General features: G+C 39.1%; 3 protein-coding genes across 3 annotated transcripts; all 3 read right to left on the bottom strand.

The window, feature by feature from the left end:
- Positions 1–10220: 10220 nt before the first annotated feature.
- Positions 10221–21005, bottom strand: LOC114302181 (beta-1,4-xylosyltransferase IRX9). The gene is made up of 3 exons (XM_028247178.2): positions 20096–21005; positions 16904–17132; positions 10221–10620 (listed from the first exon to the last, which is right to left on the bottom strand). The coding sequence occupies exons 1-3, from the start codon at positions 20791–20793 to the stop codon at positions 10492–10494; spliced, it is 1056 nt and encodes a 351-aa protein (XP_028102979.2). The 5' UTR covers positions 20794–21005; the 3' UTR covers positions 10221–10491.
- A 4788-nt stretch (positions 21006–25793) lies between these two features.
- LOC145800436 (uncharacterized) lies at positions 25794–26768 on the bottom strand. The gene has a single exon (XM_082890110.1). The coding sequence runs from the start codon at positions 26766–26768 to the stop codon at positions 25794–25796; it is 975 nt and encodes a 324-aa protein (XP_082746236.1).
- Positions 26769–29775: 3007 nt separating this feature from the next.
- LOC114302182 (elongation factor 1-alpha) lies at positions 29776–33016 on the bottom strand. The gene is made up of 3 exons (XM_028247179.2): positions 32777–33016; positions 31114–31576; positions 29776–30994 (listed from the first exon to the last, which is right to left on the bottom strand). The coding sequence occupies exons 2-3, from the start codon at positions 31573–31575 to the stop codon at positions 30113–30115; spliced, it is 1344 nt and encodes a 447-aa protein (XP_028102980.1). The 5' UTR covers position 31576; positions 32777–33016; the 3' UTR covers positions 29776–30112.
- Between the last annotated feature and the right edge of the window lie 39073 nt (positions 33017–72089).

Consider the following 72089-nt stretch of genomic DNA (forward strand, 5'->3'; position numbering starts at 1 on the left):
TGTGGATACAGCTTGTGTGCTTATATGTTGAGATGTTGATACAACTAGTATGTTTATCTATTGTAAAAATGGGAAATGTTTAATATGAGTCGCTGTCTCATATAAGTGGTTGGCCAGGTTTTGAGCCATTGATGTAAATTGTGAAATTGATAAGAAATGGAAATTGAAATGAAACATGAACATGGTGGTCACGAAAATGGAAATGTGTTATGAATTGGTTTATGGAAATTGAACATTTATCAATTGCTAATGTCTTAGTCATTGCTCATACTGTGTTTAGCATATCTCTACTGGGCGTTGGCTCACCCTTTATGGGATATTATTTTCAGGTACAGGTAGTATGCCACCTCCAAGGATATAATTTGGACGATGATGAGAGTTGAAGACTCCTTTTGTTTATTTTGTTTGTATTACATGTATATCAAGCCAAGGGCTTATTTTGTATAGAGTTAGTACTCTTCTTTTGTGTAACTAAGTGTTGACTTGGAAAGTTGTAAGCCCATAGGGCATTCGCTTTTGTTGTTAACATGTAATATAGTGTAAGAATTACTCTGATGAATAGAAATGGTTGATTTCTTTTATATCAATGCATGTTTAAAGTAATGGGTTTTATGTATTATTTTTGAGGGCATTACAATCATTGAGCCGAAATAACCTGGTTGACCATATTGTCAGCCGAGGTAAAGGAGGTAACATCAATGGCGAGGGCTGAGCTGTGTATAGCTCGACAGGGTGGCATTCGATAGATTGGCTTTCGATCACACGGTCCGAATGGCAGGGGACCGAGATAAGGTAGTTCGGTCAGAAATGTATAACCGAGGTAAAGGATTCAGCCATCTCACTTGGCTCGCAGTGATGAGACTCCTAGTAGGACTCTGCTAAGGAGAGTTAGAGTCCTACTGGGATGGTGCAAACCATCTCATTTGGTTGGTAGTGGGTAGGAGTATAACTTCTAGGAGGACTCTGCTAAGCAGAGTAGAGTCCTACTAGGATTATGCAAAACCATCTCACTTGGTTGGTAGTGAGTAGGGTGTGTGATTCCTATGGGACTCTCATAGGGAGAGTTGGAATCCTACTAGGATTGTGCCAAAGTAAAGTCTATAAAAGCTCATGACCAGACCTTTGTACAGGTATCCCAATTCTTATTCTATAATACACAGAGCTTATTGTCTATTGTCTAGTTGCTGACTTAGGCATTGAAGGGGTTTCCGGCACACACCCGCCGGTTAGTTCATGTTTGTGTTTTCAGGTGGCAAAACAACGTTGTTCGGAGGAGTGCAAACTTGATCAACAGAATGATACGAGAAGATTATTTCGTGCTCGTACATTACACACTCTTTATGATAGACTTTTCACCACTTTTCTCAAAAAAGAAAATTTGATCATACTAAAAAACACAAATAAAATAATTAATGTGTAAATTACACTTATCTTTTCCTAATATTCCTTTTATAAAATTTAGCATTATTCTATTTTTTTCAACACACAAAAATGTGTTTCCATAAATGTGAGTTGTCTTGACAATTAATTTTTAAGCGTTAATAATTTTAAACAGAAAATTTGAACCACAATTTTGCTTTTTAATGAGAGAAGGTGGACATGATGTTAGATTTTTATTATACATCAGATATGTATGTTTAGAATTAAATGGTATTTTACATGCACACAAACCACAACCCCCCCCCCTAAAAAAAAAAAGTAGTATTAAGAATACAAAAGAAAAAAAATCAAAAATCATAATGATTACCTATAGTAAATAATCATTGATAATCAAAATAACCTACTAACGCATATTTTGGAGAGTCATTTCGTTTTGAAAAAAGATTGGGAGTTCTAATAACTTTAATTGGTTTATGAGTCTTATGTGATGTCATATTTTAGCTTGAATTTTTTTTTTTGATTTTTCACATTATTAGTGCTCTTTTAAAATTCCCAAATTAGAGAGATGTATTATTTCTGTTTATTTTTTTGTTTACTTATTAATTTTTTTTTAAATGTGTAAAAAGATAGAGAGATGGCGTGACCGAAATAAGCCAATAAAGATTCGTTTGGAAAGAACTTTTTTAGTATGATTTTTTTGTGTTTTTGGCTAATTTGCCGGGCTAAATTAGTTAGGAAGAAGTTTTTGATTTTTTTTCTTTTTTTAAGAAAAAAAAGTGAAATAATTATGATTTAAATATGATATTTTATTTTATTAATTTATTTAATTTATTTTATCTTTTTGTATTTTTTTTAAAAATTTTAATTCAAATCCAACTCACTTGTCGAACGACCAATAAGTTAATTTATTTTATTTTTTTTAAATTGTCAAAATAAACCTAAATCAATGCCATGCTTGGGTGGCACACAACACAACCTTCATGAGTGAGGAAGGTTAAAAAAATTTTTGCAAACGAAAGAAAAGAGCTTTTTTTTTTTCTTTCTTGGAAACTTTGGTGAAAACCCGAAATTTTCTTTTTTTTGATTCAAATAAAAAAGTTTAGGAGGAGGGGAGGCTATTCCATTCCAGAGCCAGGGAAAGCGTTACGCAATATCGCCCATCAACAAAGGACTGCTGGCAGCGGGACTCGAACCTAAGCCAAATGGGCGAAGGGAACAAGCCTTACCAACTAAACCAACCCTTGTTGGTGAAAGCCCAAAATTTTCATATATGAAGGACATAGACATAAATTTTGTCATACTAATGCCTAGCACATTACTGAAATATTTTCAGGGTCTAATGTCATGCCCCATTTTTATTACTCGGATTCCATTACCAAAACCATTATTATAAATTCAGTTTCAGAGATAGCATACAGAAACTCGTTATATTTACAAGGAATACATAAATAATAATTCTCTTATTTGAATATAAATTCAATACAACAGGAGTATATTCAAATAAATTGTCCAAAGGCTTACATCAAAAATAAATAAATAAACAAAATAAAAAAAGATAAAGGGCTCAACCCTTTTACACAAATGGCATTCTGCCCGTAGATAAAAGGCCCCGTGGCCAACAGATAAAGAAGATCCACGACCTTGAAACACTTCTCCATGTTCACCTGAAAAAGATTAGTAACGTGTGATGAACATATAGTTCAATAGGGATCTCAACATGATCCTTAACAATAACAACCTATAGATAGCTATGATTATGAATGCTTAGTCTCATACTGTATAAGTAATGTGATGATTTATACGGAAATATACACATATAAGTACTTTTCTCAAAATCATTCATTTCACCATTCTTTCTTCTTATTACCTCTTACCAAGACTTATCTGACAGTAACAAAATTTCTAAAAGTAAGAATTTCGCCAAAAACGTTTTACACTTTCTCATCATTTTTAGACTTGCACCTGATTTGACTTTTCAAAACACGTTCACGAATATTCGATATCTTTCACATTACTTACAATCTCAACACAATACTCATGTCTACTTCCCACACATTCATGCCCATGCAAGTATACCTTTAGTACGAAAGGAAACACAACAAGCATCCAACAACTATCTACTTCTACAATTTAGGCAATTCGGCCTTCCAAAAACCACAACCATCATAACACATAACATACTCAAATATACTGAAACAATAATAACAAATAAATTCCGCTCTACCTGTCTCTGGCACGGTAAGCCAATGATACATCTTTTCACAATGAAATGCCAATTTACCAGACACCGGCTGGAAGGTAATGGTACCTCTGCCAATTCTCCAGGCGCTAGCTGGAAGGTAATGGTACTTCTCATTCTCAGTGCAACCAATTCTCCAAGCGCTAGCTGGAAGGTAATGGTACCTCTCATTCTTAGCGCATTACACATTTTCCAACCATCATATTATACAACAATCATAGAATACTCGAGTATACTACAGACACATAACCATTTCAACATTTACAATGTCATCCTCCACCGATGACCAAGGACAAAACCTCTAAGCAATATGTATTGAATGCACGAAATACAATCATCAAATTCTTATGAGGCATTAGGTCCAACAACAACAATGATGTTCCAAGGTTTTCAACTTTTACCAAGGTTCTTTCTTAATTTGCAAAAGGGTTACAATCACCTCTATATTTCCAAAGTCAATTTCTAAAATTTTCAATTCGCAATACACCGATTTCATATACATGTATATATACAATAAAAGAGACTTGTTTCATTCATTTATTTAACCAAAAACTCAACCCACGGATGACAAAGTCATAATCCGCTCAATTCCAACTCAACAAAGGCGTTGCCCAAAATTTCTAATCTCATGATTAACTCCTCACTAACACTTAATAAATTATCCTTCCTTTTTTAATATCCTCACTAACACTTCATAAATTATCCATCCGTTATATTCAAATATAATCAACCCAACATAAGGTAAATGTTAAAATCATAGGACCCGATTTAATCACAAATAAATTACCAAGTCATTAGTCAAATTCTTTGATTCACCACATGATTATCTCACCATTTCAACCATTTTCACCTATTAAGCATTACTACAAAAACAATTAGGGCTTTAATTCTCTCTACCCATAACATGTTGAACCATTTCCCCCAAATTAACCCAATCAACAATCATTTTTCTCAAATCTCAACCTTACACATCAACACTTAGATCTCTCTTTTTGATTTTCCAAAAAGATCCATAACAACATGGTTTTTATGCAATAGAATATATCACATGTCTATCTATAAAAGAGGTACTGAAAAAGATAAAAGAAATCCTTACCTCAAGAGAGAAGAGGAGAAAAACCCATAAATCAACTTTGCCGGAATTCGATCTCCACGGGTCAAGAGAGGCCCTCGCTATGCTCATCATTTTGATATAAGGGACTAGCACCAAAATCTCAATGAATTCTTGAGATCAAAAGAAAATGCAAGGTTTTGAAGGTTTGGGTAGAGAGAGATGAGAGAAAAAGAGAGAAAAGATTGTAGAGAGAGAGGTATAATTAGAAAATGATAGGAGAATGGGCCAAAGACCAATACATAGCTGAAAAGCACAAAAAAAGAGGTAGAACATGTGTCTAGTCACACGTGCTGCACCCTCTCCCACATGTGCGGAGTGACCTCTCGTACGTGCGGCTCTCACCCCTGTACATGCGATCTCCCTTGCACCTCCTCTCTCGCACCTGCATATAATGCAGTGTTGCACACAGCCCTCCCTTTCTTCCCGCATGTGAGGCCTCACCTTCCGCACGTACGGCCCAAGGCCTTGCACGTGCGGCTCTGGCCTTCCTATCCGAAAAAACCTCAGCTTCTCTCCTGATACTCTGGAGTTAACCTCGCACTCTCCGGGACAAGTGAAAACTCGGAATTTGAAACAAACAAGGACGAAAATTTTAAAGAAAAGTTTTCAAAAACAACGAACTCAACTGTTGACTGGGCCACACTTTGGAATCCGACGTTTCAACGAAGGTAAATCAAACATAAGTCAAGGGAACAAGGCAAAATATGCATCGGTCATCACATCTAATTTCATATTTTAAATTTTAAAATATTTCTTTAATAAAATTATTAATTTTTAAACCATTTCGTTGAAATTTATCAAATAAGATATGTGTTGATAATAAAGTTCTACAGAAAAAAAATAGAGTAAAATTTTATTATCCATGTTAACATTAACAAACTTGACAAGTTGCTAACAAAATTATAAAATTAATTCTGAACATTCCTAAATATGTCTATCATGTATATAAAATAGTTTTCAAAATATTAATTTCATTGGTTAGATAAAAATTTATTAAGAAAAAAACTACATATAATGAAACGTATGCTATTGATGGCAAAATTTCACTCTATTCAAAATAAAATTTTACTCTACTCACATGTCATGTAGCATGACTAGTAAAAATGGATAATGAACTTGGAGAGAGATGACAACCAAAGAATTACAAAGTCAAGATAGCCAAATGCAAATGAGTTGTATGGGAATTTTTTTGAACTTTTTATTTTTAGTGATTTTTTTTAAATTATATCAAAAATTTTTATTTTTTTTTGTATATTTTTTTGTAGACGAATCTAAAGAGTAAAAAAAATAAGTTAAAAAGCTAAAAAAAGTCAAAAAATAGTTCTTTTTTTTTTTTTTTTTTTAAATTTTTTAGATTTGTCTCGTCATATTTAGTCTAAATTTTTTTGAAATTTTTAAAAAACAATTCACTAAAAGCAAAAATTAGCCAACAAAAAAAAATTAAACCCTAAACACTCGCTTAACCACATATTCTCCATCTTTAGGAGCTTCCCCATAAATCCTACCCTCTTCATGAATTCTTATAAACCCATACTTATTCATCATGTGATGAAGTACCAGTTCCATTGCTTTAGTATGGATAGCAACAAGTGAGCTAGATGTTGTTGCATAGACACATTTTAATGTGTAATCTAAGCCAAGAACCATCATTAATTTGAGGATATGGAGTGGTGTTAATGATAACAAGGCCACTATATGTAGCAATGATGAGTCATTGAAAGGAGATTGAGAACTTGAACTGTTGAAAACATATGGATTAATTGGTGATGTAAGGGCAAATCAGTCATAAAAAAATATGAAAGTGTGGAGCGCGGACTTAAAGTGTACGAAATAGGGCTCGTTTGGTTTGATTTTCTGAAAAAAATTTGGGAAATTTTCTCTACAAATAAGTTTTCAAAAATAATCAAACCAAACAAATTTTCCCAAAAAAATTTCTCAAAACTTGTAAACCAAACAAGTTTTCCAAACAAATCTCTCTCTCTCACATATCAAATCAATCACTTTTTCCAAAACTCTATCTCAAAATAATTTTCCAAAACATCTTTTAAAAAAAACTAAACCAAACATGTTTTCGTACTTTTTATCTCTAAAACACATCTCTAAAACACAAACCAAACATATAAAAATTGAGGGACTAATGTATTAAAATCTATTGCAATCTTCTACTCTAATAATAAAACGGTTTGAAGGGACTTTTCACCAAATTTGCCTTTGTTTTCTTTTTGATTGTGTCTGAAAAAATAATAGGACTTGCTATAAAATTGGTGTAAAACGCTTCCAATGTTTTTCTTGGAAAAATTATTGTATGCTCATGAAACAACACCCCAACTGCTCAGGAGCCACAGGTTTTAACCCAACCAAATACCTTCTCTTGTTATTTGTTTATATATTATTTTATTTTTAGTGATGATGACAATAATATAAGATTATGTTTAATTGGGGGTTTGGGAGGGAGTATTGGATTATTAATTTGTGAGATTCGTCAAATCTATGTTTGTGCATGACAAAATGTCATGGGAGTAGCAATCTCGTAGGAGTATGAATCTCCTCCCATGGTGGGATTAGCATTCTAATGGGAGGGTTGGGATAAGGGGTAATTCTATTTCCACACATTAATTTCTCTCAGTACACACTTAATGAATACTTTCTCAATACACACATTATAAAAATATAACTTCTCAGTACACATCTGTATATTCTACTGTTACCCTCATTTTCAATTTTAAAACCCTAAGACTATGTTTGGTTTTTATTTTTGAATTAATTTTTTGAAATTTTTATGAGAAAAAAATAAATTAATTTGACAAAAATAAATACCAATTTTTTTTTTTAATTTTTAAATTTTTTTTGTCCCCTAAAAAGATGAAACCATATTGAAATAAGAAGTTTTTTTAATTTATTTTTGAAAACATATTCTCAAACTATACTAAACAGAGTCTATTTTTTATTTTTTATTTTTCCATTCATCCACTCATCTTTTATTGTTGTTGCCGCCACTTTCAATCTTCCATCGCCACCACCATCGCCACTTGTAGCTCATCTCCCTCCACCTTAGACCTTCACAGTCAACTTTGAGTGATTCATGGTGAGAGACTTATGGGAGTATATGGTTCATGGCGGAAAATGATCGTATGCGGATAAGAAAAGAGGCAATGAGAGGGGATGGCGGATGAGAGAGGTGACGTTGGCGATAAAGGATGGTTGTGGCGTTTTAAAAATAGGGTTTGAGTATAAGAAGATGAGGGTATTATGGTATTTTTATTCTAAGAAAAAATTATATTAATGAAAATTTTCATTAAGCGTTTGAACCAAGTGGAATTAGTGTGTGGAAATAGAATTACCTTTGGGATAGCTAATTCCCTCACATAAATTCATGGTTCAATTACTATTTTGCCCTCTACTTTACAAAATCAACAAAATTATATTATATGTGATGAGGGTTTTTAGGTAATTTTATAAATTTAGTCCTAACAAACTAATACCACTGCACTAGTATACAAACAAAAACACTTTATCTTATATCTCCAACTAAGTACCACCACACTAATAATCTCCTCGCATAATCTTACCGTACTTATAATCTCATCCAATCTAACTCGCCAAACAAACGAAACCTAAATCTTCCCCCCACAAGGCCATATTAGACCCATCTCTACAAATTAAACCCTGAATGCTTGTAATCACCAACAAATCATAAGTATCGATTAAGTTCGAAAGACACTAACAAGAATTGAACTCAAGATATTTGGATTTACAGTTCATCCAAGAGACCAATTGCTTTGTTACTAACCATCAAATACAGTAACTATACTGCCTAAAAAAAGTCATCAAGTATGATTAAATCCAATTTGTTATTATTGGTAGGCACAATTGATAATTGAAGAGACAATTATGATAGAGGAAGGTGATTTATTAACTGAATTATTGGTGTACATGATCCAACACCAACCAAACAGGGCTCATTCATCTTCCTGGAATTGGATCCATTATTGAAGCAGGTTTTGTCATTGAGCCCACATTTGGTACTTTCCCCTATCTCCATGGCTTTGTGTGTAATAAAGGAATTTTGGCTCAAGTAGGGCCCTGTTTGTTGTGATCCTAAAACCAAGCCTTATGATTGGGAAATTTGCTTTGAAAAGAGCATCTTTATAACAAATGAACTTTTTTCTTTTCCTTTTCAATGTCAACTTTCCAACCATCATAATTAGCTCAAGTTATTCAACATTATCCATCCCGTGTAATTCCGTTTTGAAGATAAAAATATAAAAAAAATATTTATAGAAAGAAGTAAGAATGTAAGCTAGAATCAAATCCAAACAGAGAAATTTGAACTCATCAATACCTCCCTCAAGCTAAATTCTAATATCATGTTTAATAAAAAAAAAATTATTCTAAAAGTATAAGTTATTTAAAAATCTTCGGCAAGAAACAAATGAGATTTTAGGCTGAAAAAGTTAATAATTAATTATGAGCATCTACTAATTGTTGGAAGAAAAAAAGAAAGAAAGAAAGAAAGTAGAGTAAGATAGTACCTGTGGATGGTACCTCCACGGGAGATTAGTGAGACGATGCGTCTTATTATGCACTTGCAAGAGAAATCTAAAGTCAAATATCACCCTGACCTGGTTTAGTTGGGAGAATCCTTCAATGATCAAGTCAGCACTTTGGTCAGACATGGTTATATAGGAAAAATAGTAATGAAAAAGGTGTTTTGTGTGCCCTTTTTTTTCTTTTTTCCCCTGTATTTTTATCCCCCCTTGCCTGTTTACTCGATTCCCTTTTATAATCGATTGGCACATTGTTGTTGATTGTATGATTTTTTTTGATCGGACAATCAGTCTTTTGTCAAGGACTAATTTGATAGTGGTCAACTTGCAATTGTTATTGATCGTTGGATTTCTATCGATTAAACAATCGACCTTTTGTCAAAGGCAGTGGCCAACTTGCTTTTATTATTGGTCATTAGATTTCTGCAAATCGGACAAATATCCTTCTATAAGAGGTCATTTCGGTAATAGCCAACTTGCAATTGATGTTGATCGTTAGATCTGCCCTGATCGACTGGTTATCCTTCTGTCAGGGGTCAGTTGTGATTCGAGTCCAATTGTGTTCGATATGCCCCGATCAGATTGGTCGATTCCTTTAATTTTGGGCTTGATTCATTTGGGCCTATGTTTCTCTTGGGCTGGAATTTCACTCTCCATAGTTTCACTAGGCCTCCACCACTACAAAGCGCAGACATATTCATGACTCTAACCTTTGGGGGGCAAATGTACATGTAACTAAAGGGTTGTTTGGGATAATCTAAATAAGTATACTTTTTAATTTTTTAGAAAAAGATGTACAGAAAAGTAGAGAGGTGATTTGACTTAAAAAAAAAAGAAAAAGATAAAAAGTATACTTATTATCCCAAACCAATCCTAATTTTTTTGTAACGAATGCATAAAACACAATGCCAATTTCTATCAACACAAAATGAGAAAAATATTATAAAAATATATATCACTAGATGTTTCTATTCACTATATATAATTACAAAAATATAATCAAAATACAATACGATATATTCTCGAGCATACATATCAATTTTTACAAATATATATATATATATATATATATATATATATATTGATCTATCTATCTACTAAACTTGCGTTCAATACTCTTTTTATAATACAAAACGCATCTATGATATATCAAAATCTCGAGCGTTTGTCTTTCTCAATATATGCAACCCAGTAATTTGATGTCTGCAATATTATCTTTGAGCGTTTGGAGTGGGAATATGGAGATTCCAGAGCATGATTTTGGAGCAACCCTTTGCTGGGATTCCTATCAACTTTGTCTCCTCTTCAAGAACTTCTTTCTTCACAAATTTAATTGTATTCTTTATGATAATTAAGTATAAGATGAGAAAATAAAACTGACATCAATTAGTGTACAATTTTGAGTGATAATATACAAACTGAAATTATATACCCAATGATGTGATAAAATTATAGATGCATTTTTCTTTAAAATGAAAAAAAAAAAGAAGTTATTTTGGGAAGATGATTAAAAACTGACTTTTTTTTTTTTTTTTACTTTTTGAACTTTTTTTACTGTTTTATGTGATATGACTCAAAATGAATTAAAAGATGACTTTTAACTTTTAATTTATGTTTTCAAATAACCCCTAAGATGTCAAAATTGTCACTTCCGTAAAGACTGAGTGTTACATGTTATGCTTGTGTATTATTTGTGATATTAAATATAATTTATTAAAATGATTAAAATTAATAAAATATAAAGTATATATATAGTAAAATGAGAGAGTGTGAAAGTTTGTCCTTAGATGATAACTACTAGAAAGTATATTTTAAAATTTTTTCATTAATCCACTGGTTTGATATTTGTTGTGATTACTTCAACTATTTTCTATCATCCACTTTACTAATTTATAAAGAGTTTTAAATTGTAAAATGTCAGAGTTTGACCAAAACAAAATACAAAATTCAAATAATCAGTTGAAAACACATCTTAAAGTTAATGCAATGGAAATCCAGCGCATTATTGAAAGCACATTTAGGCATATATGTAATGGGACAGATTATGATACACCTTCTTTAAACAGGTATACTTTATGCACTTTATAATTAAAAAAAAAATGATATAATTTTATATTTTTTGAGTCATAATTAAAACAAAAAAAATTATAACAAAAAATTTCATGAGTTATAACTAAAATAAAATAAAATAATTATAACTAAAAAAGAAAATGATATAATTTAAAAATACATATAATAAATAGTGTATTTAATAAAATTTCCCATACATAATATAATATCTATCCATATTAATAAAGAGGGATGCCCCTCTTTTCGTTCGTCCCTTTAAAATGATCATTTTACTCTCTTTTTTTGTTTTTTTGCCCTCATTTGCCTTCCTCTGTTTTGTTTTTTTTTTTTTTTTTTTTGGGGTTTAGCCCTTATGTTATATGTTACCATTATGTAATGTTATTTTGATAGAAAATTCTATGTTATACATCATTTTAAGGGTGTGTATTATATATATATATATATATATATATTTATATGTTTTTGTAATATATGTTATATATTTTTATGGTAAGGGTTGAGCTTCTTTTCAGTCCGTGATCGGACTGGAGAGTACTTCTGGGCCCGTGTAGGTCTATTACAAATCCCGTTTTGATAATCTAAACTGTTTAATGTGTAGAACTCGTCAAGTACTATATGATTGTAAAAAATCACGTTGATCAGAATCGATAGCTATCTCATCGGATCAGATTTCTGTCAACCGTTTATTTTTTCACTGTCTATATATATATATATATTTTTTTTTAATACAAAACTGATTTGATCACATAGCTATCGATATCCGATCAACGTGATGTTTTACAACTATATAGTACTCAATGAGTTCTACACATTGCACGATTTAGATTATCAAAACGGGACCTGTGGTGGGCCTCTATGGACCCAACAGTACCCTTCAGTTCGTATCGGACTGGAAGGAAGCCAGTCTCTTATGATAAATGCTACATTTTTCCTTCTAAGAGTTATGACAATTTATGATTCATATATGAAGTTACGCATCTTTATGTAATATTATGCATTTTTGTGGTATTGTTACACATTTTATGATTAGAAAATGTTTAGATTAAAAAAATGTGTAACATTACAAAAAAAATACGTAACACTATCATAGAATGAGTTCCTTCATTTTTTAATTACAAATTGTTGTAACTTTTACCAAAAAATAGATAATATTTACTATAAAAATACATAATATTTACCACAAAAATATATAACAAAGTGCATATGATACCCATAGCATTACCTTATTTTAATTGATAGATATGTTGAGAAAATTTGTTAAAATTCATTCAATATTATTTATACTATAAATTTCCAAATTAAAATATCACAACTATCTATCAATATATATAAATCCGTTTGATTGTAGTATTATCAGTGTGTTTGGTTTGAGTTTTCTGAATTAAGTTTTTTGAAAACTGACTTTTTTGGTTTTCTTGTTTTTTTTGTTTTTAGTGAATATTTTTTAAATTTTAAACATTTTTTTTACTTTTTTAGATGCACCTTACTTAGATGTATCTAAAAAGTAAAAAAAATGTGAAAAAATATTTTAAAAAATTAATAAATACATAAAAATATAAAAAATATACTGAATTCTTGTATTTTTTTTGTATTTTTGGTATTTAGTGAATTTTTAAAAGATTTTTTTCACAATTTTTTTACTTTTTAGGTGTATTTATGTTAAGTGTGTCTAAAAAGTAAAAAAATTGCTTAAAATATTAAAAAAATTCAGTAAAAACAAAAAAACACGAAAAATAAGAAAGTAGAATTTTCTGAAAAGTATTTTTTAAAAAGTGAAAACAAACAAGGTGATTATTTTTATTTATAAGATAAAATACGATGAGATTATTGATAGGATTGTAAAGGATAAAATTATACTATGAGATTAGATATGATGAGATAATTGATAAGATTGTAAGAATAAAGTTATACTATGAAATTGGATAGAATGATAAATTATACGATAAAATACGATGAGATTATTGATAGGATTCCAAGGATAAATATATACTGTGAGATTAAACATTGGATGAGATCATATATAGGGTTATGGAGGATAATAAATAATTGAATAGAATGAGTGAGCTATTATATTTGATTAGGATGAAATAAAAAGATAATTATTTTCTAGTGTTGAATAAAAAAAATTATATGGAAACTACCTATGGTATTATTTCCTCCCCTTATTTTTTTCCTATTGAATTCTCCATATCAGTATTAAAATTATCCAAAATTTAGTACCATGCAAAAACAAATACTGAATTGGATTATCTTGTGAAAATTATTTATCCCTCTCTTCAATCTCATCTCCCTTATCTCACAATCAAACACCATATTAATAAGAAAAAATTATGAGTCAGTGGTATTTTTTAAAAATCATTACACATAAATACAAAAATTACAAATTTTATTATGAATATTTATAATGTTTATAACTTTTTCTAATTAATTTTTCTAACTTCCATTATTTGCCCTATTAATATTTCGATAAATCCTCCGTATTCTCTTTTCAATCAATTCCATCTTGGCTTGGTTTGTGCAGTGGTTGATTTTTTGACATTTTAATTTTTTAAACTTTTTAAACTATTTTAACATGGGACTAAAAAACCTAATTTTAGAAGGACTTTTAGCTTTTTTAACTTTTTAATTTTTTTTTGTGAGAGAAATAATATAATGATTATGAATTAAATGTGATATTTTGTCTTATTAAACTAAAAAATTTATTTTATTTTTTATGACTATTTTAACCCAAAACTCACCCAAACCCACTTCCCAAACAATGTGCATAAAGCATCTCTCATTGTTTCCTTTGTCCATTATGAAAAATCATTTTCCCCCTCCTTGCATCTATACGTTGTGGCCTGTGTTTGTCATTGAGACGACACATTTTTTTGTCACAAAGAAAATTATTTTTTTTATACATATATATATATTTAGAATTAAATATATAAATTATCTTCAAAATATGTGTTTTGTGTTATTTTAATCATAATATTTTAAATATATCAATTTAGTCATAATATTTTAAATGAATATAAAGACCATTTAATAACAAAATTAACAGTCTAATATTGAAAACTAATTAAACTAAAAGAAATCATATATTTCAAGGACTATTTTTATTCATATAATTATTATTATTTTGTATGATAAGTAATTTTATTTTTTTTATGAAAAAGTAAGCTTTTGTATTAATTATTTAAAAATGTGTTTTTCTTTTTGTTTTTTGTTTTTTGTTTTTTTTTTTGGGCGAAGTCTTACCTTCTACACAATTTTTAATGTTTTAAAATAGGGTTAAGGATTTTTTTTTTTTTAGTACTGTTAAAACGAATTATATTAATAAAATAAAAAATACATAAGTTCACGACAACAAAAAGTCAATATCAAAAGGAAAGTCAGTATCATCAAATTTAGAGTAAAAAACAAAGGCAACAACATCAATCGAAATGGTAGTTAGAGCGAACACTTTCAAAGACATACTCAAATAAAAAAGAAGAGAAGAGTCTCAAGCACTGCCAACACCCTACAAAGCAATCAAATAACACAAGTGGAACAACCTCTAAATGTGATGTTAAAGGAACTTTAAATTTAAATTAAAATACATGACAAAATTAGATCATTTTAACATTGTTTAGACATATAGTTCTCTAAAAATATAAAGGTAAAATTCAAAGACAACCCAATGGGCTATGGTTAAGATTGAAAATTGTATAAAAGATGTATGAAAATGTATTTAAAATAAGAAATATATAATGAAAATATGTTAAATGTGCATTGAAATTGTAACTTTTGTAATTATTATTTGAAAATTAACAAACACTCATTGAGCAGTGAATACCGTCACTCAAATATAAATTATATATATATGTATATTAAATAAATCATCAATATAAATATTATGACCTATTATAGAAACTAATTATATTTAAACATGAAATTCCATTTGAAATATTTTATTTGTATATATTATTTTTATTTATGAAATAAAATAAGGAGTGTTTTGATAAGATGGTAAAAAGTTAACTTTTGATTTTTTACCAAGTTTTTTGATTTTTTTTAGAAAGTGATTTGAGATTTGGTAAAAAGCTACTTTTGACTTTTTTTGATTAATATTTGTTTATGATGTCACATCATAATTAAATGATCAAAATACCCCTACCCAATTTAGTAAATTTACATTTTCATCTATGGCTTATTTTGGGAAGATGGTAAAAAGTGACTTTTTGGCTTTTAACCAAGCTTTTGGCTTTTTTAGACAAATGATTTGGGAAGTTGGTAAAAAGTGACTTTTGACTTTTTTTATTAATGTTTGTTTATGATGTCAAATCATAATAAAATGACCAAACTACCCCCATTTATTTAAAATATTTACGACTTCACCTATGTAACACATTTTGACCCATGAGGGTAAAATTATAATTTCACCGTTGGCTAAAAACCAACTTCCCAAATGAAAAAAAAGACAAAAAAGTCAACTTTTGGCTTTTGCTACAAACCAAAAAAAGTGACTTTTAGCCAACTTCCCAAAATAGCCCTATGTAAAACACTAAACAACATGAAGGGTATAATGATAATTTCACATGTAGCTTTCGACTTCCCAAATGAATTCTTGCTAAAAAAGCCAATCTAATTTTTTACCCGCAAGCTGCAAAACGTGGCTTTTAATCTTGGTTCCCAAATTGGGCACTAAATATAAAAATTAAAATTAATTATAGTAGGCATAAGTAGCGTGTGTGGCACTCCGCTTTCTCACTTGGAATATATGAAATGTTTGGTCAAAGGGAAAATGAAAAACATCTTGAACATGTTTCCATGGATTCAATTCAACATTGCAATGTGAACAGGATTTCTCACTGAAAGATTAAAGACAATTGGAAAAGCAAACAGGCAAATGATAATTCTAGGGTCTACAGTGGTAAAAGACCTAAATAGCTTACTTTGATTCATGTTTAATTAGTTAAAAATTCGATCAAACTCAATTCGTTAAGTAAATGAATTAATTTGGGATAAATTTTAGATTACTAAAATTTTCAAACCAAACTTAAACAATTAATTGCTTATTGGGTTCAGTTCAATTAGCCTAAAACTATATAAATAAACTAAACTATTCGAGTTGGGCTCGACAAAAACTCGTGTAAAATCAACTTGAATGTTTAACGAATCACGTTTGGACAAATTTTGAAATTCTTTAAAGTTTTCGAACAAAACTTGAACAATTCGGCTCGTTTATCACCCATAGTCTCAGGACATGCCGCAAGACAATTGTGAACAATTTTATCACATTATTGCATTTGTCATTAAAAATAGATAATATATTTTCAAACACACACTTATCATCTACTTTTTTTGAGACAAACGCGGTAAATTGAACAGACTATGATTGTCAAATTGATCTATGTTTTTTATGGATGATATTCACAAAAAATTCTACAAAATAAATAGTTCGGACTATCAAAATAGAACCTGTATCTATGATCGGAGAAAGTCCAACTCTATTAGAATGGCTAACAAGAAGCAATTAATTTGCATATTTTGGAGTTAGCTCTTAGGCATCAATTGTTATGTTTGATATACCTGTGAAGTGTCTTGGACAGAAGATGAGCGACCCCATCTTTCAGGGTCCCACAGGATTGAACTGTTGAATGCAAAGCTAGAAATATGAACTGGTGAACTTGTATCTGTTAAATTGTTCATATTACTCAGATGCCATCCTACAACTTCTGAAGAATCACATACAGGTCCTTCAATCATCACCATCTTCTTATTTGCAGATAGCATTGCCATTGGCCATGTCCCAAACACCCTACAAATTTGTTTTCCAATTCGTAATTAAATGCTTTAAGAAATAAAGGGTATTGCAATTCTAGTTTAGAAATTAGATCTATTTTTTAAATAACAATCAATTAGAATATTTAAGATAACTTTCTTTTTCTCTCATATCTTCTTTATTATTAACTAATAAACTAGGTCTAAAAAATTAACTTGTACTGTATATCATTTTCTAAAAAATTGACTTGTATATCATTTTCTTCTCTTAAAAATTTAAAATTATAGATTACTTATTGTGTATTGATGGGGATAAAATATCAGTTGAAGATACATTAAATAACAATATTACATAATTTATCATTCCTAAATGACCCCTAATAATGTGACACTGAGGTTAGATCTTACATAATATTTGATAAATCAAAATTTGATATTTGTCAAACACATGATTAAAAATAATTTTCATAAGTAACAAATTAGATATCTCAAATATTTTTCTACTTCAAATCCTACTCAATTAAGCTTCAACTAAAGAGCCAAATGTTTGGTCTTATGCCAGATTTGTATAGTAAAATGAGTGTCAATTTATATATTTATATATATATATATATATATTCTATGAGACTCACAATAAAGAAAAATATTTGATCTATACAAAAACATTCTTCTTGAATTGTTTAAATGGATTTCTGACGTGTAAGATAATTCAGACAATTAAAATACATTCATTTTGACATTTTGACGATTCAAACATAAATAAATTCAGTAGATATAGTAATACTCCGCAATAAATTAGATTTTTATAAAAATTTGACATGTGACTAACAAAAACTTAACATCTTGACATACCAAGTGAACTAATTTCTTTTAGAGGGTCAAATTTACATATCATTTAAAAAAATAATTTAACTAAATTAATTTTTAAAGGTATACTAAAATATACTCGGAAAGAGACAACCGTAAAAAAAAAAAAAAAAAACACACACTCACTTTTGTCTTGAAGCATCTGAAAAGGTAAAATATTTTAAATAAAACCTGCTCCACTTTTAGAGTGGACATGACCTAGGAAACAGAACTAAAACCTAAGCCATCAGACCAATTGTCATTTTCAACGGTTAACTGAGTGAGACATCTAGAAGATGTTTAAGACATCAAGAAGATGTTTAGGCCTAGTTTGGAAAGATTAAATAAGTATATTTTTTGACTTTTTATGAAATATGTATTGGGTTTAGGTTGGGTTTGAAGTGATATGTTAGAGAGATAATGTGACTTAAATAAGATGATATGACTTAAATAAGATAGTGATTTTTTGACTTTTTGTCTTTTTTCAATCACGCCAAACTTGGCCTTAATGTGAAAAAGTCGGAAAATTAGAACAATGACAGAGAAGGTTAGGTAGCGTTTGCTACGTTTTTTATTTATATTTATAAAATTTTTATAAATTAATTTTTGTTTATTTTTTAAAAAATATAAATTATAAATGCATTTGATTTGGACAAAATATTTAAAAAAATTTAAAAATATAAATTTAAAAATATATTTATTCAGGCTTAAAACATTTATATTTATTTTTTATTACTTATGACAATGAGATTATACACATTATAATTGAAAAAAATTTATTAGTAAAATTTTTAAATTTCTGTTTAAAAACCAATGTAAATTCATTTTTTGAGTTTACGTTTTTTCCTCAAATTTATAAACTGAGACAACCATTTATAAATTAAAAAAATTATCAAATAAATTTTTATGACAACTTTTTAAATTTTTGTAAATATAAATTAAAAATTAAAAACGAAATAATTACCGAGCAAGTCCTTAATATTTGAGTTTTAAAGAGAGTTTTACATATTTGATAAGGAAAAAAAATAAAAAAACAAACACTTAGGTACATACATTACATAATAGGTGGATCCCACCCATTTAGTGCTCTTCTAAAGCTCTCTTTCTAAAACTCTCAATCATTTTTGGTGTTCTTCGGCTAAATTTGTATTGTGACTTAGGGAATGTTTATTATTTTAGTTAAGAGATCGGTTTCGTTCTAGTCCTTTGTCGGATTGGAGAAGTACTATTGAGTTTATTGAGTTTACTTTTTGGTTTCGTTTTTGATAATTTGAATTGTTCATATTTTAAAATTCGTCGAGTATATTAGTTTTGTAAAAATTGAGTCGATCGGATAACGAAAATTACGTATTCAGATCAGTTCGTATAAAAAAAAAATAGACAGCGAGAAAATAAATAGTTTATATAAAATTGATCTCAACACGTGACTGTCGTTATCTAATCGACTCGATCTTTTACAGGGATGATATACTTGACAATTTCTAAAATGTGAATGATTCGGATCACCAAAGTATGGCGCAAATCATATTTTTTATTTTTTTATATATTTTATAAAAAGTTAAAAATCATCACCAAAAAAAAAAAATGTTAATTCCCAAAGGAATCCTTAACTTAATATTTGTTGGTTAAAGTAGTAAATTCATTAATTTTTGTTAAAATTTTAAGAAACAACTTAACAAATGTCAAATAATAAATAGTATAAAACATTAGTCTAAAATTAACAAATAATCTCTCTAAAAAACAGGTTGTGTGCATTAGAGAAATACAAAAATAGGCGAATTTATTTGGTCACTAGAAATTCCAAATTTTGGAAGACTTGTTTGTTAGGGCTCAAAATTATTAGCTGTAAATTAAAAAGGAAAATAATATATAAATATATTTTTTAGAGAAATTCTAAGTAAGTGATATAATTGGATGATAATTGAAAAGAAATGCGAGAGAGTAGATATCCTAATTTAAAATTATCCAAACACTAAATTGACTTCAAAATTCCCTCCCAAATGGCCTGCAATCTATCTTCTCTATAACAACCTCTTCATTTTCAATTTTTTCTCTATGTTTTTCCCTAGTAAACTATGAAGAATTATAAACTATATTACTTTGCTACTTCTATCATAAAGATTATCATAGCAAAAAAAGATAAAGAACACGTACTCAACAGCTCTGATCTCATCGAAGAAGCTCAAATCATAAACATTGGAGAGTCCGGCAAAGTGAACAATCCCACTTAGCCTATGGTGCTCAATGTGATTCAACGCGAGGTTCCTCTGATGATCCATTTCGGCTTCAAAATCAGTAAAATTCTCTTTGAACACCAAATGGCGGTACATAATACCCGTTTTTCTAAGTATTTCAGAAACTTGAGCTGAAACAGACTTTTGCTCCACAACCATCCACAATAATGGTGGAGGAACTAATCTCAATGTGTTTGCTAGCCTCCTTAGATGGACCGCTCTAAGGCGATCCTTCACACTAGTCGGTGTGACAACAATTATGAGCCTATTGGGGATGAACTCGACTTCTTCCAAATTTGTTAATCTCTCATGCTCGGATTCGGACTCAGACTCAGACTCAAACTCAGACTTTGTTGGTATTGTCACAATAGGAGTTTCATCTAACAAACTTGTGTTGAAACTGTCACTCTGTGTCCTTGCTTGGCTCGGACTCAAACTCAGACTCAGACTTTGTGGTGAAAATGCTGATCTATTCGATGCGACAACAGGTCTAGAAAAAACTGACTTACCCGTTGGGGCGAAGCCGGTGAAGAATCCCATAACAAAACACAAGAAGAAGTGGAATATAGCTTTATTGTGTAACTGGACCTTTTTCTTGGATCTTTCCACTGTACCCATATCGATGACTGGAAAAGTTGCCGGAATCTGACTTTTCCGGCAGCTATGGATGAACTTGAATGAAGATAAATAAGTTAGAAAGGAACTAGAAAAGTAGAAGACTAAGGTGACATTTGATTGGCATTGGTGAACTTTATAGCTTGGTTGTTTTTTTGGGTTTTGAGATATTTGAGAGGTTGAGGCATTGCTTCACAAAGTCATCACTTGAAGCTAAAGAAAAGATGGCAAGTGAAGTAATATATAAAGAATGAAAATGAGGACCTGAGTTGCTATCTGCACCAAATAGTTGTTGAGATACAAACTCATCAACTGCAATGCAATATTAAATAAAATAAAAATAAAAATAAAAAAGATTCACTTTACTCACTTTGGTTTATTTCATGTGCAAATCACCCCATTATTATTTGGAACTAATCATATAATCTCTTATGATTTATGAATTGAAATGCACTGACAGGCATGTTGTTCAAGTGCACATTAAGTGTGAAACATGTGTTGAGCCATAGAGGGTTATATGTTCATTTCTAAATGTTAATGAATAAATTGCACATGGAATAAAACACGTGGAGTTAAAGTTACCCTCCAAAAAAATGACAAAAATATTAGTAATTTACATAATGAAATTACTTATATACCAAGATAGTTTAGTCTTTTTATTTTATTTTTTTTAAGTCGTTAACATGCCTAGTAGTGCTCTTTAATCTACAAATCACAGGAGAGTTATATGATTATTTTTAAATAATAAGAGTTATGTGCACATAGACTGATCAGATCACAAGAAAATGAAGTAAAATTAGCCCAAAAATAAATTTACATTATTTTTATTTTTTAATCTCACCTTACTAGTATCTAAATATCTTCTTATGACTACTTGATCTACAACTAGAGTCCCAGTAATCTACCATTGAGATTAGGAATTTTTAAAAAATCGGATGAACCAATTTAATCAACTAAACCAAATTGAACCGGCTGATTTTGGTTTTTTAAATTTTATTGAATACAATTTGTTTAGTTTTTGGTTTGATAAACTTTATATATATATATATATATAAAATCCGATTTATAATGATGTTCAACTTTTGTTAACTGAACCTCATTAATTCATATGTCTAATAATTCAGCAAAGATTTTTTTTTATACGTGTGCAAATGATGATCTGTATCTAATACTTCACTAAAGACTACTCGATTTTTTATTTTATTTTGATAAAGAGTTTTAGTGGGCTTGTATTTTGATGAAGACTTGTGATTTCTATTTTTTTTTTTAAAAACAAATTTATATTTGTTATGAAATATATGCATGAAACATGAATAATCACATTTAATATTTTACAATAGTTTTTACAAATTTAGGTTTATAGGATAGGATAGTAAATGTATTACTATACTATTTCATAGCATGTGTAATTCTCTATAAAAGAAGATGCAATCTATTCATTTGAAATATAAAAAGAAGTAAAGTAGAAAGAAAGAGTAGAGATCATAAGAGAGAGTGAGAGCAATACTGAAATGGGTACTATTTGCACACCATATGCAACCAACACAAAAGGTGTAAATGGAAGGTATAAACATAAAACAGGACAGCAAACAGAAAGGCGTAAGTGTAAGGTGTAAGTTGCACACTTAAGAAAAGTCCTACTGAAATATATAGTTAAATTATTGAATAAAATATAACATACTTAGATCTTGAAGATCTATATTTAAAAGTTCTGAATAATCATATAAAAGTTTTGTAAGACTTTAATTCTAATTATATCATGTGTTCAGTTTATTATTTTATCTACTTTATATTTTCTTAATTTTTATAACAAGTTAAAACATATTGTGGGCTGGTGAAATTGTTAAAAACTTGGGTCCAATTTCATTTATTTTTCCAATAAAAACAATTTCAAGTTCAAGTTCGGTTTGGTAACCAATTTTCTACTAATACCAAATCAACCGAATTGAACTGTTGGGATGGTTTTGAGTTGAACATTACTTTGAAAAAAAATAATAATAAAATAATTGCACCAAGACTACTTTAATTATTAGTGAATATTCTTCACCTATATATTGTATATTTTGGCCCCTTCTACCATAAAATTGTATCACTTTCGCTTATTCCAAACCATAATTCAAAAGAGTGGTGATATTAGTACCCCATGAATTATTTTGAACTTTTCATTTCTTTGGGCTCCCACTTATAAATTTTAAAACCTTCAAAATTTCTTTTCCCCCCTCAAATAATACCAAAATTATCCTTGTGAAAACATTCCACCTATTAAATGCACACTCCCCACACACCTACACCCCAAAACAACCAATCTTCCAAAAAAACCCTAACAAAACCCACCAAGTATGAAAACTTCTGCAAGTGTTAACAATTTTGATCGTTTGATGAGTTAAGAAATTTCCATGTTCAGACCTGCATTCCCGAACATTACTTATTTGTTCGGGAATGCCTTCCGCAAACAAATAAGTAATTTTCGGGCTTGTATTCCTGAACTTGAAAAAATGAAAACTTCTATAAGCGTTAATAATTTTGACTGTTTAATGTGTTAAAAAATTTTCATGTTTGGACTTGCATTCCTTAACATTACTTATTTGTTCGGGAGTGCCTTTCCGAACAAATAAACAATGTTTGGGCTGGTGTTCTCAAATTTCGATCATATGTTCGGGAGTTTAGTCTCGAACAAATGACGAACAAATTTTATTATTTTTGTCATTTTTTTCAAAAAACTTATCTTTACAAAGCCAATTTTCTCTGAGTTAAGAACAACATCAAAGGTATGAACCTCCTCTAAGCTTTTATTGTTGCACTCCTCTTGTTTTATGGAGTTGTAGTTACCAAAAAAATTTCTACTCATTGTCATTGCCAGAGGAGTATAGGTAGTCAAATGGTCGCCACTGTTATCATCGGAATATTGCCGTCAAAGAGTTTTCAAAGTTTCGAGAGTAGGTAGATTTTGAAGGTGAGATTTGGGGAAGGTGGATGGGTGGTGATAGAAGTTGGTGCTCTCATAAATCCTATTTCATGATGTAGTTGGTGTATAAGTTTAATTGTGAGATGGGGTGTCCCAAAATTAATGATATCCTTTTTAGTAATTTTATTTGAGGTTATTATAGTAATAAAAAAAAGGTTAAAAATTCAGGGGTCCAAAATAATTTATGAGGTGCTAATAACAGCACTCAATTCAAAATTAGTGTATTTACACAATTTTATAATTGAGGGAGTCAACATGTACAAATTATAAATGAGAGGTGTTATAATAATATTAGCTAATAGTTAAGAGTATCTCCATGAATTAACTAAAACATAAGTTCCACAGAGAGGGCAAAACTTCTCTCTCTAGGCGATTTTCGACGATATTCCGGCAACACTTCGGTGGCCTTTTTTACACTTCTAAAGCGTAGATGTAGACTTTTTATGTCTAAAATAGGGATTTTGAGAGTTTTCTTCTCCGATTTTAAACTAAATTTTTAGATTTTCGTCATCTACAATGGTTCCCTCATCTCTCAAGCCTTCATCTATATCATTGTGGGTATACTTTCTTCTCAACTCTAGCTTCTGGCGTTGTCCCAAGTCCGGCAATGGCGACGGAGTTGGGCAACGACGACAGGGATGACATTAACGGAGACGCCAGGCTTTCAAACAAATCTACTTTTAAGACCATATATTTGAGAAGATCAATGGTTTTTTCTTAACTCGTAACTGATTTTTTGTATTTTTTTATTTATTTTGTTATTTTGTTATTTGGTTTGGCATGGCCCTTTGGGGTCGTATTGATGTATGTTGTTATTTATTAATATAAATATTTTCCATGTTCTCAAAACTAAAATAATAATAATTTAGCTAAATTACTAGAAATCTCTTGATTATGTGAAATTAACGTAAAACTCAAGGGATCTTAATTCACTATTTTCAAATTAAAAAATGAAGGAAATTCTAATATGTTTCGTTGTGTTTTTGTTTTCTTTATTTATTTTTGTTTTTCACAAAAACAAAAACAATGAAAATTGTAAAAAAAAAATCCACTATAATCATATTATTAATAAGGTTAGTTACTAAGACCCTTCAATTATTATAAAATATTACTTTACTTCTTGTATGAACTGTACATATTAAGTAGTTTAACTTTAAAAATCATATAAATATAATTTTTTCGCAAGTGATATATATTTATGATTAAAAATGTCAATATATACATGTAAGTTCATAATAGTTTAAATTGATTGATGTAATTAACCCTTATTAAAAGAAGTCGTCAGTTTTCTTTGATGCTAGTGTGAGTCACGTGTTTCCTACTAAATAGGTGGGATCCAACATTACACCAACTCATAAGAGAAAGAACACAAGATTTTAAGTTAGAAATCAAGATTTGAATGACATTGCTAACTACTTATTAGTGATACTTGATGTCAATTGTGATGGGAATTTTTTTTTTTTCCCCATTCAAGTGCCTTCATGTAGGAATAGCAACGGGTCAGGGCGGGACTGGGGATTACACTCCCCGTTCTCCATTCCTGATGGTAAAAATTTCCCCGGCCCCGACCTCGATTCCCGATGGAAAACCTATCACCATTCCCGCCCTGCCCCCGCCTCCCAACGGGGATCGGATTTCTCGACCCCAAAAATTCCCCGCCCCTCCCCCCCCAAAAAAGAGAGCAAAATAGCATCTGTTTCATCTCATCAACGTCAACAACAACTATAGTCCACAAAATCATCATCAATGAATCAACGATCATCATCATCATCAACATCAACAACAACATGTATATCTTTTTGAGGACTAAAGCAGCTTAGAGGTTGTATTAATTATCAGAAGCAATTCTTATAGAAGTTGCAAGAGAATGAACAGAGTGTACCTCGGCTCTGTCTACTTTTTCTAGGACAACATGCACAAATTTTTTAGAGCATAACAAAATATCACTCAATAGAGAGTGAAGCTGCCAATCACTATGTTGATTAGAGGTATGCAAAAGTTGCACCAAAACCAGGCAATCGGTTTGCAAGAGGAGACACTAGATACCTTGCTGGGATGCCCAACGCATTGCATGGAGAACTGAAGTAGCCTCTGCTTGTTGAGGAGAGAGCATAGGAGGCCCCAAAATGGCTTCATGCTTGACAATGTGGTTATCGGCATCCAGCCAAACCCAAGCCAACCCAGTTCTGTCCGTAACTGAGATCCAAGACCCATCGACAACAATCCGTTGTTGCGGAAAATCTACAAGGGAAAAGGCAGCATTCTGCAAAACAATTTGTGTATCAGTGGGCCGAAGAGCAGCAGAAGCAGCAGATGACATGTTATGAGGAACATAAGGGTATGGTGACAGAAAAGTGAATAACAAGTCCCGAGCTGTGGCTAATGTATGCGCAATGGACACAACTTCAGACCGAAATTCAACTGAATTACGCTGCAACCAGATGGCCCATAATAAGGCAATGGAATGAACTAAAATCTCAACATTTGTAATTTGCTCCACACAATTCTTGAACCAGGAGGAGAAGGATAAAGGGATTCCCACTCCAAAATCTAATTCCAATACAGACCCACGCCACACCCGGTGAGAAAAGGGACAGTCGAAAAATAGATGTTCAATAGTTTCCTCAGATTCGGTGCAGCGGGAGCAGAGAGGTTCAACATTGAGCCCTCGTTTCTTGAGTTCGTGCTTAACCGGGAGAATATTGTGTAGACATTTCCACAAAAACAAGGCCCATTTGGGAGGGATCTTTAAGTGCCATAATTTTTTCCAGAGTGACCAATCCGGATCAGGCCTACAATAGTCCGGGAACTGTCGCATTAAGGCCTGCTTGTAACTTGATTTAACTGAATATTGGCCGTGTTTCAATGGGCTCCAAACAAGTTTATCCTCAAGTGCCTCATGTGGAATGTGAATTGATAAAATGTGAGGTTTAACATAGGCAGGAAAAAACACATTTAATAAATCCAGTCGCCAAGAATAAGATGAGGGATCAATGAAATGTTCTACCCGCATTGCAGGACAAAGATCAGTCAACCCTCTTCCTCTACAAGGATTAGAGACAATCGGAATCCACTGATCTTCAAACGGGTTGATACTCCGACCATTACCCACGACCCACTGAAGCCCCGACAGTAACAACGAACGTCCCCATAATATATTCCGCCATCCCCAAGATGATGACGAAAAAGGCTGAGCCGCAAGGAAAGAACTTCGTTGATAATATTTGCCGAGTAGAGCTTTCGAAAACAATAAATTGGGTGAGGACAAGAGCTACCATGCTTGCTTTGCTAGTAAAGCTTGATTGAAGCAAGTAAGGTTTCGAAATCCGAGACCACCCCAAATTTTTGGAAGGCATAAAGATGTCCATTTTTTCCATGGTAAATGCGGACCCTTGGGTGAAGCCCAGAGAAATTGGCGGATTATAGCTGTAAGCTTATGTTGGAAACAGTCGGGCATGCGAAAAACAGACATGAGATACACAGGAATGGAGTGAAGCACATGTTTCACCAAAATTCCCCTACCTGCAAAATTCAAAAATTCACATTTCCAGCCTTGAAGCTTGGATTGGACTCTGCTCAAAAGAGAATTAAAGATCTCGGACTTAGAACGCCCCGAGAACCCCAAGTAAGCGCCCAAATAGATCCTGGGTTTTGGTACAACTTTAACACCAAAAAGAGAGACGAGCCAGTCCTGGGCTGAAAGTAAAAAATTTGAACTTACGAAAAGTTCCGATTTATGAAAATCTATGCGAAGCCCAGAAAAGAAGCAGAAGGCATTTAATAACCAGTGCAGGCACCAGATATCCGCTGGGTTATAGTGTTGAAAAATAAAACAATCATCAGTGAAGAGCAAGTGAGAAATTTTGGGGGGGGGGTTTCCGGCTAATGGCAATTCCTCGACAGACATTAAGAGACGCCAAATGAGCAAAGCCTTCCGACAATACTTGCATGACTATCAAGAATAAATACGGCGAAAGGGGATCTCCTTGACGTAACCCCGCCTATGGTTGAAAAAACAATGAAGGAACTCCATTAACGAGAACGGAAAATTGGACAGTAGAGACGCATTGGGAAATTAATTGTATCCATTTAGGTGAGAATCCCAATTTAGCCATGACGGCCTGAAGAAAATCCCAACTAACGCGGTCATAGGCTTTATTCATATCCAACTTTAACCCAAAACTAGATAAACGCCCCCGCTTATATTTTTTGATATAGTCAAGAACTTCATGGGCCAGCAAGACATTATCCGAAATAAGGCGACCCTTCAAGAAAGCACAATGATTGTCTGAAATTAAGTCCGGAAGCACCGAGCTAAGGCGATTAGCAAGAACTTTAGCGCCGATTTTATACATCACATAGCACAAACTAATGGGCCGATAATCATTCACCGTAAGAGGACTCTTTGTTTTAGGAATAAGACAAATGAAGGTTTGGTTGAGTGGAGTAAATAAGTTGCCTGAATTAAGAAACCCCAACACCGCTTCAGAAAACGATTGTCCCATAGTCGCCCAATATGTTTGATAGAATCCCGCTATATATCCATCCGGCCCCGGGGCCTTAAATTTCCCCATTTAAAATACAGCAGATCTGAGTCCAGAGAGTCTGTTCAAGGATCGTTACAATCTTCGAGCTCTCATTCCTTTGAGATGGATTTGCGACTTCAACATCAACACCATGTATAACTATATCTATATATATACTAGTGAGAGAAGAAATGCTCAAATAAAAAATGCAGCAGCCTAAACATATATAGATTTCCCCAGAAATGCTCTCCGTCGCTGATCTCTCTCTAGACTCCTCCATCGCGGTTTAGATCTGGAAGGTGCATCTCTCTCACAGAGAGTAAGAGGAGAAGAATGAGTGCGCGAGTGAGAGAGAGAGTTGAGATAGATAAGTTAAGATAGATGTTATATAATAAAGCAATAAAGATATTATATTGATATAATAAAGTAATAAAGCTATACAGCAGCCTAACTATATATATATATATACATAAGAGGGGGGAAGGGGGCGGGCCAACAAACTTATCACCGTCTCCGGCCCGAAAATTAACGAAAATTTAATTTTTAATATTATCCCCAGTCCTATGGAGATTATTTTTGAAAAAAATCCATTCTAATTGGGGTCGGAAAGTCGTATCCCCTATCGGGCCGAATTTAAATTGACATCCCTACCTTTATGATATGTTTGGTGCGTTGGAATAGTCTAAAGAAGTTTGATTATAGCAGTCTTGGGGACACATAATTTAGCCCATATTTAATTATCAAATTAAGTTAATTGATATTACAATAAATTATGTTTATTTGTATGATAATAGAGAGATTAATTTCTTGAAATTAAATTTATAAAAACTTTCATTATATAAATAATAATAATAAAAAAAAAAAAATTGTGACATTATTTTTTTAAGAACAAATTAGTTTTTTCACCATCCCATAACATCAAATTACAAATCCTACCCCATCCCCCACAAAAATGCTAATCCCACCAAACATAATTTATATGAAATCCGCTTAGATATTGTTAATCCAATATCATCACCAATCCAACTAAACGAACATAACCCTAGAATACACATTTCACTTTTTATGCCAAAAGTTTCTAGTAGAAAGGTAGGGAATAGAAGAAAACATTCTAAAATTATAAAAGGTATTATAACATGTACATATTAGTACAAAGTGTACCATTCCTCCAACACCAGTATGAAAACTACTAAAACACTTCCTTATCACCACTAGGCTACAATGTCTAGATATACACAACACAGTCCCTAATCTAATTTTTATCAACAAAAGAAAAACACTCCGTAATCTAATCCAACCTTGAGTCCAACCTAGCTTTGCCCTAACCTTAAAACCAAAATTTACCCAAAATAAATTAAGTACTGCCCTAATTGTCTAAATTCAAGACAAATTTGAACATTAAAAGCAAACATAATGTAACAAGTAAATTAATGTGCAAAAATGACAAGAGACACAAGTACTTGAACAACAATAAAATCAAGAGGCGCATCAAAATGTAAAGAGTTCAAATACTTGAAAATTGAAATAGATACTCAGGTTCCAACTCTGATCCAAATTTGTTGGCTCAAAACTAAATTGTAAAAATAAAAACAAAATAAATACTAGAAAACAGAAAACAATAAAAGTCTCTTTTCATTGCCTGTCAAGCACCCAGGCATGCATACAAACACACCTGAATGCTCAACACCACCACCATCCCCACAAGCGAGGCTAGTGAACAGCAACAACAGGAGGCTCCAACTGAACCATCATGACAAAACTTACCATACCTACGACATGAAATAAACTCAACTGTTCTTGGTAACAAAACAACCATAAAATGAACCACCTTTCATTTCTTCTTCAGAGCAGCCTTGGTCACCTTTGCACCAGATGGGTCCTTCTTCTCCACACTCTTGATGACACCAACAGCCACCGTTTGACGCATGTCCCTCACGGCAAAACGACCAAGTGGTGGGTACTCCGAGAAAGTCTCCACCACCATGGGCTTTGTGGGAATCATCTTCACCATACCAGCATCACCATTCTTCAAGAATTTGGGCTCCTTCTCTAGCTCCTTACCAGACCTCCTGTCAATCTTGGTTAGAATCTCAGCAAACTTAACTGCAATGTGGGAAGTGTGGCAATCGAGCACTGGGGCATAACCATTTCCGATTTGACCAGGATGGTTCATGATAATGACCTGGGAAGTGAAGTTGGCAGCTTCCTTTGCAGGATCATCCTTTGAATTTGAGGCAACAAACCCACGCTTGAGATCCTTGACAGCAACATTCTTAACGTTGAACCCAACGTTATCACCAGGTAGAGCCTCCTGGAGAGCCTCATGGTGCATTTCCACTGACTTAACTTCAGTGGTGAGACCAGTTGGGCCAAAAGTGACAACCATGCCGGGTTTGATCAAACCAGTCTCAACACGGCCCACAGGGACAGTGCCAATGCCACCAATCTTGTAGACATCCTGAAGTGGGAGACGAAGAGGCTTGTCTGAGGGCCTCTTGGGTTCTGAAATCATGTCAAGAGCATCCAGAAGGGTTGGGCCCTTGTACCAGTCGAGGTTGGTTGACCTTTCAATCATGTTATCACCCTCAAACCCAGAGATTGGGACGAAGGGGATTTTGTCAGGGTTATATCCAACCTTCTTGAGGTAGGAAGACACTTCCTTGACAATTTCATCATACCTTGCCTTTGAGTACTTGGGAGTAGTTGCATCCATCTACAATGAAACATACGACAGAAGTTAGCATAAGCAATTATTACAAAGACACATGAACATCATCCAAAAGCTAACATATGAACTCAGCTCCTGCCTCAGGATAGATTCCTGCCACTTACCTTGTTGCAACAGCAGATCATTTGCTTGACACCAAGAGTGAACGCAAGCAGAGCATGCTCACGGGTCTGCCCATCCTTGGAAATACCAGCTTCAAAACCACCAGTGGTGGAGTCAATGATAAGAACAGCACAGTCAGCCTGTGAGGTACCAGTGATCATGTTCTTGATGAAATCACGATGGCCAGGAGCATCAATGACAGTGCAGTAGTACTTGGTGGTCTCAAACTTCCACAAAGCAATATCAATGGTAATACCACGTTCACGTTCAGCCTTGAGCTTGTCCAAGACCCAGGCATACTTGAATGAACGTTTGTTCATCTCAGCAGCCTCCTTCTCAAACCTCTCAATCACACGCTTGTCAATACCTCCAAGCTTGTAGATGAGATGACCAGTGGTGGTTGACTTCCCAGAGTCGACATGGCCAATGACCACAATGTTGATGTGAACTTTTTCCTTACCCATTCTGAAATCCCAATGAAATACAAAGTAAAATTTCAACAGACTATAAGAGTAGGTTAATAGAAAAGTCCAACAAGTATGCCACCAAAAAGCAAAATAGATTAAACTGTCTAATTATTACTCCAACCTAGGCCTTAAAAAAAGGCTACAGTATTAGCATCAACCAACTACAAAAACTATTGTGTATTTTTATCTTCACGAAAGTACTTTACCAATGCTCAAGGAAACATGACTATGCTTAGTGCATTAGCATTAACTTCAATATAAACTAACTCACTCAATGATACAACACAACACCAACCACATATAATTCAGAGCCACAACAACCATAATACCACCTATTACGTCAAATATGTACAGAACAAACAGAACCACAAACTAATAAACTGGGTTTCGTTACTTGGCCGTGGAAATTAAAAATCTTCATAATTTTTGTTGAAAACGTTTTTGTGTGAGGTGTGCCACCATTGATCACATCGATTATTAGCATGGAGAAAAATGAATATATGATTCCCTAACAGTGACATAGACCAATGGCTGTCTGGAATGTTCAAACCCCCCAAAACAATCCTTTTAATATGTATTGACAACAAATAAACAACAATACAGTCCAAAAAATTGACTACTTCCAATTTCAGAATATATAAAAATATAATTTTTTTTTATACCTAAACATATTTATCTGGATAAACAACACTCAAAAAAATTGCAACTGAATTTACTTTATATAAAAAGTTCGTAACTTGATTAAATCTATAAATACCCCATAAAAGTATTCATCAAAAAGCTGACTAACTAAACATAGATCCGCAAGTACAAAATAACAAATCAGGAGTTTCATATCCGAAAGAAAAAAAGTAGAACAAATCGCTACTGAATCAAGCTCTCCAACAACAAAAAAATAAATTCAATCTACAAATAGATAGATGTAAACAGATAAAACCAAATCTAGATGACATATATATACCACTAACAAGAACTAATAAACAGAGACAAATCTAAAAGATTGATCATATTCAAGATCTACGTGCACATCAAACTTCAACACCAACAAATCGAGAAGATAGATAGATCATATTCAACTTTCATTGCAAAAGTAGAATAAAAAACCACAATTCATAGCTTTGATACACCAAATCAGATCAATTTTCAAAAACAACACAGAGATTGAAATCGAGGAAACAGAGATTGAAATCGATCGAACCTTTACGAGGGACCGAGAGACGAAATCGAACTGCTTGAAGCTCAGTGAGAAGGCGTAGAGATCAAGCAGAGAGAGAGAGATATAAGAGGCAGCAGAGCCTCTGTGGCCTTTAAGTAGTGGTACAACACTGGAACCTTTGGGTCACAACTAGGGTTTTTTGGAAGCCGTTGGATTGTAATTTGATCCGACGGTGGAGAAGGGTTACATTATATAGCCGCCACGTTGAAATTCCATGACGCCTGCAATCCTCGCTTGGCTGTTTCGGTAAATTTAGGCCAAGTTTGGCATGAGAAAAAAAGACAAAAAGTCAAAAAGTCACTATTCTATTTAAGTCACATCATCTTATTTAAGTCACATCACCTCTCTAACACATCACTTCAAATCCAACCCAAACCCAACCCATATTTCATAAAAAGTCAAAAAGTGCACTTATTTAGTCTTCCCAAACTAGGCCTTAGAATGTCGGGTCGGGCCGGGCCGGTTTGTCTCGACCCAGTGGATTTGAGGTTTGGGCCAGATCCCGGTCCGAATCTCTAATCTAAGGGATTGTTTGGAATGATCTAAATAAGTGTATTTTATGTCTTTTTATAAAAAGATGTGCAGAAAAGTAGAGAGATAATATGATAGAAAAAAGATAAAAAGATAAAAAAATAAATTATTTTGGTATTGTCAAACTTGACCTAAATTTGTTTTGGGAAGTTGGCTTTTAGCCACTTTTTTTGGTTTGTAGCAAAAGCCAAAAGTTGGCTTTTTGAATTTTTTTCCATTTGGGAAGGTGGTTTTTAGCCAAGTTACTAGAGTTCCGGTTAGAAACAGCATTGATCAAGTGCTGAGGGTTAGAACCCCTCTGCCTCCTGCCATCACCCTGGCCATCTTGGCTCCTCTTGGAGCCTCTCTGTCCCTCATCCTCTTCCTGCATCATGAGCTCCATATGAGCTGCAGCATCTACCAGGTGCCTATACTCTCGGATATAGGACCCACCAACTCTCAACTTGAGGCCCCGCCTCAACTTCCGCTCAAACTCATAGCAACGGCGTTCCTCGGACGCCACCAGTTCAGGTGCAAACCTGGACAGACTGGTAAAAGTAGCCTCAAATTCGGCCACTGACAAGCCCTGCTGATTAAGCCGGCTGAACTGATCCCTCAGCTTCTCCCTAGCTGCTGCAGACAAAAACCTCTCCTGAAAAGCATTCACAAACGCCTCCCAAGTACCACCAACACGAGCCTTCTCGTACTTCCACCATTGACCCGCATCTCCCTTCAGTTTGAAGGATGCCAAGGTCACTTTCAGTGCTTCGTCCTCGATGGCAAGCATCTCGAACGTCTTACTCATTTGCTCTAGCCACTCATCAGCCTTCAGTGGCTCCTTCGGATCCCCGACAAACTCATCCGGATTAGACCAGAAAAACTCCCTCTTCAAGAAAGAAGGCCCTGCCTCAGCTGCCTGATTCCCAGCTCTAAGAATACCCAAAGCTCCTGCTAACTCTCTGGCCAAGGCACCCATAGCCTGCTGACCTGCTGGCTCGGCCACATTGGCCTGGCTAACTCCCTCCTGCACTGCCGGAATCTCACCCGGTAACGGTACTTCCTGCCTCGCAGGTCTACCACGCCTAGCACCTCTTCCTCGTCCTGACATCCTAATAAAGGTAACACAGAACATTAGCACATTCATAAATGTGCCGAAACTAAACACTCACGTCCTAATGCATGGACAATTATAATTCACTCCACGTAAGTACATAAACACATAAGCACTTACGAATTTCATTTCCGGATAATGATAGTCCCGAGACGTTACTAGAGTTCCGGTTAGAAACAGCATTGATCAAGTGCTTTTCCAACAAGACTCCCAGAAACCCAAGGATCCAATCAACATCCTAGAAATTAAATCCCATACCCACATAGTCACATAAGCATGTTATCAATTAAGCACAAAGCATATGATACTACATCTAAGTCTCTATCAAGCGAGACAAACCCATTGTGATACTAATCACTTCCCACGTACCCAAAGTATTCGAACCCGGTACGCTTTGATACCAAGTTGTAACGCCCTCAAAATAATAACATTAAACCCAACAAATAAGACATGCATTGATATTCAAAAGTTCCACATTCCTTCATTTATCAGAATTCCATTACATAAGTATTACATGTTAACAACAAAAGCAAATGCCCTACGGGCTTACAGCTTTCCAAGTTAACACTTGGTTATAACAAAAAGAGTACTAACTCATACATATTAAGGCCTTGGCTTGAATCTACATGTAATACATCAAAAGTAATACGACAAAAGTATGTCCGCCTCTAGCCTCCCAAGCTATGTCCTTGGAGGTGGCATGCTTCCTGTACCTGAAAATGATATTCCCATATAGAGTGAGCCACAGCCCAGTAGAAATATACTAAACCAACCATGAAAAATGACTAAAATATTAGCAATTGATAGATGGCCAACACTGATACATTCACATAAATCACATATTTATGTCATACGACTTATGAGTCCAAGTTTCCTTTCATTTTCCCTTTTTCAACGGATAGGCATATAAGCACTACCCACATTCTCAACAGATATGTATAACAACAATATCCACAGATAAGCATATAAGCTATATCCACACTTCACAAAGATAAGCATATAAGCTCTATCTTCACTTCTCTAGACAAGCATATGAGCTGTATCTACGGAGTTCATCCCCTATCTTCTCCCAATACTATCCGGTTTAGAGGTACATCCCCTATCTTCCCCTAAACCGCGGAGTACATCCCCCATCTCCTCCTCTACACATAACGTATACAAAAACATTGGTTCTATATACAATCACAATACATACAGTTAATGTATTCTATCAACCGTCAAATTCCATGACACATTCTATTGATTAGTTTCCGTTTGCCTAATCATTATGCATTGTCTACAACAATCACGACTATCCTCCACCGATAGCCCAAAGCAGTTATTTCTAAACAGAAAATAAATGCACAATGGATATTCAATCAACATTTCATTTCGGTGAGTGACAAATAGTTCAACTACACCCTTTAACCCTTTGCATTCCCAATCTTAACAATTCCATTTCATTTCCTCATTTCTCACAATTAACTATCCCAATTAATCAAACAATGTAATTAGGTCATTTTCCATAATTAACGTTTCAACCCTTAGGTCCCATTTTCATCAATGATTCAACATTCATCCCATTTCTCTATGCCAAACATGCATTTAGGTTTATTATAAATAAAACCCCAACTTTTATAAAATAACACAAAAGCCCCAAACTTTCACAAAATTACCAAACCAACCCCAACATCTCAAAATACTAAAATTTAAAGACAAAATCCATAGAGAGGAGTAGGATATCCCTACCTCAAATTCGGAGTCCCAAAGGAGAAGACGACAAAACCCAACGTGCTCCAAAACCCGAGATCTTCAGATTAAAAAGTAGCCCTCGACGATCAACAACTTTTTTGTAAAGGCCAAAGATGAGCAAATCACTCCTACTAGATCAAAACCTAGATAGAAGGTAGAGTTCTAGAGTGAGAGGCTCAACAATGGTGTTTTTGGAAAAGTAAGAGAGAGAAGAGAAAGTAAAAAGTGATTTGAAAAGTCACAATTTCGGGACTTAAACCCAGTCTCCCGCTCGAGCGTAAAACACCCCGCTCGAGCGTCACTCACAGACTCCCGCTCGAGCGTCCAAACTTCCGCTCGAGCGCCGGATGCACTCTCCCAGCACTTATACAGAACCAGGCCTCCGCTCGAGCTTCCAACTCTACGCTCGAGCGGCACTCAGACAACCCCGTTCGAGCGGCTAATCCCACGCTCGAGCGTACAACGCTGCACAGGAAAATACTGAATGGGTGTAATCTCCGCTCGAGCGCCAAAACCCCCGCTCGAGCGTACAGGCCAAAATCTGGGTAACTAGTTTTGGTTTCTAAACTCAACTAACCTGTAACAAACCTGCCCAACACATCCTATAACTCAAATACAAAGTAAAAAGGATGCAAACAAGATGATAAACAACTACCAACATCCACGGACACATGTCCGGATCACTGTTCAACAAGGGTAAACCCGGGATCGCTATAACCTCCCCCCCTTAAAGAATTTCGTCCCCGAAATTAGGCACAAGTTTTCAAAAACAAGTTTTCCTCCATTTTAAACAATGTTACATTTTAACATTCAACAATTCGACCCATTACCGGTCACCCCCTCCTTTTAACAAGAGGCATTTCACAATATGTAAACAACATATTTACTTTCACCATGCATCAACATTACGCATTTCCTTTCCAATTTCAACATATATAATGTTACATTCAACTTCCATATGAGGCAAGTTCCAAAACATACTTCCAATAAACCAAAACATTTTCAATGTTTCACAACTTAAGACATATATAAAAGCTCTTAAGTTCAACAATAGTTCAAAATTTAAAAACAAGATTAAATATCAACAAACAAGTCCGGATATTTCTCACGGACTTCCAACTCACGTTCCCAAGTGGCTTCCTCCACTCCGTGATGTTTCCACAAGACTTTCACCAAAGGAATGGTCTTGCCACGTAGGACCTGATCCCGCCTATCCAAGACCCGAACCGGTCTCTCCTCATACGAGGCATCCTCATCTACCTCTAAATCGGTCCAATCCAACACATGCGATGGATCCGGCTCATACTTCCGAAGCATACTCACATGAAACACGTCATGAACTCCGGACAACTGCGGCGGTAAAGCTAACCGATAAGCAACCTCGCCAATCCTCTCAAGAATCTCAAAAGGACCAATAAACCGAGGGGATAACTTCCCACTCTTCCCAAACCTCATCAGGCCTCACCTGGGTGATATCTTCAGAAAGACATGATCACCTACCTCAAACGCCAAAGGCCTCCTCCTACGGTCAGCATAAGATTTCTGCCGACTTTGGGCTGTAACAAGCCGCCTACGGATAAGCTCAACTTTCTCCGTTGTCTCCCTAACCAACTCCGGACCCAACAAAGGTGCATCACCCACCTCGGCCCAACACACTGGAGACCTACACGGTCGGCCATGCAAGGCCTCAAACGGTGCCATACCGATGCTAGACTGAAAACTGTTGTTGTAGGCAAACTCTACCAAGGGTAAGTGCCTCTCCCACGTCCCACTGAAGTCCAGGACACAACCCCGAAGCATATCCTCGAGGATCTGAATAGTACGCTCGGACTGCCCGTCAGTCTGAGGATGATAGGCCGTACTAAAGGTCAACTTAGTGCCCAAGGCACTCTGCAAGCTCTGCCACAACCTAGCAGTAAAACGAGGATCTCTATCTGAGACGATCGTCACTGGGACCCCGTGCAACCTCACTATGTCCCGAATATACAAGTCGGCAAGATGATCTACCGAATCTCTCACGCGCATAGGAATAAAGTGCGCCGACTTAGTCAACCGGTCTACAACCACCCAAATAGCATCACTACCCCGCTGAGTCCTCGGAAGACCTACAACGAAGTCCATAGTGACATGCTCCCACTTCCACTCGGCAATAGGCAAGGGTTGCAACAAACCCGCTGGCCTCTGATGCTCGGCCTTCACTTGTTGGCAAGTAAGGCACTTCGATACGAAAACAGCCACATCTCTCTTTATACCCCGCCACCAAAACTGGCGACCCAAATCCTGATACATCTTAGTACCTCCCGGATGCACCGCAAGGCGCGAATGATGAAACTCTCGGAGTACTTCCTCTCGGCAAGACTCCGGTACAAACAAACGGTCTCGGTATCTCACACTCAGGTCGGGATACACCGTCAAACCCTTCTCAACTTTCCCACTGGAGATCTTCTCTCGGATGGATTCTACCTCAAGGTCACCTCTCTGTGCCTCTAACACTCCAGTCACAAGTGTAGGTTGCGCAACAACAGAAAACAAGGCCGCAGCCTCAACAGATTCGCCCAGAAGCAAATCAAACTCACCAAGTGCTCCCAACATCTCCCATTCCCGGATGGCTATACAAGCTACATCACTAATGGATTTCCTACTAAGGGCATCGGCCACAACATTGGCCTTTCCCGGATGATAATGCAACTCAAAATCATAATCCTCGATGAACTCCATCCACCTCCTCTGCCTCAAATTCAAGTCTTTCTGTGTAAACAGATACTTCAAACTCTTGTGGTCCGAGAACACCTCGAACCTCTCACCATAAAGGTAGTGCCTCCAGATTTTCAAGGCAAAGATCACTGCTGCTAACTCTAGGTCGTGTGTGGGGTAATTCTTCTCGTGTATTTTCAACTGACGTGAGCCATAAGCTATCACTTTCCCCTCTTGCATCAACACACAACCCAAACCCTCTCGTGAGGCATCGCAGTAAACCGCATAACCCAACTCTCTCTCCGGAATAATCAACACCGGAGCGGTGGTCAATCTAACTTTCAGCTCTTGGAATGACTTTTCACAAGTCTTACTCCACACAAACTTGACTCCCTTCCGAGTCAGCCTAGTCAACGGTGACGCTAATCTGGAGAAATCTTTCACAAACCGACGGTAATACCCAGCTAATCCCAGAAAACTGCGGATCTCAAACACACTCTTAGGCTGTGCCCAATCTTGCACTGCCTCTACCTTGGATGTATCAACAGACACCCCTACCCCGGATACCACGTGGCCTAAGAATTTGACTTCCCTCAGCCAGAACTCACACTTCCCAAACTTGGCATACAGCCTATGGGCTCTAAGTAACTCAAGCACCACTCTCAAGTGTGCCTCGTGCTCCTCCTCAGAAGGCGAATAGATAAGGATGTCGTCCACAAAAACGACTACAAATCGATCTAAGAACTCCCGGAAAATCCGGTCCATCAAGTCCATAAAGACTGCCGGTGCATTGGTAAGCCCAAATGGCATCACCAGAAACTCATAATGGCCATACCGCGTACGGAATGCCGTTTTCGGAATATCCTCTTCCCTGACCCTCAACTGGTGGTAACCCGATCTCAAGTCTATCTTAGAGAAACAACGGGAACCCTTCAACTGGTCAAACAAATCATCTATACGGGGCATATGATACTTATTCTTAACCGTAGCCCGATTCAACTTCTGGTAGTCAATACACAATCTCAAAGCACCATCTTTCTTTTTAACAAAAAGGGCCGGTGCTCCCCACGGCGAAACACTAGGGCGAACAAAGCCCTTATCGAGCAATTCCTGGAGCTGAACTTTCAACTCAACCAACTCTGCTGGAGCAAAACGGTAAGGTGCCATAGAAATCGGCGCCGTGCCGGGCACTAAATCAATAGAGAACTCTATCTCACGGTAAGGTGGCAAACTAACAAGATCTTCGGGAAAGACATCCGAATACTCACAAACCACCCTCGGCAACACAATCTGGGTCTCATCACACTCACTACTCTCAAAGCTAGCAAGTAGACCACTAAGCTCACTTCGCCCTCGCGAATCATACCCCGGTGGCAAACACTTCCAACCCGGTCTCCCAAGAAATGGAACCACTCCCCGCTCAAGGTACATAACGTGACCCTCTGGCGGTAGCAATCGATAACAGCCCGGTATGGCGATAGCCAGTCCATACCCAAAATAACATCAAAACCCTTCATGGGCATGACAACAAACGGAAAAGGAAGCCTATAGTCGGCGACCTCTATATCACATCCTCTAACACCCTGTTTCAGGATCAACTCACCACCCAAAGGCGATACCACACAAATAGGAGATGCTAACCGTGCTAACTCCAATTCCAAAACAGATGCAAATGCAGCGGATACAAAAGAATGAGATGCACCCGTGTCTATCAACACATTAGCAACTGAGTTGCAAAACAGAAAAGTACCTCTCACTACTGATGGAGCCGGTACTAAATCCTGCGCGGTAACAGCATACATGCGCCCCGTAGGCCCCTGGTCTACCTGCTCACCTCTCGGAGCAAAAGACTGCTGCGCAGACTGGGATGACGAAGCTCCCGGATTGGCCCTCGAGGCCTGCACAGACTGAGCTGGCTGAAAACCCTGCGTCTGCCTAGAACCAGACGCTCCCGACGTGGCACTCAACTGCGGGCAAAACCTCTTTAGGTGCCCAGGCTGTCCACACTGATAACAAGATAAGGGCTGCCCCCTGCCCAAACTCTGACTTTGCGGTCTAGCTGAAGAAGAAGCAGCTCTCTGACCCCCACCCTTCTGCGGGCAAACAGAAACCTTGTGACCCAGCTGGCCACACTTGTAACAGGTAAAATCCCCCTGACTACCTCTCCCCGATCCTGCACTCGGCACTGGAAAGGTCGATCTAGCAACACCACTCTGCGACTGCTGAGGGTTAGAACCCCTCTGCCTCCTGCCATCACCCTGGCCATCTTGGCTCCTCTTGGAGCCTCTCTGTCCCTCATCCTCTTCCTGCATCATGAGCTCCATATGAGCTGCAGCATCTACCAGGTGCCTATACTCTCGGATATAGGACCCACCAACTCTCAACTTGAGGCCCCGCCTCAACTTCCGCTCAAACTCATAGCAACGGCGTTCCTCGGACGCCACCAGTTCAGGTGCAAACCTGGACAGACTGGTAAAAGTAGCCTCAAATTCGGCCACTGACAAGCCCTGCTGATTAAGCCGGCTGAACTGATCCCTCAGCTTCTCCCTAGCTGCTGCAGACAAAAACCTCTCCTGAAAAGCATTCACAAACGCCTCCCAAGTACCACCAACACGAGCCTTCTCGTACTTCCACCATTGACCCGCATCTCCCTTCAGTTTGAAGGATGCCAAGGTCACTTTCAGTGCTTCGTCCTCGATGGCAAGCATCTCGAACGTCTTACTCATTTGCTCTAGCCACTCATCAGCCTTCAGTGGCTCCTTCGGATCCCCGACAAACTCATCCGGATTAGACCAGAAAAACTCCCTCTTCAAGAAAGAAGGCCCTGCCTCAGCTGCCTGATTCCCAGCTCTAAGAATACCCAAAGCTCCTGCTAACTCTCTGGCCAAGGCACCCATAGCCTGCTGACCTGCTGGCTCGGCCACATTGGCCTGGCTAACTCCCTCCTGCACTGCCGGAATCTCACCCGGTAACGGTACTTCCTGCCTCGCAGGTCTACCACGCCTAGCACCTCTTCCTCGTCCTGACATCCTAATAAAGGTAACACAGAACATTAGCACATTCATAAATGTGCCGAAACTAAACACTCACGTCCTAATGCATGGACAATTATAATTCACTCCACGTAAGTACATAAACACATAAGCACTTACGAATTTCATTTCCGGATAATGATAGTCCCGAGACGTTACTAGAGTTCCGGTTAGAAACAGCATTGATCAAGTGCTTTTCCAACAAGACTCCCAGAAACCCAAGGATCCAATCAACATCCTAGAAATTAAATCCCATACCCACATAGTCACATAAGCATGTTATCAATTAAGCACAAAGCATATGATACTACATCTAAGTCTCTATCAAGCGAGACAAACCCATTGTGATACTAATCACTTCCCACGTACCCAAAGTATTCGAACCCGGTACGCTTTGATACCAAGTTGTAACGCCCTCAAAATAATAACATTAAACCCAACAAATAAGACATGCATTGATATTCAAAAGTTCCACATTCCTTCATTTATCAGAATTCCATTACATAAGTATTACATGTTAACAACAAAAGCAAATGCCCTACGGGCTTACAGCTTTCCAAGTTAACACTTGGTTATAACAAAAAGAGTACTAACTCATACATATTAAGGCCTTGGCTTGAATCTACATGTAATACATCAAAAGTAATACGACAAAAGTATGTCCGCCTCTAGCCTCCCAAGCTATGTCCTTGGAGGTGGCATGCTTCCTGTACCTGAAAATGATATTCCCATATAGAGTGAGCCACAGCCCAGTAGAAATATACTAAACCAACCATGAAAAATGACTAAAATATTAGCAATTGATAGATGGCCAACACTGATACATTCACATAAATCACATATTTATGTCATACGACTTATGAGTCCAAGTTTCCTTTCATTTTCCCTTTTTCAACGGATAGGCATATAAGCACTACCCACATTCTCAACAGATATGTATAACAACAATATCCACAGATAAGCATATAAGCTATATCCACACTTCACAAAGATAAGCATATAAGCTCTATCTTCACTTCTCTAGACAAGCATATGAGCTGTATCTACGGAGTTCATCCCCTATCTTCTCCCAATACTATCCGGTTTAGAGGTACATCCCCTATCTTCCCCTAAACCGCGGAGTACATCCCCCATCTCCTCCTCTACACATAACGTATACAAAAACATTGGTTCTATATACAATCACAATACATACAGTTAATGTATTCTATCAACCGTCAAATTCCATGACACATTCTATTGATTAGTTTCCGTTTGCCTAATCATTATGCATTGTCTACAACAATCACGACTATCCTCCACCGATAGCCCAAAGCAGTTATTTCTAAACAGAAAATAAATGCACAATGGATATTCAATCAACATTTCATTTCGGTGAGTGACAAATAGTTCAACTACACCCTTTAACCCTTTGCATTCCCAATCTTAACAATTCCATTTCATTTCCTCATTTCTCACAATTAACTATCCCAATTAATCAAACAATGTAATTAGGTCATTTTCCATAATTAACGTTTCAACCCTTAGGTCCCATTTTCATCAATGATTCAACATTCATCCCATTTCTCTATGCCAAACATGCATTTAGGTTTATTATAAATAAAACCCCAACTTTTGTAAAATAACACAAAAGCCCCAAACTTTCACAAAATTACCAAACCAACCCCAATATCTCAAAATACTAAAATTTAAAGACAAAATCCATAGAGAGGAGTAGGATATCCCTACCTCAAATTCGGAGTCCCAAAGGAGAAGACGACGAAACCCAACGTGCTCTAAAACCCGAGATCTTCAGATTAAAAAGTAGCCCTCGACGATCAACAACTTTTTTGTAAAGGCCAAAGATGAGCAAATCACTCCTACTAGATCAAAACCTAGATAGAAGGTAGAGTTCTAAAGTGAGAGGCTCAACAATGGTGTTTTTGGAAAAGTAAGAGAGAGAAGAGAAAGTAAAAAGTGATTTGAAAAGTCACAATTTCGGGACTTAAACCCAGTCTCCCGCTCGAGCGTAAAACACCCCGCTCGAGCGTCACTCACAGACTCCCGCTCGAGCGTCCAAACTTCCGCTCGAGCGCCGGATGCACTCTCCCAGCACTTATACATAACCAGGCCTCCCCTCGAGCTTCCAACTCTACGCTCGAGCGGCACTCAGACAACCCCGTTCGAGCGGCCAATCCCACGCTCGAGCGTACAACGCTGCACAGGAAAATACTGAATGGGTGTAATCTCCGCTCGAGCGCCAAAACCCCCGCTCGAGCGTACAGGCCAAAATCTGGGTAACTAGTTTTGGTTTCTAAACTCAACTAACCTGTAACAAACCTGCCCAACACATCCTATAACTCAAATACAAAGTAAAAAGGATGCAAACAAGATGATAAACAACTACCAACATCCACGGACACATGTCCGGATCACTGTTCAACAAGGGTAAACCCGGGATCGCTATATGGGGAGTGCGAAGTGAAACGCATCCTGATTGATCAAGGCAACTCTTGCGACATCATGTATGTTAGATGTTACAAAGAGCTGGGCCTTCATCCCGATGACTTGGAGCAATCAAATGGCCAGATGGTCGGCTTTAATGGAACGCCGACATGGCCACTGGGCGCAACCAACTTGGAAGTACAAGCTGGCACTAAGAAGATCAAGACAGAATTCATGGTAATTGATACACCCTCTCCTTACAACATCATCTTGGGAAGGCCATGGTTGCATGCAATGGGGCAATTCCCTCAACATTGCATCAACTACTGCGATTCCCAACAGAGCATGGGATAGAGGAAGTTAGGGGCGATTAGCTACAGGCAAAGAATTGCTCCATGGCAGCAATGAAATGCACCTGCAACATTCAAGAGCTAGAAAAAGCAGAAATTGAAGATGAGGACGTGGAAGTCCTAGAAGACGTCGACAAAGAACCAGCCGAGAAGAGCGAAGAGGCGCTAATGAAAATCCTCGTCCAGGATGAGGATGGAGAACACTTCTTTCTTCTCAGCTTGGGCTTAGCCGAAGAAGAGGAAAAAGAGTTGGAGACTTTTCTAAGAGCCAACATTAAGGTGTTCGCCTGGACACCTTACGAAATGCCTGGCATCGACCCCGAGGTCACTTGCCACAGACTGAATGTCGACAGGTCGGCAAAACCTGTGATTCAACGAGCCAGAAGACTGACGTTGATGCACGTCGAAGCAGTAGAGGAAGAAGTGGACAGACTTCTGGAGGCCAGGGCCATCCGAGAAGTTCATTACCCGACATGGCTATCCAACACAGTAGTGGTAAAGAAGAAGAAGAACGGTAAATGGAGGGTCTGCGTAGATTTTATAAGCCTGAACAAAGCTTGTCCCAAAGACAGCTTTTCTTTACCCAAGATTGACCAGTTGGTAGACGCCACATTTGGACATGGAAGGATGAGCTTCCTGGACGCTTACAGAGGATACCACCAGATAGCCATGTACCCCCCAGACGAGGAAAAGACAGCGTTTATCACCTCGAAAGGGCTGTATTGTTACAAGGTAATGCCTTTTGGGTTAAAAAACGCAGGAGCAACTTACCAAAGGTTGCTAACCAAGATGTTCAAAAACCTGATTGGCCAAACAGTAGAAGTCTACATCGACGACATGGTCGTGAAGACCAAGGAACCTAAGGGCCATCTTGCCGACCTAAAAGAAGTCTTTGATATACTCAAAACATACCGGCTCCGACTTAACGCGTCGAAGTGCGCGTTTGGAGTTGGATCAGGTAAATTTTTAGGGTACCTGGTAATAAGAAAGGGCATTGAGGTCAGCCCAGATCAAATCAAGGCCATTCTAGAGCTGAAAAGCCCGACGTCGACAAAACAGGTTTAGATGCTTACTGGAAGGGCCGCAGCCCTAAACAAGTTCATAAGACGAAGCTCAGACAAATGTAAACCTTTCTTCAACCTGGTAAAGAAGGCCACGGATTTCCTATGGACTGAGGAATGTGAAGCCGCCTTGGCCGACCTAAAGAAATATCTGACCACGGCTCTAGTCCTCTCAACACCTGAACCTGGAGAAGAACTGTTTTTGTACTTAGCTGTTTCAGAACATGCAATAAGTGCGGTATTAATTCGTGAAGAAAAAGGGGAGCAAAGGGCTGTTTACTATGTAAGCAAAACCTTAGCCGATGCAGAAACAATGTATCTACCCTTGGAAAAATTGGCACTAGCTTTAGTAATGGTTTCAAAAAAGCTGAACCATTACTTTCAAGCGCACAAAATTATAGTGCTAACAGAGCACCCACTGAAGTCCTTGTTACAACAAGGAGACTTAACTGGAAGAATAGCAAAATGGGCAGTGGCCTTGGGACAGTACGACCTGGAGTTCAGGCCGAGAACAGCAATTAAAGGCCAAGTTTTGGCCGACTTCGTGGCCGAATTCACGCCAGAATCCATCAAACAACGGACTCCCTTGAGCCAAGATGAACGATGTCCAAGCAAACAAGGAGAAGCCTAGCCAAAGGCAAAAGAACAAGGAAAGGAAAAACTCAAACCCTGCAGTATTTACATCGGCGACTCCTTTCGCCTGTTTGTCAATGGGAGTTCAAACCGGCAAGGAGCGGGGGTAGAAGTAGTGTTAATATCTCCTGATGGGGAGATATTAGAATAGTCTATTCGATTGGGGTTCAAGGCCTCAAATAATGAAGCAGAATACGAAGCACTGATTGCAGGACTAAAGCTAGCAGTGGCAGCAGAAACAGATGAGGTAATAATTTTTTGTGATTCACAACTTATAGTAAATCAAACAACAGGAGAGTTTGCAACCCGAGATGAGAGAATGTTGGCATACGCAAAGGAAGTCATCAGGTTGGCAGCCTTGTTTCGCAACTGTCGACTTCTTCAAGTCAGCCGAGATGATAACAACCACGCCGACGCGTTGGCCAACTTGGCAAGCTCAATGCAAACTGGAAAAACAAGAACAATAATGATTGACTATCTGTCAAGCCCGAGCATAGAACAGCCGATCATAGAGCAAGAAGCAATGTGTGTGGACTTAGGACCAAGCTGGATGGATGCAATTGTTGCATTCCTGAAAGAGAGAAAGCTGCCAGAAGACCATAAGGAGGCACACGAGGTCAGATTGAAGTCGGCAAGATTCAGTCTGACAGCGGACGGACATCTCTACAGAAGGTCCTTCACTAGACCCCTTTTAAGGTGCGTACACCCTTTACAGGTTGAAGATTTTCTATACGAAATTCATGAAGGGATTTGTGGAAGCCACGCTGGGGGCAGATCACTAGCTCATAGAGCCATTACCCAGGGGTATTAGTGGCCCTACATGCAAAAAGATGCAGAAGCCTACGTGAAGAAGTGCGAACAATGCCAAAGGTTCGCACCTTTGATACATCTACCAGCTGCTGACTTGAACCCTGTATCTAGTCCATGGCCATTTGCCCATTGGGGCATGCATCTCATTGGGCAGTTGTCCCAAGCAACTGGGCAAAGGAAGTACTTACTGGTAGCAACAGATTACTTCACGAAGTGGATAGAAGCAGAACCCCTTACAAAATCCGAGATGTGGACGTCAAGAATTTCATATGGAGAAACATCATCACCAGATTTGGCATTCCAAGAGCAATAGTTGTCGACAACGGAATGCAGTTTGACAGCAAACTTATCAAGAACTTCTGTGCGAAATTCAAGATAAAGAATTACTTTTCAACACCAAGTTTTCCCCAAAGCAATGGGCAAGCAGAAGCATCCAACAAAGTAATTCTGGACGAGATAAAGAAGAGACTGTAGGCAGCAAAAAGAAAATGGGTAGACGAGTTACCCAATGTACTTTGGGCATATTGGACTACGCCGAGAAGATCAACAAGGGAAACTCCCTTTGCCATGGCCTACGGCACAGAAACAGTCATTCCACTGGAGATCGGCATCCCAGGGATCAGAACCCAGGGAGTAGAGAATGGGACCAATGACATACTTCTAGCTCAAGATCTGGATCTCTTAGAAAAAAGAAGGGAGAAAGCTGCGATTCAGCTCGCAGCGTACCAGCAGCTGCTTGCTAGAGCTTACAATAAGAAGGTCAATCCAAGGGATTTTCAGGTCGGCGACCTAGTTCTAAAAAAAGTTGTTGGCAACAAGAAGGATCCCAGAGAGGGCAAACTTGGCCCAAACTGGGAAGGGCCCTACAGAATCACTTCGGTATTGGGCAATGGAGCATACCGACTTGAAGACAATGAGGGCAAAGCATTGCCAAGACCCTTGAACACTTGTAATTTGAAATTTTTCTATCATTAAATGTTCCTTGTTATTTCTTACCGACATCATCAACAAAATTTTAGCAGAGTTCTCCAAAGACTTGTAAATTGATAAAAGATGCATAATGATTGTTTCTAAAATAATGAGAACCCAAGTGGAACTCAGGTTCACATTGCGGGTAGAGAGAAGACAGTAATGCTTAACGCTTGTTAAAATTTGTAGCAATTTACAAGTTGAAGTTAAGCCGAGATAATTGTTTATCTTCACTTGTTGAAATTTGTAGCAATTTACAAGTTGAAGTTAAACCGAAGTAATGCTTAACGCTTGATGAAATTTGTAGCAATTTACAAGTTGAAGTTAAGCCAAGATAATTGTTTATCTCCACCTATTGAAATTTGTAGCAATTTACAAGTTAAAGTTAAGCCGAGATAATTGTTTATCTTCACTTGTTGAAATTTGTAGCAATTTACAAGTTGAAGTTAAGTTGAGATAATTATTTATCTTCACTTGTTGAAATTTGTAGTAATTTACAAGTTGAAGTTAAGCCGAGATAATTGTTTATCTTCACTTGTTGAAATTTGTAGCAATTTACAAGTTGAAGATAAACCAAAGACAAGAAACTTGTCGAGGTATATCACCGGTTAGCGTAACCGAGGTGTGTCACCCCGAGAAGGTTACACAAAGGAGGAAGAGTGTACATATGCAGAATACTAAGTATAGAATCATGCAAAGACAAAAAAGAAAAGACAGGAGTGCAAGCGCTTAGAAAAGAAAAGTTATATTCATTCACCAAAGGGCACATCGGCCACACAAAAAGCATACATTGTTCCAAAAGATAAAGAAGCAACAAAATACAAGTAAGCAAAAGAAGAATATAAAACTAAGGCTCCTTTCCTCCAGATTGTTGAAATTGAAGATCAGATACCACCTCGGCCTCCTTCTCTGCTGCTACCTTGGCGTCAATTTCTTGGAGAGTTTCTTTAACAGTCTTGACCTCAGAAGGGATGTCGGCTGGTGCGATGTCGGGAACAGCTTCTTGGACAACCTCATCGCCTTCTTCATCTTGAGTCAAGTCTAGGACTTGCTTATTCTGAAGAGGGGACTTGGCCCCATCAGCATCTTTTGATTTTCTAATCAAAGCCTTGTCCTCTTCCTCCTCGGCCTCATCCTCAGCATCAGATTCGCCGACATCTTCACTTGGAGTTGGGGCTGGAGGAAATGGCAAGGGAATGTCGTCGACCTTCCGCAATGGAGAGTCATCAGGAACATTAAGTTTTTTAAGAAGGGACATCCAACCAAGGGTGAAACCCTTGTTGCATGCCTCCTTCACTTGTTTTTCGTAGGCCTCAGTAACGTTAGCCATACCCTGTGAGTACGCCTTTTCGTCAGCGTCTTTGATTTCAGCTTCTTTGGAGGCCAGGGCCTCCTAAAGCTCTTTTTCAGTTTGAGCCATTTTTTCCTCGGCCTCTCTCCTTTGCGATTCGGCCCCCTTCCTAATGGCCTCAGTAGCCTCAGCCTTTTCTTCGGCTTCGGTCTGAGCCTTGATGGCTTCCTTAGCTTGGTCTTCCAGTTTCTTCATTTTTGACTGGAGGCCTTTGTTGGTCTTTTGGAGGCTAGAGACCTCCCTCTTCATCTCGGAAAGCCTCTCCCTGTTCTCAAAAGACTGCATTGAGAAAGAGTGGTCATGCTCGATGGCCTGAAAGAAAACAGAGGTATTAAGGAATATTCAAAGTGTGAAATAAAGAGAAAGAAAAATTTACCAAGTAGACGACGTTTACCTGAACAGAGTGCTGTAACATTAAGGCGTAGTTCTCATACTCGCTATACTGGGTGTTCTGCTCCAGGTCACCTGGGAGAAGTAGAGCGGTACTGAGTGCAACGCCGACATTGATATCGTCGGCGCTGTCACTTGCCATTACGGGCTTATCCTCTAGGGTGATTTCGGGGGCTCAGGGGGCATCTGGTTTCTTTGACCCCGAAGTCGTTGCAGTTGACCTCGGCCTTTTTGATTTAGAGGATTCGGAAGGAAGTACTTCGGCAGACCTCGTCGAAGGGACAGAGGCAGTTTTCTGACTTGGAGCCAGTTTTGAGGCTGGCAAAGTGTCCTCAGTCTCAACCTGAGTCACTTTCGCCTTCGGTTGAGCTTTCTTCATTCTTTTTGGTTTTGCTGGAGGTTGGGCTTGTGTTGGTTGTTCGTCAATGGATGATGGAATGTTGGCTAGGAGGTCTTTAGTAACTGGTTTTGCGAGACCCATCTCGGCTGTAAGAACAAGACGTCGGCGACGCTTTCTTTAGGATGATGGAATGAGGTATGGAGCCGAGATTGACAACTGTTCTGCTGGATCAGAGGTTGATCCTTGGTCTGTTTGCGATGTTGATGCAACTGGAAGAGTTGTAGCAGAGGGAGGAGATAAGCTTTTCTTCTTCTTTTTCCTGGAGACGTCGGGGAGAGCTGATTTGTATGTTGGGATGAAGTTTAGAAGCAGGGGTGCCTTTCACTTTTGAACTGGCAGGTCTAGTAATTTCTTTAAATCCTTGCTGGGAACAAAGGATTGGCGAAAGTTTTTTGGCGGCTGAGGAAGAACTGCAAAAGTAAAGACAAAGCAGACATTAGGAAACAGATAAAGTATACAAGACTTTAAAAGTAAAACAAGTATGAATACAGGGCTCTTACTATTACCCTCTATAAAGACTGATCGTGGGAGAGGGAAGAGATGGAGGTCTTCATCTGGGACGAATTCCCAGTTCCCCGAGGTAATGAAATAATCGTCACCAGCTCCCTTGTTGGAGTCTGGGAGGTCAGGTACAATTTTGAATTCTGTGGACCTCTTAAGGTAATAAATGTAGCCTTTTTCTTTCAAGTTAAGGCCACACATGGTATAGCAATATTGGATGTCGGCAAGGGTGATCCTAGCGTTTTCTTGTTTAGCTAAGGCTATAATACCATTGATCACTCGGTAAGAGTTGATGGCCAGTTGCATAGGGTTCAACTTATAGTAATGGAGAACCTCACGAAACAAAATGTTTAGTGGAAGCCGAAGTCCACACTCGATAAAGGCGACTATGGGGAAAGGCATGGAGTCGGTAGTGGGCATGATGGAGTCATCATCCCCAGCCAACCTCAAATGGACGTTGGCTGGGATCTCAAACTCCTGTCTAAAGTATTCTAGTTTGGAAGGGGTGTTTACCCTATGTTCCCACATACCTATGATATCGGCTTAATCTTAGAAGGTGGGTCTCAGAAGATGTTTTTCAAAGGTTATTGGGACCTTGGGAAACAAAAAGGTAGGTGCAGGTTTCAGTTTTTTCCTAAGTTATGGGTTCTACAGACAAATCCCAGACCTAAATCTATGGAAACACGGATTGAAAGCAAGAATCTGAAAAAGATGCAAAAAACAGAAAACAAAAACGAAGTTTCAGAAACAAGAATTGAGATAGGCTATCAAGAACATGAAGAATACAAGAGTATATGGCCAAGAACAGTGGCAAAAGTGCAAAGAAATGGTGAAACAGTGCGCGTGTGCAAAATATGGGCAAAGGCAAAATCATGGATGAATGCATTTAGATGTACGATTTATGAATTAAAAAAAAAACTCGAAACAGTACAGTAATGGCGACAGCAAAAAAAAGAAAGAAGAAACATCAGTGAATTGAAAACGAAAAGAATAGTAGCTTACCAGAAAAAGGGAAACCGGAAAGGGATTTACCGATGTCCTACGACGGTTGCAGGAGCAGAAGACCGGTGGAAATCTCGCCGGAAGGGGTGAACGGAGAAGGATGCAGAGTTTTGGAAGCTTGAGCGATGGAGGGTTTCGAAAGCTAGAGAGAGATAGCAGGAGATTCGAATGAAAAAGTGAAGAGACGGAAAAAAGGGAAAAAGTTTTTGATTAAACAGAAACGGCGGCAAAAGCAATCAATACGCCTAGAAGAACGAGGGCGTCAGACGATGCACATGATGAAAGAGGCGGCTAACAGGCGCGTCACGTGTAAGGACCAGTAAGAGGGAAACGCGTGGCTAAAACGGTTGGGTTGAAGTGCATGACAGCTCATGCGCGTGAGAAGGTCCTTGAAAATCTTGATTTTTTAGGGAAAGCATGTCGGCCTGAAATGAATGATCTCGGCTGTCAAATTTTAAGCCGATTTACTGGAAGAAAATACTGGTATAGGTTCCATCACCTCAGAATGTCGAGGTAATAGAACCTAGGGGGCAGTTGTGGGGATATATTTTCTGAATACCAACACGTGGCAAGGTGACGCCGACGTGTCAGCCAAGGTGCCACGTGTCCTGGTTGTGACGCCGAGGTTATCTCGGCAAGGCTGAGGTTATCTCCGAAGATATCGGAATCCGAGATAAATGGATAAGGGGCAAGAGTCCTAGAGTAAAGAGGGAACTTTGCGAAGATAAGGATAAAGCTCTTAGGGAGTTTATCTTTATCTCTTGTGAAATCCAAAGTAAGCACTGAATGGGAGTCCATAGAAGTCAGGCTTCTAGTGGGACTAGGTTTATGTTGGCTATAAAAGAGAGGCACCCCCATGGGTCAAAGGTATGCTTTTTATGCTTAAGCTTGTGAGTTTAGCACTTGATTATCTTTGAGAGATATACTGACTTGATCGTCGGAGTGCCCCCGGGTGGTTGAACCACCGCCGGAGACTTCTCTTTCTATTGCAGGTTAGCTAGAGGGCATCTATTCTGCCAGTGCTTTTCCAGCTGATTACTAGGCGGGCAGTGTGATCAGAATTCAAGAGTGGGAGTTCGAAGGGAGCCGAAGACAGCATAATATAACTATCACCTAAATTCAGAATTCAAGCTACAAACATATATAATTTTAACAAATTTCGGTTAGTAGTATGTATAATTTTAGAAGAAGAAGACGTATGGCTATCAGTCAGAAGAAGTATAGCTATCTATCTGCCAGTGTAATCAATCAATCTGGAATTTTCTATCCAGCCGAAGGGAGCAAAATTTAGGTGAATTTATGGCCAAAATTCAGGATTCAAAATTAAAAATATTCAAAATTTAGAATTCAAAAAGGGAGAAACACAACAAGGAGTTCGAAGTCTTACCTTGCGAGTGGGAGTTCGAAGGGAGCCGAAGACAGACAGAACCTTGAGCCAAAAACAAACCAGTAAAATGAGATCATATACAGAATGTAAAGGAATAAAGGAACACAATGTATTTGACTAAAGGAATAAAGGAACACAATAATAGAGGAAAACTCAATAATAGAGGAGATAACACATTGTATCTGACTAAAAAAAATACAACAAAGAGTAATCAAGATAATTCGGAAAAAAATTCTGAAATCAACAAAGAGTCAATATATGTAGATGTCAATGAAGGTGAGAATAAGGAGATAGCTTGCAAGGACTCACATGAGTTATTGAAATTCTGAAATTAACATGAGATATCGAAATTCTGTTTCCTTTATTTTAGCATGAGTTATTAACATGAGTTATTTTAGCACTATATAGGAAATCAAATTGTTATATATAAAAGATCATGTGTAGCATTTGATGAGTCCTACACCAACCAGATCACTTCGCAGCTAGAGAAAGATCATGAAAGATCATTATGAAATTTTCTGAGTTACACCGTGTGTTCCATTGTGTTCAAATTGTTATTATTTTACTCGATGACTACAGGAAGTCAAATTTGATTTCAGAATTTCATGACTACAGGAAGTCAAATTGGATTTTGTGATTTCAGAATTTGATGACTATAGGAAGTCAAATTTGATTTTGTGATTTCAGAATTTGATGACTACAGGAAGTCAAATTCATTCAACAACACTTTCTTTGTCTTTCTCTTAGCATGAGTTATTAACATGAGTACTCTTTAATTTTTACTCAAGGCACGGTGTAAAAAACAGGAAATCAGTTAACTTGAAATTCATGAATACTCTTTAATTTTTAACATGAGTACTCTTTAAACATGAGTTATTAACATGAGTATTCATGAGTTATTAGCATGAGTACTCTTTAATTTGTATTCTGAAATTCATATCTGGAGTGATAAACTAACCCAGCAGAATTTTAAGGCACAAAGTCAGAATTCAAGGCAGCAGAGTTTTAAGGAAAAAAAAGTCAGTACACAAATTAGGACAAACTGTTTTAAACTAAGATCCGAAGAAAAAAATTGTCATAAAGCACAATCAAAAGTTTGGCAATCAGAACAATCTAAGTGATACTTGAGTTAATGTATAATAGAAGTCAAAACAGGACACAGATCAATGTCTTGCTTCCCATAGAAGAATAAAGCAAAACAATTAAAATTTTTATGTCAATAATACCACAAAAAATAACAAATTCCATTAATATACAACAATCCCCTAAACAAAAAATGCATGCTTTATTAAGGACTCACCCGGACCTCACATCTTCACTTTTGCACCTATGTGATACATGAAGGCTAGCAATAGAGGCGACTTCTCAACAGCTCAGAGCACCAAGTTCCCTCCACTGCTCTGGTCTGTCAGGTGCACAGCCTTCTTCCGTGTGCATAGAGGTTGTTTCTATACACAACCTATGTAAAAAGGCATAACCACCATAACCAATCTAAAATCTAATTGTGTTCTTGAGAATCTGAATTATAGTTTGGTCTTGAGACTGAGGAAGCTTATAAGAGTTGAAGATCCAAAACTCTTAAGTGGAGTTGAGATGTTGCTATTGCACGCCACTCCATTTCGCCCAATCTACAAATTGCATTCCACTATAGATATTATTGGCAAATCGCACTCCCACAGTAAAAGCCATTGCAACAGGTGGGACCCGCTTTGCCAAAGGAGATGCTTCGACCAGATGCACCAGCCCATTTAGGATTTGATAGCGAGTGTTGGAAGACACCTCAAGAAAAACACCTGATAACAAAATAAAATAACTTTACCTGGAACAACTAAAACCAGAGTAAAATCTTTTTCATTTGCTCCCTTCACAACACAGAGCACGTAAAATGGGACTATGTCAGGGAATAAAGATAAAATGGGACTAAAATTGACCCGGTACTTCACAATCAACTGTTGTAATCCCTGTCCATCTGAAGGATTCTAAATCTCTGTAGACTTCCCATTTTAGACCGTCCTCAAGACTTGGATGTCACCGTTGGAACACTCGGTGATCATCTGTGCTTGTGTTCGTCCCGAGTTCCCGGAGGTCTCGGCTGCGCGCCTCGCCTTAGGATCTCTCGACTCAACTTTTCGGTGTTTGATTTTGCACCAAACACTTGTGTTTTTGCCTTGAGAGGCAGGGAATGGCTTGTTGGCCATTCCCACACCCCACCGGCTGTCCCTTCACACCACTGGCCGTTTATTGGTGCCACCGGCAATGGTTTCTTGAAACCAATGGCCGGTCGGCATTATATTTTGCCGACCGGCACTTTTCTCTGGCTGGTGACTTTTTTTGCTGGCCGGTGTGACCCTTTTGCACCCTTCAGACTAGCTGGCATGCACCAACACTCCTCCCCGTGCATGAAGTGGCTGTTTTGCCCCTTTTGCCCCCTTTTGGTCAAAGCTTCTTAAGGAAGCTTGACCATTTGGTCAAAGCTTCCTCAAGAAGCTTGGCCAGCTGTCTTAGCTTCCTCAAGAAGCCTTGACCTCCTTGCCCCCTTTGCCCCTTTCATTTAGCTTTCTTGAGAAGCTTAAGTCATTGCCCTTTGCCTATTTAAGCACCTCTCTTCTTCCATTGTTGAGGTTAGAGTTTTTTGAACATAAAAACCAGAGCTTCTATATCTATATATCTGATATATCATCCTCTCTCTCTATATCTCCCTCTCTCTCATCCTTAGGGTGTGTTTGGAAGCCTAAAAGTGCATTTTGACCTTACTTTTGCACTAACACACACACCATTACACCTTGCTCCGAGATTGAGAGGCATTGAGGGTTGTTTGTTGAGGTTTTGGACTGATTTTGATCAGTAAAGAGTGGCTGGATCATCTGTTCTTCAAGGTTTCTTCAAGGGTGAGACATTTGCTTTAGTTTCTCCAAACTTGCACTAGTTTTCTACCTGTCTTGCATGCTGATTTAAGCTTTGTGTATAACATGAAAAAGTCTTGTATTTTCGTGCTTAACATCTTTCATTAAGGGTGTTTTGGCATTGGGGGTCGAACTCCTCCCCTTAGGCCTCTTTTGGCCTATTTTGGTGCCCTTTTCTTTAAGCTTTGTTTACTTTGTTGTGTTGGTCTTCTCACCACTGAAATCCAGTGGATTTTTAGTGGTGATAGAGTGATTTTGAAGTCTTGTGTAGGGGAGGGACACCCCTCTCCCCTTTGTCCTTCTTTTACCTTTGTTTTGGCTTAAAAGGGTAACATGCATGCTTGATTGTTTTGGTCCCATCTTAGAGTTTTTGGGTGCCTATTAGTCATGTTATATCTCTGTCTTCAGTTGGATTTGTAGTCCTTAGCATGCATCTTGTACTTGCTTTGTAATTCCTTATCTTGCCTAAAAATGTGCCATGTGTTTAGCCTAGTATATCTTCACGATTTGGCTCAGCTTATTGAAGCTTTTGGTCATGATTTGTCATGCTTTAGGTCTGTTGGCCACTGTTTTTATCATGTTTGTCGTGTTTTACATAGCTCCTTTGCATTCTAGAATTTTGGCCTTGAGCGAATGAGTCATTAGCATGCTTTGGTTAGGTTGTTTAAATGATTTGGAGTCACTTCTTATGCTATTTCAGTCCCTATATCATGCTTGTATGACAGCATTTATCATCCTTTTATGCCTTGAGGTGTTGTAGTTTTGTGCCTTGAAATGGGCATTGTGCATGCTTGTATGTTTAAGTCACTTGGGTTGCCATTCATGAGGGTTTTGGGGCGTGTTTTAATGCATTAAAACTCTGTTTTTTTTTTCTGTTGTTTCATTCATACCATGTGTGGTTATGATAGTTGTGGTAGAAGGCTTCTTTTAGGCCTTAGCCTTATGCTCTTTGGTATGCAAGTTTGCATGAGTATTTGCCCATCATTCCATCACTTTTGGCCACTGTTTTGGGGTGTGGCTGAGGGTCCTCCATCTTAGTGTAAGTCCATGGATCATATATTTGCATCTTGTAGTATGCTCATGACATTGCATGTTGTGGTATCCTTATGGTTTGTGCATTGTTGCATGCCCACCTCTTTACATACTTGCCTATCTAGTGTGCATTGTAGTATTGCTTGTAGTGTTGCATGCTAGTGGCATTACCATGTTGTTTGCATGATAGTTTGCATTGCATCACATTTGACATGTTTTGCATCTTAGCTTCTCGTTGCATTTTTGAGCCATGTTTGCATAACATGCATTGCATTGCTTGGTTTGGGGTGTCAAACCTAGTGTGAGGGTGAGAGGTGTTCATACTACAAGTGATGAAACACATCTCAACCCTCGATCACCGAGGCCCTTGACTTTGACATGATAGGGTCTTGGTCCTCATTTGTGTGTTGCATGCATTTTACATTAAATGGCAAGTTTGGTCCCTTAGGCTATCATGCCCAATTGATGGCCCAAGGATCAAGGACCATGCTCCCCTAAGTTCAATACATGATAGGGAACATGACCATGCTTACATGTGCTTGAAATTCTATGCCATGCACTACCTGTCCTCTGCTGCTGTCAAAAACCAGCTTCTGCAGGAAGTTTTTGCCGACCGGCACTGTAGAATGCCGACCGGCCGTGGATTGGTGGCCGATAGACTTGAAAGAAGCCGATGGAAGTTTCCCATGGCCGGTGGTCATTTCACTTAGCCAGTGGTGTTATGCAGTGCTCATTGAAGATACCCTAAGACTTTGGCAATTTTCAGAGGAGCAGGGCAGCATTAACAGAGACAGCAGTGGCATGGTACGGGTTTCCGGGCAAAATGGACAGAGCATGCATCATTCGCGTATCTCGAGGCGGAGGCTGCGGCCATCTTCTCTTTGCATTTAACTTGTTAATTAGATTAGAAATTTTGTAATAATTAATTTAGTATTATTTATTCGGACTGTAATATTTATTTGGGACCCTCCGAATGAGGGCAATTGTGTAATAAGTGCGCGTGAGTGTGTGTATGTCTTCCAACCCCACGTCTTTCTTCCCTTTTATTTACCCGCTTACGATGGTAGACTAGGGCATATTTAAATTAGCATACCTTATGCTATGCATGCGTGCATTCATACATTCGTCCTGCATGTACCGGGCTCGGCACATCATTCTAACTGCATTTGTATTTCAATTCCAAATTGAATACGTGTTAGTTGTAGCATTTCACATGTCATTGTGGATTAGCCGAGCCTATCTTAGTTGCATCTTGCATGTGTTGCATTAGCCATCTTAACATGAACTAGGATCATGCATATGATTATTAACTAGTTTTTGTTTTGGCTCAGAGTACTCGGTAAGCACTTATGCTTTAGCATACCGCATGCGTATGAGTGTTGCCATAACTGCATGATTACCATGAGGCTAGCTGCTTATGTGATATAACTGCTTGAATGCCTGTGGATGGAGGTCGAATTGCTTAAATTGGGATAACGCATTAAAACTGTGAATTTTAAGCCCACCAGATATTGGCAAAATCGTGTTTTTCTAAAAGCCCGCTCGAAGGTGGCAAAACCCGCATTTTAGCCTACTTGCGAGTAGCAAACCATTTTCAAAACAAACATGTTATGTTTTGTTCTAATTTAGGTGATTTGGTCTATACTTTTGTGCTGTGCGCATAACATAGTAATTCTAGGCTAATAAATGGAATAAGAACACACAACGTTTTCAAAACTGGATATCATGGTTAGTAGAGGCCGATCTTCGGATCGGGCGAGAGGGGGTGCTCATAGCTGACCTTCCCCAATCGTACCCAAGTTTCCGAGCCGAGGCAACTTTGGTGATGACGGACACGTGGCCTTTGGCACCGAGTCAGGGTTTCCTAAATTCTTCCAAAATAAAATATTTAGGTGGCGACTCTGTATCTGGCAAAGCAGTCCATGTTTGGCACTTCTTTCAAAAAACCTGTTTTCTCAAAACAATTTGCCAGATTTGGACTCTTTGATTCAGATTAAGAACCGTGACACAAATCGAGTCCGAACTGTAGCGAGGGCCCCACGCGGGCGTGTCTATAGTTTCTGGCGACTCTGCTGGGGAGTTCAGAGAGCTTGACTCGAACTCATGATATCCTGTTTTGATCTCATTTATGTGTCTCTTTGCATTGCATGTGCATTGGTGCGCCTAGGACACCGTGTTTGCCATCTGCCATTCCTGAACGGTTTGCCGGAGGCTTGTCTTGTCAAGGCATGACCATAAGGCTGACCGGTTATGGGCTCTGACAGTATGGGAACACAAACCCTGGTTTTACCGGGGCACCCTTTTCGACCATTCGACCTAGTGCATATCGAAATCCATAGTGACCATTCCAAGCTAGGACAGGTTGCTTACCCGATGTTAGGTTGTTTGAAAACTGCTGCGTGCATAGTGGAACCCTAGCTCCTGACAAAATAGGACAGGGAAACCCTACCCCAACATAGGGGTGTTTTGGCTCTCTTTACTTGCTATGTGCTTTTAGAGTGTATCTCTACAGGAACGTACATATCAGTTTGCAAGTTTGAGTATCAGGCCCGAGGGCACCAGTATCAGTGTTGTTGAGAAATCGGTTATCTGCGGATATCAAGTTCAATTTTGGGAACGGTGATTTGAGAACAATGACCAGTATCGAGGAACAGTGTGTTCGGCTTACCAACTGTGCATTATGAATACCCAACTACGCATTGTATGTGTTTATTTTACGCCGTTGTGCTGTCCGATTGTTTGGTTATTTATTGCTTTATTTATCTTTTTGCTAGGTAGTTTAGCACCATTGCTTCTAACCCGGTAGATATTCCCCAAGCACTCTGGATTAGAGGTCGTCAGCTCCATCGATCTGAGGATCTGGTAGACGGACAACCAATGTACCACTCTCTACCCCCGGTTACTAGACGGAGGACAGCTAGGCAAAGGGCATCAGTTCAACAGTCAGTACAGAGGGCTTTATCTACCCCACCTATGTACAGTAGGGATCAGGGTTCTGTTTCACCCACAGAGAAGGAACATATACCGATAATACAGTCAGAACAGAACAGTATGACTAGTTTAGAGGAGATGGTGCGCCAACTCCAAGAAAGCATGAAAGTGATGCAGCAGGATGCTGTTCGACAGACAGAGTTCGCCAAACAGCAGGCCACGGTTATGAATGAACAAGCAGAGTTAATCGTGAGGTTACAGCAGCAAACCGGAGCATCTGCTTCACAGCAAGTCCCTCCCCCACTAAGGGTTCCGATACCCGAAGAAACACCGAATGCCCAGAATGTCCAAGAGGATACAGACCTTCCAGCGGGGCCAGCTCTGCCCCCGATTCCACCACAACTATCCAAGGCACCCACGCCTGTCAATATACCAGACTCTCCTTTTGAGTTCGAAGTGGACCCCACAACCTTAAAATTGAGCAAGTTGGAAAAGATGTTTAAGAAGTCCCAGGGAGTCAAGACCATCCCTGACATCGAAGATGGGTATACCGACGTAGCCGTGACGCTGCCTGACAGATTCAAAATGCCGCACATTGATCGATTTAATGGGTCCGGCGACCCCATGGTGCACTTGAGGTTGTTTTCAGATATCCTAAGGCCAATGGGCCTCACTAGACTGTAGAAGCTGTCTCTATTTGGCCGGACCCTGTCGGGTGTAGCGACCATATGGTATGCCAAATTGGAGGATGACGTCAAGAGAAGTTGGGACGAGATGGCTGAGACCTTCATCTTGTAGTACTCATACAATACACAAATCGAGATTACGACCTGGGATCTCGAGACAACGAGGTAAGAACCTAAAGAGAGCTTCTCAGAATTCGTAACCAGATGGCGGGCTAAGGCTTCGATGATGACCTTAAGGCCCACAGACAAAGACCAGATTCGGATGATTGTGCGCAATCTTCAGCCGAAGTTGATGCAAAAGATGATTGTACTCCCCTTCCCTACCTTTTCTGATCTACGTGAAATGGGGATGCAGATTGAGGACGCCTTAAAGCAAGGATTGATTGATAATGACCGGGAGCAACCCCGCAGAACTTTCAATTGTAACACTAATGCAGGCCCGAGTGGCTCTACAACTACCAGGACCTCCGAAGTAAGTATGGTCACCACCAACCCTCCCTCAAGAACTATGGCAGCCGCACCATTCTCCGGTGCGTCCGGAAGTAACCCACAAACAGTCAAATACCCACCCAAAAACACCAGAACCTTCGCTCCGCTTTATATGCCCCTGTCCAAAGCTTTGGGGGTCTTAATCAGAAAAGGGCATCCGAAGCCCCTAGAGCCGTGGCCCTTACCAGAAAGACTCCCCGCTGCCCACAACCCAGCCAAATATTGTGCATTTCACCAACAGCACGGTCATGACACCGATCTGTGCTTCCGATTACGTCATGAGATTCAAGATCTCATCGATAACGGGGTGATTTTGCCTCCCGAGAAACCCAACGTTACTACAAATCCTCTCCCCATACATAACCAAACTCCACCACCCAAAAGAGTCAACTTCATCCAAGCCGGGGTCGTGCCTTACGATCCTAGCATCTATATCACTCCTTCCCACCTGCCTAAGCCGGAAGTGTTCTTTCCCGATTGCACCGATTTGTGCATGATGGACATCTCCATAACCCAACCTAAGCCAGCGGTGGTGACTATCAAGAACAGGAGAGAGAAGACTCCAAAGGAGAAGGGGGTTGTTGAGTCAGAGTCTGTGGAATCTGGGAGTGGTGTTGGGAATGCTTATAGTCCAAGTGACTACATTTTGTCAATAGGCCAGGACAGGCCAGATATGGAACTACCAACAGAGGGGGAGCTATGTGTGATCCAAGGGGGCAGTCTGGGACAAGGAACGGATGATTTAACGGCTGTGGAAAAGGACCTTGCCAAGCTCCAGTTTTACAGTAACCAAGATCCAGGGGACTTAGCCGTCAACTGGTTCGATTATGAGGAATCAACAGAGGCTACGGGATGGTTGGACGATCAACCAGATGTGGTGGAAGAGTTTCAGCCACAACAAGGCCCGGCAGGGGCAAGAATGTCAGTGACAGCCGGAAGGGTTAGAGAACAGAGTGCATCGCCGGAGAGCGCCGGTGTCAAGAATTTCGCACGGGATTGGAGCATTTCGAGTACGGGGATTATTGAACAGTCGGCTGCATTGACACAGTCGGAACAGGAAAGATTCGAAGATTCCGAGAGAATCAGGAAGGCAAAAGCCCATGTGGGGACTGAGACTGCTATAAGCACAGAAATGGAAAATGCCACGAGCATAGGGATAGAAGGTATTGCGAGTACGCGAACAGTCATGCCAGGACCGGACAGGTGCCTGTCAGCTGCAGATGGAATGTGGTGGGAGGATGATGATCTATGTCTTGCCCACACAGACGAAGATTGGGAGAGTAACCAACCAGATGATACCTGGTATATCGGCGAAGTCGATCACATGACTAGGAGTGGATGGTATTTCAAGCCTCCACACCTAGATCAACCAGAGGAGTCTGGAAAAGATAAGGAGGCAGAGAAGCAAAAAGAAAAGCAACTCGAGGATGAGGCCATATTGAGACAATTGAAAAAGATACAAGCAGACATCTCCATCTGGGGGCTGCTTATGGCTTCTCGAGTACATAGACAGGCTGTCCTTTCAGCCATGGACAAAGCCAAGCTTTCTATAGACACCACGCCCGAACAGTTGGTGGGCCTAGTTTTTTCGGGAGGAGCTACCCCGATGTTGACCTTTTCTGACAAAGAACTGCCACCTGAGGGTGCGAACCATAACAAGCCACTCTACATCTCCGTGGAGTGTAGAGATAAATGGATACCCGTGGTGCTTGTCGACACAGGGTCCGCCATCAACGTCTGTCCGGCAAGGACAGCCTACGCGATCGGTTTGAAAATCGCGGACTTTGTGCCAACGGCCCAGGTGATTCGGGCGTATGACAACACAAGCCGGGAAGTAATGGGAACAGTTAAGATTCAAACAAAGGTTGGGCCGGGACAGCATGAGATAGATTTCCATGTCTTGGAGGTTCCTGTAACTTTCAACCTGCTTTTGGGGAGGCCGTGGCTGCATCAGGTAAAGGCGGTCTCCTCCACCCTACATCAAGTGGTGAAATACCCCTATGGGAAGGGAGTAGCCATTGTTTTGGAAATTCATCGATTCATCCGCCTCCGGAGGTATCTACGCCTGTTCTAGAAATAGAGCACGGTATGGAAGATGTGTTCATATCGGGTTTTACCTTGGCTGAGGCTCGGGTTGTACAGGACATCATTGCAGCTAATGAAGGGGTATATGTCAGTGCTCAAGCAGTCTATCTCATGAACAAGCTCCAACACATCCCCGGGATGGGATTGGGAAAGAGCGGCCGGAAGGGCATCGCAGCATTGGCCGAAGTGCTACATAACCCTCATACCTTTGGATTGGGTTATCTACCCACCAAAGAGGACTGGATAAGGAAAGGAAAGGAAATGGTCGGAAGAGCCAGAGCGAAACAGATGGGGAAGCCTTTTGACTTAATGCACCGGCCTATTCAGGGTACCCTAAACGGACGCTTCGTCCGGGAGGGAGAGGATTTTCCGTTCTGTGGCTTCCCAGAGCCATGGTTGAACACGGAAAGGAAGCGCGTGCCGGGGTTTGAGATTTTCTTTGATCTACAGTTACCTAGGGATGACATTGCTGAAGAGCAGACAGACCCATTAGCCGAGGCTGAGCAAAGTAAGGAAGTGCAGTCTGAGGACGCTAAAAATGAAATGGGGGTAGCGCTGGCATGTCTACTTTCAGATCCTCCGATCGAACAGAAGTGCTTGGGGGATAACTCTTCGGTATGCATGATCGGGAATGAAACGGCTGCGGGCCTACCATCAACTATTTTGGATGCATCCATCGCACCCTCTCTCGTCTGGCAATATGAAGAGGGATTTTTATCAAACAGCACCGGGTCAGGTAGTGAGCCGGAATCTGATTCCACTGAGTCTTGTGAGTCAGAATCAGGTTCTAGCTCAACTGAGTCTGAGTTCGGTATTCCTGGGGGTGATAACTCGGATGCCACAGTCCTGTCTAGGTCGTCATTTTCTTTCTCTTTTGAGTTTGTTGTAACAGAAGAATCGGACGGCTTGGAAGTATTTAATGAGAATGATGTGGATGCGGGTTTTGAGTATTTTTCTGTGCCTTTGATTTATTGCTTAAATCAGGATTTTCAAAATTTTGATGAAAACGACGAGGAAGAAATTCCTCCGGTTTTGCAACGATTAATTGATTAAGAGCAGGAAAGATTTGTTAAACCCTTAATGGATGAAATCACTACTGTGAATGTTGGTACTAAGAAGGACTCGCAGCTGGTCCAGATCGGGTCCACGTTGTCTTCAGAGGAATGCGAGCGCTTAGTCGCTTTATTAAAAGATTTCAAAGACGTTTTCGCGTGGTCCTACGAAGACATGCCTGGAATCGATCCTGAGATTGTACAGCACTGGATCCCTCTTGACTCCGAGGCCCGACCGATCAAACAGAAGCTCAGAAGGATTCGTCCGGACTGGGCCATCAAAATTAAGGAAGAGGTCACCAAGCAAATCGACGTAGGCTTCCTGTTAGTATCCGAATACCCGACTTGGTTGGCCAACATTGTTCCAGTGTCGAAGAAGGATGGCAAGATCCGAGTATGCGTGGATTTCAGGGATTTGAACAGAGCTAGTTCGAAGGACGACTTTTCCTTGCCACATATTGATGAGTTGGTGGATTTTACAGCGGGGCATGCTTTGCTTTCGTTCATGGATGGCTTCTCAGGTTACAATCAGATAGTGATGGCACCAGAAGACAGGAAAAAGACTGCTTTCACCACCCCGTGGGGGACATACTGTTACAGAGTGATGCCGTTTGGGTTGAAGAATGCTGGAGCCACATATCAACGGGCTGCGACCACAATATTGCATGATATGATCCACAAAGAGGTTGAGGTGTACGTGGACGACATGATTGTCAAGTCCAAAAAAAGAGAAGGCCACTACACCGCCTTGCAAAAGTTCTTCCAAAGGATCAGAGAATTTTGGCTGCGGCTAAATCCTCAGAAGTGTACGTTCGGTGTTACAGCGAGAAAAATGCTGGGATTTCTGATTACACAAAGGGGCATCGAGGTCAACCCTTCAAAAATCAAGGCCATCTTAGAAATGCCACCACCAAGGACTGAAAAGGAGGTGCGAGGCTTTCTGGGTAAAGTGCAATTCATAAGACGGTTTATCTCGAAATTAACCTTGACTTGTGAACCACTTTTTGGTCTCCTAAAGAAAGGCAAGAAATTCCAATGGGACGGCCGATGCCAAGCTGCTTTTGAACAAATCAAAGAATATTTACAGAACCCGCCCGTGTTATCGCCGCCAGAGCAGGGGAGACCGTTGATATTGTATCTTTCAGTGACTGAGACCACGATGGGTTGCATGCTTGCGCAAGAATCAGAGGACAAAGTGGAGAGAGCCATCTACTAGCTGAGCAAGAAGATGCTAGAGTATGAGACTCGCTACACACCGTTGGAGAAGGCTTGCTTAGCTTTGGTATGGGCTACCAGGAAGCTGCGGCACTACCTGTTAGCTCACTCTGTAATGTTGGTTTCACGACTCGATCCCATCAAATATCTTTTCGAGAAATCGGCACTTACGAGTAGGCTAGCTCGTTGGTTGCTGTTGCTTTCCGAATTCGATCTAAAATATGTGACGCGCAAGTCAGTCGAGGGAAGAGCAGTGGCAGAGTTCTTAGCCGATCATCCAGTGGAAGGGGGTGAAGCAGTTGAGTACTTATTCCCAGATGAAGCCATTTTGCACATCGACGACGAGTATTGGACGATGTACTTTGACGGAGCGTCAAATCAATACGGGTATGGGATAGGAGTGTTGCTGATAGCACCCGACAATTCCCGTATCCCTCTAGCCTTCAAGCTCCGGTTCAAAGTCTCGAACAACGAAGCAGAATATGAGGCATGCATCGCCGGCCTAGAAGCAGCCCTGGAACTAGGGGCAAGACGGTTGGACGTCATCGGGGACTCAAACCTTGTTGTGTCTCAAGCAAAAGGAGATTGGAAAGTCAAAGAAGAAAAAATGATAATTTACCACCAGACCTTGGACTTGTTAATTCCTCGGTTTGAGAAGCTAACTTTCACTCATCTAGTAAGAGAGAACAACAGGTTCGCAGATTCGCTAGCAACTCTATCTTCCATGATAGACATCCCGTCTGGAGTCCGGATGCGTTCGGTTATCATTGATCAGAAGTTTGTGCCGGCGTATGAATCAATAGCCGCCATAGACGAAGTTCAGGACGAAAACCCCTGGTATTACGACATTTGGAACTTCTTGGAGAAGGAAGCATATCCGCCAGGGGTAAATGCCAAGGATAAAAGGGCAATCAGAAGAATGGCCATTCAGTTCATCATCTGTGGGGGTAAGCTGTATAAGAGAAGTCATCTGGGAATGCACAAGCTGTGTGTTGAAGCTGAAGAATCGAAGCGCCTGATGGAGGCCATCCATGGAGGAGAGTGCGGTGCGCACATGAACGGAGTAATGCTAGCATGGAAGATCCTCAGACAGGGTTACTACTGGTCCACCATGGAGGAGGATTGCATCAGTTTTGTTCGGCGATGCCCCAAATGTCAGATCCATGCAAACCCTATGAACATCCCGCCGTCAAAACTGTATAACATGACTTCGCCATGGCCATTTTCAGTTTGGGGAATTGATGTGATCGGGGTTGTCACTCCGAAGGGATCGAATGGGCATGAGTTCATCCTAGTCGCGATAGATTACTTTACAAAGTGGGTCGAGGCCCAATCATATGCCGTGTTGAAGGCGTCGCACATTGCAAAGTTTATCAGAAACAACATCATCTGTCACTACGGGGTCTCAAACGAGATTATTTCGGATAATGGTTCCCACTTTAAGAAGGAAGTGATTGACTTGTTGAAGAAATATAACGTGGCTTTTCATAAGTCATCCACATACCGGCCGCAAACCAACGGAGCAGTTGAGGCCGCCAACAAGAACATCAAGCATCTACTGCAGAAGATGGTGGAAACCTATCGGGATTGGCCAGATAAGCTGCCGTTTGCTCTGTGGGGCTACAGGACTTCGATTAGAACTTCTACCGGAACGACTCCATATTCATTGGTTTATGGGATGGAGGCCGTTCTACCTATCGAAATTGAGGTTCCATCATTACGAGTATTGGCTGAGTGTCAAATAGCCGAAGCAGATTGGCAGCAGAGCAGGTTTGAAGAACTCATGCTCTTTGATGAGAGAAGACTGAAAGCACTGTACCATGTTCAAAGTTATCAGCGCAGAATTGCCCGGGCTTTCAACAAGAAAGTCAAGTCCAGGAATCTAAAGGAAGGAGATTTGGTGCTCAAAGACAACTGAGCTCCCATCCACGACCCTAGGGGCAAGTTCAGACCTAATTGGACCGGTCCCTACATCATCAAAGCTATCTGGTCAGGTGGAGCTGTGGTTCTGATGGACCTAGATGGCCTGGAATTCTCCCAACCGATCAACATGGACAAGTTGAAGAAATATTACCCTTGAGAGGCTCGCTAGGCCGAAAACCCGAAAGGGCGACCTAGGCAAAAGTTAGAGCATAGAAAATTGGAAAATATAAAAACTGAGCTCGCAAGGTTGAAAACCTGCAAAGGGCGACCTTGGCAAAAGTTAGAGCGTAAAAGGAGAGTGAAAATACCCGAGTGAACCTAAGCCTGAACTACGTAAGGCTTGATTCCCATCTTTGGGATACGTAGGCAACTTCATCCTGGAGTTTAGCCATAAACTTTTCCCCGGTCAACTTTGTCCATTCGATCATCTCAGTCATCTTTGTCTATCAGCATCCATTGGAATCTCCAGTGCAGTGCTATTCAGACTAGGGGCAACTTTCCGTTGCCATGTAGTGCCACGGTACTCTTCAGACTAGGGGTAACTTTCCAGTTGTAGGGATCCGGGGTTGTGTATCTCAGTGACAGATCTCAAGCGTGTCCAGTTCTGATCCACATCGAAAATGATTCTGAAAAGTTTTAATAAAAGTTGACTTTGTTCAAATTAGTCTTTTTACAACTAAGACCATTTTTGGACCAAAGCGGAAAATTTTCAGTGCCACAACCTTCAATTTCATTGATTTCAAAACAGAGTTCTCCTGCTCTTGCATACAATCGAAGTTGCTTTTTATTACATTCATAAAGAAAACTTGAAAGTACTAATAAAGCAATAGATCCGGGGCATAGTCAAGTCAGGTGCTCCTGCGCCCCCTCCCAGAGCTGGTCGAAACCTCCAACGCCAAGATGGGCCCGACCTGTGCCTCCTCATTAAGCCAATCCAAGCACTTATCAGACAAAGTGCAACTGAAAGTAGGAGCGGGGGCCAGGAGTTCTCTCGTCCTCCACGCGGCGGCCTGCCAAGCAAGCTGTGCGCCTCGGGCTGGGAATGCAGCAGGATACTCTATCCCCTTTGGCGGGCAGGTCTGATCATGGCCAAATTGGCACCGAATCCAGAATGGGAAGTAGAATGCACAGTGAGTGAGACCAATCAATTGAATCCCAGTCTGCTGGGACATGTTGTAACTCATCGCCGGAAGGCTCAGCCAAGGGCACCGCCAAGCAATACGGTCTGCAGACAAGCGGCACATCCAAGCGAACCACCATCCCTCATCAAGGGCATTGACTAGACGGTGCCGGAAGAAGTAGCCGCGAGCTGAATATGCTGGGCAAGAGTCCACAACCTACAGTTTGTCCATCAACCATACCTGGGAAGGGATGAAAAATGAGAGAATAAAGAATAGAGAGATGTACGATGAGAGAAAAGTGAGAATAGGGTTTTTGTGAGAAAAATCGAGCTTGAGGGCCGAGTGATGTGAGCGATACATATGTGAGATTGGGTGGAAAACATTACCTGTAGTAGTAGTGGGCTCCCTGCTAATCTGGTCGTCTCACAACGATAAAAGGCGTCTAAGCTCATCAACGTCTCAGCCAGAGTCATGGCAATACAGCTCTTGCCCTCCTTCAAGCCTTGGGCAACCTCGGTCAGCCGGACACTAGACCCTCCGGAGCCTAAGACAAATAGAAAATGAGATAGCATGCACAAACAGAGGGCGTGTCGCCGGAAGCCTTGCCAACGATGGTTGTTGCGATCACCGGCATTTGAAAACCGATCGATCAAACTCAGAATATCCAGCATCCTGTCACAAATCAGAGACCGAGCGTCTCGCATAGTGAGTCCACACATTTGCCCTAAGGATTGGGCATGGCCAAAATTAAGTTGGGGCAGGAGCTCCTCGTCGCGCTCGGACTCCATTAAGGCTCGGAAATCTTCGAAGGTAGGACATATCTCTTGCCCAGCGAAGCTAAAGACATGCGTCACCGAATTCCAAAACCTTGCCGCGACATGGAGTAACGGAAGGTGCAATGGGGTACGACCCAGAGTGAATAGTGCATTTATGCCGAAACCCCGGAAATTCAACTTTTTCGAGCCGTCCAAACTAACAATCCAAGCTGTGAGGTTTTGAGCAAGAAACTCTTCCATTAGAGCAAATCAGTGTGGAATTGAGAAAAACTACGAAGCTGGGGTCTTTTGTAGGAGATAAGGTTGGGTGGAGGACAGGTGTCAACATTCTGGTGATTCCCTTATTCATGGCCGGCTGGCCAAATATTGAGCCGACCGGCCATTACTTTTTGCTGACCGAAGAGATTCCTGGCCGATGGCCATTTCTTGTGGCCGATGGCCTCTACCCCTGGCCGATGGTCTTCCTCCTTGTTCTCTGAGCTGTTTATGCTAGGGATTGGGGAACTCCACCACCTCCGATCCCTCCCCCGGTGATCGATTCTTGCGGAGTCACACCTGTCTGCTTATCAAGTTATTGTACATTTGCTTATCGAGTTATATTTCACTCTCCTTAAGTCTTTGATTTGTTTATCGAGTTGTGCTCACACTTGTTTGGTCATGCCTTTGTTTTTGCTTATCGAGTTGTAAGTCGGTTCACTACCTGATTATTACGATGCAGGTACTCAATATTCAAAACAGGTTCAATTTCGTTCACATTGTGGTGTGATACCTTACGATGCGATGCGTAGAAAGTTTACAATTGCAACATCTTTTGAACAAAATGGTTGTTTCATTCCCATCACGCGTTTTGCAAAATTTGTAATTTTGATAAAGAATAAAACCTGCCCGAGGCAGTGCAATGTGCTTAAACTACCAGTAAAAAGGAAAGTAAAACATAGAATGACAGGGTAGCAAAGTGTCGGAATTGATACCAGCAAAACTCCCCTTGCGGTCAACGCACCTTCCGCACCTTTGTTCGGGTCAACTACATGGTTTGGCATCTTCATCACTTGAGACAATGCGGGAAAGCACACTTTTGAAACGTGGACCTTCGAGTTGACCTCAGGCCACAACTTCTGCGAGCGATGCTCGATACGTACGAAGAACGTCCCTTCCCGTATCCTTTTCATGTCTTGAGGATTTCCACAAATCGTTTCAATTATGCTGTGTTACAGTACTTTACATTCCAGCATCGTGGATAACATGTTTTTACTTACATGTGTACATTCAACTCTTCTCATACACACTACTCGCGTAGACCGCATGTTTTCCTTGCGTAGACCGCATGTTTTACCTGCGTAGACCGCATGTTTGTAATCAATTCCATTATTTGCGTAGACCGCATGTTTTGCTTGCGTAGACCGCATGTTTTGCTTGCGTATACCGCATGTTTTCCTTGCGTAGACTGTATGTCTTGCTCGCGTAGACCGCATGTTTTCCTTCCGTAGACTGCATGTTTTACCCTTGTTGACCGCATGTTTGTAATCAATTCTATTACTTGCGTAGACCGCATGTTTTGCTCGCGTAGACCGCATGTTTTCCTTGCGTAGACCGCATGTTTTACCTACGTAGACCGCATGTTTGTAATCAATTCCATTACTTGCGTAGACCGCATGTTTTGATAGCGTAGACCGCATGTTCTGCTTGCGTAGACCGCATGTTTTACTCGCGTAGACCGCACACATTACTTGCGTAGACCACATGCTTATAATGAATTTCATTGCTTGCGTAGACCGCATGCTTATGATCAATTTCGTTGACTGCGTAGACCGCGTGCTCCACTTACATGTCTGTGCCTTCACAGCATTGTTATGCTTCCCACTTGCTTTGCGTTGTCACACATTTCTAAGTACATTAATATGCATGTTGTTAATGACATCGTAGCTGTTGAGTTGTTTTCTTTGCAGGCACGATATTGTATGTACGGTTCATTTGAGGCTGGTGTAACCAGACAAACCGGACAGGTATTGTATCCTCTGCGTGAGACGTATTGAGAATTACATAATTCTTTTGCGTCATTTCTGCATTGTAGTGTAGTTCGGTGTATGCTAGCTTAAAACTGTCGCATGTTTTGCTTCGTTACAGCTTTCTTTGCATGATCATAAGTTATGTTCGGCTTTGTGCATTGTCTTGCATTTTGCCCCTGCCTTCGGGCACATATCCTACATGTCTTGCATGTTTGTCTAAGTCTTCGGCCTTGTCAAAAATGGGTCGTCTCTGGGCTTTGACATTCACTCCCGTCATTGTTATGACTTTCGAGTTCTGTCAAAGAGGAGAAACTGTAGACACCCCATTTTTGACCGTCCTCAAGACTTAGACGTCACAGTTGGAACACTCAGTGATCATCCGTGCTTGTGTTCGTCCCGAGTTCCCTGAGGTCTCGGCTACGCGCCTCGCCTCAGGATCTCTCGACTCGACTTTTCGGTGTCTGGTTTTGCACCAAACACTTGTGTTTTTGCCTTGAGAGGCAGGGAATGGCTTGTTGGCCATTCCCACACCCCACCGGCTGTCCCCTCACACCACCGGCCGTTTATTGGTGCCACCGGCAATGGTTTCTTGAAACCAATGGCCGGTCGGCATTTTATTTTATCGACTGGCACTTTTCTCTGGCCGATGACTTTTTTTGCTGGCCGGTGTGACCCTTTTGCACCCTTCAGACTTGGTGCATGCCAGTTGTGCCAGCTGGA

This window comes from Camellia sinensis, chromosome 10 (genome assembly GCF_055761805.1).
Source record: "Camellia sinensis isolate YWXY chromosome 10, ASM5576180v1, whole genome shotgun sequence".
NCBI classification, from domain to species: domain Eukaryota; kingdom Viridiplantae; phylum Streptophyta; class Magnoliopsida; order Ericales; family Theaceae; genus Camellia; species Camellia sinensis.

Excerpts from the sequence above, each read along its gene's own strand:
- LOC114302181 (XM_028247178.2), bottom strand. The coding sequence starts at position 20,793 with ATGGGTACAGTGGAAAGATCCAAGAAAAAGGTCCAGTTACACAATAAA. Across the intron at positions 17,133-20,095 it reads GATGAGATCAGAGCTGTTGA|GGTGTTTGGGACATGGCCAA; the intron begins GTACGTGTTCTT and ends ACAAATTTGTAG. Across the intron at positions 10,621-16,903 it reads CTGTCCAAGACACTTCACAG|AATACAATTAAATTTGTGAA; the intron begins GTATATCAAACA and ends ATTATCATAAAG.
- LOC145800436 (XM_082890110.1), bottom strand. The coding sequence starts at position 26,768 with ATGCGGGTAGAACATTTCATTGATCCCTCATCTTATTCTTGGCGACTG.
- LOC114302182 (XM_028247179.2), bottom strand. The coding sequence starts at position 31,575 with ATGGGTAAGGAAAAAGTTCACATCAACATTGTGGTCATTGGCCATGTC. Across the intron at positions 30,995-31,113 it reads TGATCTGCTGTTGCAACAAG|ATGGATGCAACTACTCCCAA; the intron begins GTAAGTGGCAGG and ends GTTTCATTGTAG.